The sequence below is a fragment of the Dasypus novemcinctus genome, chromosome 16 (genome assembly GCF_030445035.2).
Source record: "Dasypus novemcinctus isolate mDasNov1 chromosome 16, mDasNov1.1.hap2, whole genome shotgun sequence".
NCBI classification, from domain to species: domain Eukaryota; kingdom Metazoa; phylum Chordata; class Mammalia; order Cingulata; family Dasypodidae; genus Dasypus; species Dasypus novemcinctus.
The window spans coordinates 2,148,605-2,220,693 of record NC_080688.1 but is presented as its reverse complement, the minus strand read 5'-3'; the positions used below and the strand labels follow the sequence as shown (position 1 = coordinate 2,220,693).

Below are 72,089 nucleotides of genomic sequence, written 5' to 3'. Positions count from 1 at the left end.
ACTGGTTCATTTAAAGTCCTAGTTTAAGTCCAGTTTTAAATCTCTAGAATATCTCCCAGTTTGTAAATGTGGGCCTTTATGATTTAACATGATTTAGTCAGATAAGTGTATTTCAGTTATTTAGACAGTTGTTTATATGAGTGCTGTGTGTGTATGAATAAATGTCTTGTTATATCTTCTTCATTGCTTATGATGACACTTTGATCAATGATGTCATTAAAGAGAATGGAATATTTTTGTCCCTTCTTTTTCTCAAAGCCACATAGATGCAAATTTCAATTTTATAAGAACCATTTTATGAGAAGAACAGAGGAAATGTTTACTTTTGACAAATTACAATCAAATACTCAAATTACCTTCCTTCTCTGCAGGCAGATTCCTGAACTTTTGGGTGGCTTTTCTGTGTGTATTTGTCAGGAAGGGATTTGTGATGTTAATTGGGATATATGTCCTAGCAAAACTCAGTATAATCTGTAGCCTAAAACTGATTTTTAGACCTCTAAAAGTATTAGTATTGAGCCAAATTCATCATTGCTTAAGCATAGTTAACATTAACATACTTTGGGGGTAATATTACCACTAGCAAATTTATGAGGCCATATTGACAGAAAATTCACTCCCCCAAAATCCTGCATCACAATTGTCTCCCAACTAACAATGTAAGAGATACCACCACTTGAAGAAACTGAGGGATTCTGGAAATAGGTAGAGAAAGCCATCTAGTTTTAGCTGACATTGTTCAGTGCCCAGAAAAATCATTTTTTAAAAATTACAACCACTTTTCTCTTGCCCCAACCCTCTCCATAATTCCCAGGTTGGCTCCAGGGATTTACTATATTATTTTAAACTTCAACCTGGTGTAATCCGCACACATGCCTGTTCCTTCCTTGTCATTCTCCTCCTCTTACCTTGATGTCAGCTGTCAGTCCTCTCCAACTAAAGTGTATGTTACCAGGTGACAACATCCTGAGCCAGTTCAATTTGAAGAACATTGACAACATACTGGTAAATGCACACTTTGATCCTTCACTGGAATTTACCTATTTTAGTTAAACATTACTTCCCTTCTGGAGTGCCTGGATCACCTGCCAAACCTCATCAGACTGAAATGCACGATGTGGAAGAGTGGATACTCATGAAGAGAATCATCATAATAGCTTTAATCTGTATGGCATCACTACAGACTTACACTCTACAGCACACTTGAGATAAAGTATTTTTTTCTTCAACACATCCTATGGGTGTGAGATTACTACTCCCATTTTAAAGACGAGGATATATGGTTCACAGAATTTAAGAGTTTCCCAGAGTCAAAATAAAGTTTAATGAAACTTCTTTTTCCCTTCCCAAGTTCACAAACTGATATACCTGTGAATGTTCCCTAGAGTCCCTAAAGCTTTGGTCTGTCTCTTGCCTACCAGACACTTTCTTGAAGGATTTCTTTTCATTTTCTTCCTTACTCTTTATTTCTTCCTTCCTTCCTGTTTTCCATTCTTCCTGCCTTTCTTCCTACCCGCCTTCCTGCTTTTCTTTCTTTCATTCTTTTTTCATTTCTTTTTATTTTTTGTTTATTCTTTTCTTTTTTCTTTTTACCTTTTTTTTCTCATCGACTTTTTTTTTCAAAAGGCAAGGCTGTGAATACACTTGAGACCCTAAATCCCATGTTCCCTAATTCTATTTTCTGATGGTCTTAATTATGGATGTATAACTAACTTCAAGGCTGTCAGCAAATACATTTATCTTATTCCTGGAATTCATTACCATTTATAATGACCTTAAAAAATAAGTTTAATTGTTGAGTCATTTTTAAAATCACTCAAAGAATAAATTATTTATTATATTGATTAGTGTATTGGCTTTCCAATATTTTGTATGACATATATCTCTTAAGTTTTTTTACTTTTATTTGGGAATATATGCACACTGTAGCTTCTCTACTTGCCTTCATAACGTAAGCTGTCAGTGTTTAATACTGTATTTTATGTTCTTTCCAATAGTCTGCACAGTGTCTGACAATGAATAGTTAATCTATAATTGCTGTTGAGTGAGTAAATATTAAAATCTTTAGTTTATTACTTTAAAACATGTATTAAGTAACAAATCTTCTGACAATGTGACTTTAATATATCATTTTTATTTTTTTATTTGATTTTTAAGATATCGGTACCTCGTAGTTATATTACAAATGCATTCATTTTAATTTTATAACCTTTATTTATTTCCTAAGGCTTGATATTTGTGAGTGGGAACAGTAAATCAAAAGCCTATTATACCTTAAGGCAAGAGTTTGATTTGGATTCAGAGATCAAATGATGTAAGATTTCTAAAGAGTTTATCTATATCACCACCCTGAAGGAAATGACATTGCAGGTATTCAGGAAAATAATACAAAGGAAGGTTTGTTAACCAGAATTGGTAACATTGATACTGCATTGAAAAATACAGAATTTAAACTGTGGGGAACTTTTGTATAGCTGTTCAGAACTCCTCGAAGTATTCTCAGTGAGAATATTATATCACATGTTAGAGTAATATGCTTCGACTATAACTGATGAAGAATATTTTAACCTATCTTTCTGTAATTTGTCACCTTGGAATCAACTAATGCATATTCTCAGTGTGATAATTCAAGATTATAAGCATTTTCCATATTAGGTTTCTTTATATGTGAATATAGCACTTATTATGAGACTTTCTTAAAGTTGTCCTTCATGCAATAACACAGATGCAAAAGTCTCATGTTTTAAAGTGTTAATGAATCACTTGGGGAACTTGTACAAATGCGGATTCCAATTTTTGAGGGCTGGGTGAGTCCTGAGATTCTGCATTATTAAAGGCATCCAGTTTATGCAGCTTTTTCTAATATATGGATCCCACTTAAATTACAAGTCAGCAGAGTATACTTTACTGTTCCTAACCTTGCCTGAGAATGGCCAAATTAAATGAATGGGTTTTTCATATGTCCACCTATGAAAGCTATATACAAACCTCTTTTAACAGAAGAAATGTGCTCTGAAAAACATTACAAAAGTATGGAATTTACATAAGCTTTGTGCAAGCTAATGAAGCAATCTCAGATATACAAGGTATAATGAAAACAAATCCTAAAATGTATTATTCAATGTACCATTCTTTGTACCATGGTGAAGTGAGGTGGAGAAGGGAATGAACATTTTGGCTTTGCCTTTATAATTAGTTTAGAATTTTGGAGACTGCGCCAATATTTTCTGATCACAAATTATGAGTTCTTATTGTAAAAAAATCAAACCCATTTATTATCTTTCCCTAGGAACTCAAGTGAACGTGATATCAATTTCTCAGCTGCCTCCACCACTATTTTATAAAATATCATGACAAAATCTAAGGTATCTGACAATTAATCCACAATCTTCACACAACTGAGAGTTCAGCAGTTTCACTCTATTATTTCTCTCTCAATAGAAATTATTGGAACAGTAATTGAGGAAAGGTATTTCTTTAATTAGACACAAAATAGTTAACCTTATTTCTTTGTAATGGTTTGCAAGGAGATCATCCAATGATATATCATTTGTGCTAAAGCCTATTTGAGAGAAGCAGGTAGGTAATATGTTCCCCTAGAATTCTTTTTTACTTAATTTTTTTTTCCTTCTGGGCATCATTCATTGAAACTCACACTTAGAAAACGCTATATGTTTCCATAAACAAACAATAATCTTTTGGATACCCAAATGGTCAGTTTTTCTGTTGGAATGGCTGCATTCTATTTCCTTTATTTTGAGTTCCATATATCTTTGCATTAATTAAATATCTTACTGCTACCCTTATTACTCAATAACCCCTTTGAGGAAAAATAGGTTTTACGTGATCTGTCAAAGCTATACATGTGCATATTGCACGAATAAAGAAACCCAACTCTTCATTATCTATCACACGAAAGTAGAAATATGTTCACAAAATCATATGCATATGAACGTCTTTAAAAATGCATCAACTGGCCCGCAAGTGTAGAAAGTATAAGTTATAGTATTTACATGTTTGTATTATAATGAAATATTTTTCAGAAAATATTATAATGTATTTATATTATCAATATATTATGATACAGCACTGCATTATAATGAAAATTTTCTTAGCAATAGAAAAGAAAACTCTAGGGTGGAAATAGATAAGAAAACAGTAATTAAAATTCATTCAACAGCATGAAAGACATGTCATACAAAATATGTCATATTTGCCAGAATTAAATGATGACATATTCATAAACATGGATTGATTAGTTAGGATAGTTGTCACTCTTCATAACAATTTTTAGAAGGAGGCAGGAAAGTCATCTGTGATGCTGACCATGTTCTTTTTTCATTTGAGAAAATATAGGTATATAAAAGAATCTGCAGAATATACAGAGTTCCTAAATACCAGCCCCACATTTGTCCTTATTATTCACATTTTGCATTAGTGTGAAAACTTCGTTACAAGTGATGAAACAATATTGTTATAATTATAGTATGAAATATAGTCCATAGTTTACATAAGGATTCATAAATTGTGTTATACAGTTCTATGTTTGTTTTAATTTTCATTCTACTAAAATATATATAAGCTAAAATTTTCCCTTAAATTACATTCAAATATTCACCACAGTGGTTTTAACTGAACTCACATTGTTGTCTTACCATCAATTCCCATACTTAACAATCACCCAAATCAGAAACTCCATACCAAATAGACTTTAATGACCCCTTCACTAATCCCACATTAGCACTAGGTGATCTGTTTTCTCATCTCTAATTCTATGATATTATCCTAATTATTTCATGTATATTTTAGATCATACAATATTTGTGCCTTTGGAGTCTGACATTTTATTCAATATGATGTCTTTTAGATTCACTCATTTTGTAAAGTATATCAGAACTCCATTCTTTTTTTTTGGATGAGGAATATTCCTTTGTATATAAATACCACATCGTGTTTATCCAAGCATCTGTTGGGTTGTTTATGTTCACAATCAGAGTTACTTCTACTTAAGAAATTTCACATTGGAAAATTTCATGGAGATGTATAATTATGATTTGTGTATTTTAAATGCTATAAATTTGTACTTATTCTTAAAGTATACATAAATTTGCACTGAACTGAAAAATTAATTAAGTGAATTATAGGTATTCACCTTCTGAGATTTGTTTGTCCTCATGAACACTTGCTCTGTCATTATATAAATTTCCTGTATTGTTGACCTCTCCTGTCACTGTGATTTGTACTTACTTTACTAAGTTGCCCTTGCTTGTCATTTCAGGATCTGTTTATCATCAGTTCTCTCAAAAAACAAACCAAAAAAATTGCATTTTGGTCTGTTTTCTTTTATTAGGTACTGCCTATGTTCTCAAGGGATTCTTGTCCCTCTAACTAAGAAAATAGCAGGACTCCCCTGGTTGGGAGTTTGCTATTTTGTTGATTATTGTGTGGGTCTGTACCTACTGATATAATATACAATGTCAAAATGAACACTTGTACATTCCGTAGAAGGCAGTGGCCACCAGAGTTTCTGAAGGGAGGGAGAGGGAAGAATAAGTACAACATGGGGACATTTTAGGGACATTGAATTTGTCCTGCATGATATTGAAGTAATGGATACAGACCATTGTGTATTTTGTCATAATCTATAAAATTGTGTGGTACAGAGTATAAACTGTAATATAAACTATAATCCATGGTTAGTAGCTATGTTTCAATATGTGTTCATCAATTATAATAAATGTACCACACTTATTAAGGATGTTGTTAATGTGCGAAAAATTGGGAGGCAGAGGGTGTGTGGTATATGGTAATCTCTTATATTTTGTACATAACATTTAAGTAATCTAAATTATCTTTAAAAATTAAAAATGCAATTAAAAAAAGCAATAAAATGGGACCTGGAATGTCTTAGATAATGGTTTCTGGAAATAAAACTCTACAATATAGGTAGCAAAAATATTCCCCAAGCAAGGTCTCCAGAGAACTAATAACATGTTATCTCATGTCCCAAGTGGGCTGCAGTGTTCCATCCAGCACAATACTTAATGCACACATAAGCAGAGTCATCTAGCTGCATCCACTTCAACAGTGCTCTCCTAAACAGACACACTGTTCTTGATGAATCAGGAGTTTCTGTTCTCCATTTATCATCTGGATAGCTTGGATACATTGTGAGCCTTGGTTCACCAGGTGAGGCCTCTTCAATGGAAATAATAAATTATCTATACTTGATTGATACTGACTATTATTATCTCCTGACCTTCATTATTTTAGGAATGCTACAGTGCTAGAAATTGCAGACTTTGATAAAATTGGTTGAGTATTTCTACATTACAACAACTATATGCTTAATTGTACCACTGCCTGTCTGTATATAGTCAGTTAAGTATAATAAAAAAATTCTATTTCATGCTTAACAATCTTATTTACATACAAGAATAATCACTGCTAATTCCCAGTTCTACAGATGCACAAATAAACCCAAGTCACATAATACTGACAGTATGAAATGTCTTTTTATTTTCCCCAGTATGAAGAATCAGATATATGACAACAGTATATCATTACCATTTGCTTCCTTGCAAAATAGAGTTGGTATTATTTTGACTTTCTGAATTTCAAGGAATTGTGGATTAATGTATATTTTATTTGGTAATTATGTACCAGAAACAAAGGGTCTGATATTCTCGATTTGCAGCTCTGGTTGCTATTGAATGAAATCAGTTGTTGGCTATGTTGTCATAAATAATGAAATGGACAAAGCAAAGAGAAGACAATTACTTTCATTTTTGAACTTGTGCCATGTGTTAGCTGCTTTGGAAGAATTACTCATTCAATCTTCATAGTATTTCCTAGGACCTGGAACAATAATAATCATATTAGATATTAGAGTGCTGAGAGTTACAGTGGACAAATAAATAACCATGGTCCATTCAGCAAGAAGATTCAGAATTAACATGCTATGATTCCTATAATCTATGTAGGGTAAATTTGAGAGAAAGAATGTGACAGGAAAACATTATTCTGCCTTTAGAATCTTAACCAGAATTGAAACAGGAGACCAGAACAAAGTCTGAATAATCTGAACAGTAGCAAACAAGTTAGCAAATGTTCAGGTTATATTCCAAGGAAGAATTCAGGAAATTCAGTGGTTGCTGAAATACCAAGAACCACTCCCAGGGCCACCATGTGAGTTCCTGGCCACCCAGGTTGTGTTTCCTATAGCCATAAAAAATACCCTAAATGAAGGTGCACAAAGATGCTTGATGCCTAAAGCTGTAAGTTCCCTTCTTTAGGATTTACCTTGTACTTTTAAAAAACCTAAGGTATTTTTGATATATGTTTTGATTTCATTATCAACTATGGAGGCAACTTAATATCTTTGTGAAATTACATACACTTTCAAAATGATAATACAATTGACTAAACTATTAACCATTTGGAAGTTAATTGTCCATGTATTTGTTAATGTCACATCATGTTATATTATGAGGTTTCTATCTCTGTTTAGAATCTTATATAAAATAAATGTGTTAAATGGGGTGAGTACAATAAAAGTTTAGAATCAGTAAGAGATGACACAATTCCCCTTCAATTTTTAAACTGAAAATCTGGGCTTTCTTTTTTTATGAATTCTTCCTTGATCCTAGATTAGTTTATTGACCCTGGGCCCTGCCTTAGTGGTATCAGTTATTACTTTTCTCTGTGTACTTACCAATTTAACTAATATTCTCAGCCTGAATGGTGGTTTACCAAATTTCAGTGATCTCCAAAAGACACAGCCATTTATTAATTCTTTGCACTCTAATCCTTAGCACAATGTCAGATAAATTAGTAGATACTCATCATGAGCTTGCTAAAATTTTTTTACAATTGTGAATGGAACCTAGATAATTTAGATCATGAAGTAAAATTCTGACTCATGGGAAAAGAATGTCAAAATTGTGTGGATTGAGATCTTCACTTTCGTTTGGCCCCCAGGTTTGTCTTTGCTTGCTCTTGATCACACACAGACCTCAGATGGCCTTGGCCTTCGGGAGATCTCTAGGTCTGATGCTTACCTTAGGTAAATCATCTCTCCCAGACATGTACTGATATAGCATCCACAATGCTACTTCCCTGACAATGAAATGAACACCAAATTATGTGTAAGAATAAAATACTACAATAAATGAAACATTGTAAATATATGTAGAAATCACTGAAGGCAATCAAAATTGCTGCTGTGAAGAATGACAAATTTCAAAATTTAGACTGTATGCTAGTTTAAGGGAATTTAGAGCCTAAGAACAGTAAATCCAGTGTCATTTTGTAAGTGTGAGTGGGTCTTTTCAATAAAAGTTTTATTTCACTCTTTTTTTTGTCTACATCTAAGATTGGTTTCCTCATTCAACCACAAAGGAGCAAAATTTTACATATTACTCATAAATACTACAAATAAAATAATCAAAATCTGCCTTCTTAGAAAGCATGTTCTAGAGACTCATGTAATAAGGGAGAGGGGTGCTTTTAACCAACAGATATCAGAGTAAATGAAGGGTAGTAAAATATGGAATTCATATTACCAGCCACTCAGGAAATGGAAATAAGCCCAAGATCTCTAAGGCTAAGGCATGAAGGGAGATGGTCTGCATTTCCTAAGTCCTGGAGTTCCAGTTCAGTTTCCTAAACATTTCTCCGTTCATTTGTGGGAGGCTTAAGATTTCAGAGTATGAATAAACATATTCCCAAATTTCTAACAGGAGCTTCAGGTAATCTGACCTGGCTGTAAATTAAAATAAATATATATGGCGTACTCCTTTCCTAATTTTTTTTTTTTTTTAATTTTTGAATTTGTGATTCGGGGTGATGTTGAACCCTTTCTTTTTTTCCTGATATGTCCATTAGCTATTTAAAATCATTCAATGAGCTTTCTATTGCTTCTCCTGCTGTTTATTCTATTGCCTAATTGTTTTTAACTTGCAAAAACTCATCTCATATTTAACATGGTTTTTTTTGTGTGTGAGTTTTATAGGGTGGAAAACAGTTTTCCCATTAGAGCCTGAAATTCAATCCTTTTTCATACTAATTAATACAAAACTCTAAATATTGTGCATTATAATTTTACTCAAATATTAAATATAACCCTTTATATTTGAATTACATTTCACCATTGTGAAATGAATTAAATATTTTTCTATGTTTTAATGCTCTTGATATTTTTAAATTACTCAACCTGCTTATAAACTTTTATACAGCAAATAATCCAGTTATAACCTGATGTTTTACAAATTAAAATTATAAAATAATTTAATAACAGTGTTTCTATTCATATTAAATATTTCAATGCATATAATGCCTCTTTTTATAGACATAATTAAGAATTTGTTTATTTATTTTTTATTCAAGTCCTAGCACTACTTGCCTCAAGGTTAAATCAAACTAGACTCTATATTAATATATAAATCCTTCCAGAGAAGCTTTAGGATTATTTTCCTCATTATATAATTTTTGAAGATAATTATGCTGATGTTGTTAAAAATATCAAGCAGAAAAGAGATTATTTTTATTTTATTTTTTATTTTTTAATTTTAATTTTATTTTTTAAATTTTGTTTATTTATTTATTTATATATTTTGAAAGTTAATAGATCACAAGGAATGTTACATTAAAAAACATAAAAAACAAAAAACATAAGAGGTTCCTATATATCCCACTCCCCACCCCACACCACATCATTTTTGTAATTTGTATTTCTGTAAATTGTATTTTTTTGAAGATATATACATCACACAAAAAAAGTTACACTAAAAAATCTATACCCCCACCCCCCGACTCCATTCCTCCCACACCAACAACCTCCCTTATTATTTCAGCACATTCATCGCACTCGATGAACACATTTTGGGGTACTGCTGCACTACACAGATAATATTTTACCCTGTAGTTCCCACTCTCCCCCAGTACCTTCAGTGGGTTATGGCGGGATATATAAAGTCCAGCATCTGACCCTGCAATATCATCAAGGACAACTCAAAATCCCCAAAATGGCCCCACATCACATCTCTTCTACTGTCTCCCTGCCCTCAGCAAATACTGTGGCCACTTTCTCCACCTTGATGCTAAAATTTATTCTATTACTTGTCACAATAGTTTTCTAGTACAATATCTTTAAGTCCACTCTAGTCCATATTTTATTCCTCCATTCTGTGGACCCTAGGATGGGGACATCATCATCCCAGAGAAGATATTATACTTGAAAATTAAATTATAACCGCCTTGTAGAAACACGTGATATGATTTTCCATTTATCCATGTTTTCTTTATGTATAATAAACTTCATTTTTAGAAGTTTTAGATCACTGAAGAGGCATATCAAATGTAGAGGGGAGGGGAGCAGATGTGGTTTAAGTGGCTGACTGCCTGCTTCCCAAATGTGAGTGAGGTCAGGGTCAGTTACTGGTGCCTCCTAAAAACAACAAACAAATGAAAAAACACAACTCAAAGGAACTGATGTGGCTCAGTGGTTGAACACTGGCTTCCCAAATATGAGGTCCTGGGTTCAATCCCTGAAACCAGTACCTACTACATATATATATATGTACTACATATATATATATATACTACTACATATATATATATATGGAGATTCTCACAAATCCCACCCCCCTGCCCCTCCCTTATTTCCCATATTAATAATATCTTACATTGGTGTGGTACATTTGTTCAACCGATGAACCAATATGGAAGCATTGCTACAAGCTAAGGTCTATAGTTCACAATATGGTTTACATTTTGCATTACAGTTTTAAAGGTTTTGACAAAAATATATAATGTCCTATACCTGCAATTGTGATAGCATGTACAACAATTTCAATGCACTGAAATGCCCTATATACCACCTATTCTTCCCTCCTCTTCCCCTCAGTACCTCTGAAAAGCATTATCTTTATAACAGTGTTGCCAGTTCTTCTGTTACTACAATAATAAGACTACTTTGATCCATGTTTGCATTCACTTCTTATGTTTTCTCATTCTTAAATTTTGACACTTTAAGGATGATAATGCCTTCTCTGCTTCAGACTGGGAGGGAACTTAGATCTTATGGAGCAGATGGCAGAAACATTTTTGCTTGCAGTTGTAGATATTCTTTTTCCTTTGGAATGGGAGCTGCCCATCATCATCATTTTGTTAGTTGTCCTGACCAAGTTCAATGTACTGGAGAATAGGTATTGGCTGCAACTCTGCTGAGATTCAAGGCTCATCCAGCATATCAACACACCAAAGATTTAAATCTGTGGACATATATTTCATTGGTATAGTGCTAATTATGGGTTCAAATAAAAGTTTTAGAAGAACATGAGTAAGGAAATGTAAAGGAGTTTAAGTCTGCTATATCAAAGTAACAGTTTATCATATATTCCAGGATAAGTCCCAGCAACTGGGTTCTGATTTCATGAGACTGTGTGCTTTGCCTGTACTTCCTGGACATTTCTAGAGCTCTTGGGAGCACTCCTTTTTGATACTTTGTTCACTGTGGCAGTTAGTGAGATCTGCCTGAGATGTGCATAAGCAAAACCTCTGAAATGAGCTCCTTACTGACTGAAATCTCTTGTCCATAAAAACTTTTTTGTATTTAATGTTTCCCCCTTTTGATCAATGCCTTTTTCCAAATGCATCATTGGTTGGTAGTTGTTAACAATCCCAAGGTACCAGGATGGATCATCCCCAGGGGTCATATATCATATCAGGGGGAAGATAGTGAGTTTACTTGCTCAGTTTGGCTTAGAGGGGCCACATTTCAGTAATAATAAGGTTTTTATGAGGGAACTCTTAGACATTAGTTGTTATTTGTCTAAGTTTCAATTTTACAAGGATAAGGATCATAAGTTCAGCCAGTAATATTGATGGCTAGGCATACTGATCTGCTTTTATTAAGATCTGCCTATATGCGCTATACATTTTTGCCATTTGAGAAAATAGCAGGACTCCCCAAGTTTAATATTTTATTTGTTATTGTGGGTGTCTCCACCCACTGAGAAAATAACCTATGGCAAAGGGAACACGGCAGCATGCCCCACTTGCAACCCTATACACATATCCCCCTGCCACTGACCGCCTACACCAGTGACACTCCCCTCCCATAGATCCCTCAAGAATACCCCCCATTGTTTTCTCAACCATAGTCCCTGATGCCCCAGACTTCACCAAGCTATGCATTCACCTATTCCTTCATCCAATCTTCTCCTCAGCTCCATGGATTATCCAATACAACTCCCAATCCATTCACACTTATATTCCAGCACTCTCGACTCCACTCACATCACTGCATGACCCTCAGTCCCATCCACTCCCTAACCACCCCCATCTACCTTATCATACAGTCTTCCCAGTTAAGAATTAGACAATCTTTTAAAGCTTTCAGTGATCATTTATATTTTCATGTTTCATCTTATTAGAATATTTCCAACATATTTTAATGCTCTCACTATTGTGAATTATATATTTTGGCATACTACATAGCAATTTGAGCTATGCAGTCATTACTTAACTTATTGTTAAATATATTCTATAAGACTTGTATTAATAAAAAGCTTTATATATTTGAATAATGTAGAAATAAGAACATAGTCTGCTTAAATCAGTTGACATGTTTTTTTTTTTATTTTAAGTAGTCCTACAATGCATTTTATTTCTTATTTTAGTGTGTTTGATAGGGCATATATGGAGATAGTAATGACCATCCTTTATTTGTTACTCTTCTACTTGATATGTAATTGTACTAAGAAAATTGTTATAAAAGGAGAAATTTTCATAGTTTGGAAGGTACAAGTTTTCAAAAGCCACAAAATTAAAGGTCATAAATACACTTATAGATTTCCACAAGCAAACTCAACAAAGATCGCGAAATTCAATTTCTTCTGATGAGAGTAAATGTATACTGGTTATTTCTAGGTGTAGTTCATAAATCTACAGTTTTCCAATCATTTAAGTATATATTCAAACCTATTCATGATTTGCCATAAATCTCTTCCATAATGCAGAGTTGTTTTATAATAGAAAGGTCCTTCTCACAGTGCCTTGTTCGACAAAAGGAGAGGGGAGAGAGAAGACATATGGCCCATGGATATCCTCAAGTAGCCTCACTCAATGTGCACAATTACCAATGCAGTTTACTAACTCTTGGGCTCAGCAGCCATGGATTCCTCTGTATTTTGCTTGCTCTAGTCACTCTGGACATCTTGTTGTCCACTGGTGGATCCATGAGTTCCTTAGAGTCAATTTCCTTCTGAATGTGGAGCCTCTTTCTTAGTCCAATACCTCTTAATCCCCAAGAGGAATATGTTTCTGTTGTTTGTACTTCTGTGCTATTTTCAGAAACTATGGGAGACATGGCCACTTCACTAATGCTTTTTATATCCAATTCTCCCATACAGTCTCTATTATTCTCCTGCCCTTTGCAGAAGGCAGATCTCATGAAACATATGCAAGCTACCATGTGTGATATGATTCACTGTGATCTTTACCCAACTATAAGTTCTGAAGGGGCTGTGCTGTCTATAAATCTTCCACTTCTCAGGACTTTTCATAGATTTGTCTGCTTTCAAGAAGACTTAAGAAACATATATATGATATTCTTGACTAATCCAAAATTGACTTCTGCTTCCTACTAGATTGTCATGGAAGCAGCAATAGGAGGGCCTCAATCAAACTTGACTTCTTCTTATTTTTAATGATTATACATATAGGTATATATGTATGAAAGGATTATACTTTTTGCAATTAATTAAAGAATATGATTCCTTAGCTCTTTCATGCTCCTCTAATGTTCCTTATTTGAAGCTCTGGCAAAATGGGAGAAGGAAAGTCTTAGAAAAACATAAAAATGGTCATGGATATAACTCTTTTAATAAACACTATCATCTTATTACATAGTACAGTAAAATTAGTAATATATGAGAAGGAACTTTCTAATGGGCATGCTTCCTATTTTATTCATTTATTTATTCACTATCAGAGTTCATAATATGTACTGGGCCTGAAAATTACTCCATAAAAAGAAAGAATAAAAGATCAGTCCTGCTACTAAAGAAAATACCTACAGAAAGGAAAATAAATATTCCCAAGTTCTCTGGGTCCTATGATTTAACTTTAAAATGATGAAAAAATGACTTTGGGGACAGACTAGAAACAAGAGGAGTCAGAGGAATAGGGAGTTAAAGAAATAACATCATAAATAAAGATCAGGAATGATTATACTAGGTTATACATTTAGGGATAGCATGACTATTTTAGTATAACTCTGACATAGGGGAAAAATCATCAAATCATGCATTGTTTTCTGTGTTGTTATAATGGTTATGACATGTCTCCTTAAGTAATAGAGACCTAAAAAGAGCTTTAAGAGACAATATTAAAAGTAACTCTGCTACTGAGGGAAGTAAACTGTGGCTACCCAACGTAGAATTGGTTCAGGGAGATTCCTCAAGAATAGCATTATTTTTGGAAAGAGTAAAATTACCTACCACTGGTTATGGAGACTTAGAGGACAATAACTAGTACAAAATAAAAATAAGCAGCTTTATGCAAACTATGTGAATTTAACACCAGTTAAAAGAATTGCTTTTAACAATTGAACAATTCACTTTTTTTCTAAGAATTAACCAAATGAATTAATGTTGAAACACCAGGAAGAGACAAAAAGTTTCCATAATTAGGAGAGTAATACAGGGACTGCTTCCACCCAAGGATATCTAAAATTTAAGAGAAAGATTATGCAGTTTTTCTTTATCTCTGTTTTCTCTGCTTTTCTCTCATTCAGGATAGAATAATTGGAACAAATGCACATTGAGTCATCAAAATAATCACACGATTCAATGACATATCATCATTACACTGTTATTTGATTGGTTTGATGTTCACTGAGAGAAGTTGCACCTCTTTAGACAAAATGAGCCTACATAGTCATGGCCCAAGGTAGTTTCCTATTTCTGTTTTCTTACTTATTTTAAGTGTAACATAACAAAATTTCAAGAGGAATGAAAAATGTCTAATCATTCAAGAGTGACACAATTCATCCTCAGGGGCTTTTCAGATGCCCTGGAACTGAAGTTTGTAGTCACCTTTTTTTTCTTGTTTGACTATCTGTTTGGTATCCTGGGTAACATTTCCATCATCATAGCTGTGATCAGGGAACGCCGTCTCCACTCTCCCATGTATTTCTTTCTGAAGAACTTGTCTTTTCTGGACATATGCTACATTTCTGTCACCATTCCGAAGGCCCTGGTGACCTCTCTCTTGGACTCTGGTGTCATTTCCTACCTGGGGTGTGTAACTCAGCTTTATATGTTTCTTACATTTTGTTCTACTGAATGCTTCCTGCTCACAGCCATGGCCTATGACCGGTGCTTGGCCATTTACAGGCCCCTGCTCTACACCTCCATGATGAGCCACAAACTCTGTTCTGAACTGGTAATCATGGCCTGGGTCGCTGGGGCAATATACTCAGCTTTCCACACAGCAAATACCTTCTCCCTCCCCTTCTGCGGGCCCAATATTGTTGAACATTTCTTCTGTGACATTCCTCCAGTCATGAGACTTTCCTGCACTGATTACCACATCAATGAGGAAGTGGGCTTTGCTGTTAGCAGCTGCATCATCATGAGCTCCTTTGCCCTCACAATTGTATCCTACGCCTGCATCATCTCCACAATTGCTCAGATCTCCTCTGTGGATGGTAGGTGGAAAGCATTCTCCACCTGTTCCTCTCATTTAACTACAGTTATTTTGTTCTATGGAACTGGAAGTTTCACATACTTGAGACCTGCCTCTAAATACTCCCCAACCCATGGACGCCTGGCCTCCATTTTTTATACCATTGTAACACCTAGCTTGAACCCTGTTATCTATTGTCTGAGGAACAAAGACATGAAAGGTGCTTTGCAGAAACTGTATTGTTGGAGGAAATGTTAATTATTAGATTGCTAAAACTTGTGGCTTCTTCAGAAGGTCAATTACAGGTTATTGGACTTGAGCCTTACGTCATCCTTTTGTCCTCTGGTATTTTACACTGGTGGCCAGGCCAATTTCAAGATGTCTCCCTATGTCACTGCATAGTTGTTTCTCTTCCCTCACTAAATAATTCTCCCAGTGCTCAGTTGGCTCCTGGAACTAAGGAACATGTAAATATTTATATTTCTCCATATTCTACCACAATATTGTGTTTTGTGGGAAAAAATCCTTCTTTAACCTAACTTTTCTGGGAAAATCCATAAAATGTCTTCGTTTTAATTTTTACTCTCAAATCTTTATCATCATTCTCATGTAAGAGCCCCCAGTCTTGTATTTCCAACTTTTTCTTCTACATATTTTTCTGAATATACAATAAGCATTTCATTTTTCATACTTTAATAATGTACTTATTCTTTCCCCTCAATCCCTAACTGCTTTGTTGTTCCCATTTTAGTTCAGGTAGGACAATTAATTGTCCAATTTACCAAACTAATATTTTAAAATTTTTCATTTCATCTTTGTTCTTTATTCTACTAAATATAATTGGCCTATAAATTTTCTTTCTTCCTAAATATATCACTGATCTCACATGTCATCTTTTCTAAGTTTTCTTTTTCTCTTTTCTGGAAAGAAATATGATGATTTATTTTTCATGTAAGTAGTATTCTTTATCCAAACAAAAGTTAATATGTTAACCTTTCAATTAGAAACAAACGTTGTGGGCGTTAGTGTGGAAAATAATCTCCGTGCTGAGTATATGTCCCTCCTCCTTCCACACCATCATTTTTTTCTGATGGAAGAACTTGTTTAAATACTTCAGAATCCCTCATGCATAATTAAAATACTAACCTCGTTCATCTTCCAGTTCTTTCTCTCATTTAAATCTTTGCCAACAAGGTGCAGGCTATCGTTCTAATACATGGATCAACCCATTACCTGAAAGAAATAAAGTCCTTCCATGGCTTCTGCTACTTCTTTGATGAAAAAATCATGGCCTGATTCATATTACCTTTCATCATATGAATCTCATTTGCATTTGTCTTCACTTTCATCCACCTATTCATCCCATTACATCTCTTGATATGTAGGAATGTTTCTTCATTTTCCTACTTTACAGTAAGATTATTAGGAAAACTCATCACTATTTTCTGTAGAATCCAAATGCCACTTTCTCTGTGATATGCAAATTATTTTCTATGATATTCAGCAGATCAATACTCAGACACAGAAATCTTTAAATGTCCTTCAAAATGTGACATATTTTACTGCTTTTTTATTGGTCAATTTATATTAGTGCCTTCCAATCAACAAGAGCCCCAAGATTAGATATCATGCTTCTATTTCATTTAGTACCATGTTATATTTTTATCTCATATATTTCATATAGAAAAATAAATTTATGAAAATTTTCCAGATCATTATCTCCACCCAAAGTCCTGATAAAACATTGTTATATTTAAATGGTTTTGTCTTCTCTACCCAACATATTCTTCTCTCATCTCCTTTATTCATTAAATATATCAAGTTTCCACACAATTGTAAAGTCTGGCACAAAGGATTTCTGGATAATTGTATGGTATGACTACACTTTTGAATTACAACTCATTTCCAATGTCATACACCATTTTATTTCTTATGTATATGCATTCGAAGTGAGAATCAGTCCCCCAAAGGTAATTAAATCTTGGATATTCAGTGCTTTTACTAGGATGATAATTCTGCCATGGTTATTTTAGAAGTTTGAGATTATTTTATGAATTCCCAAAAGAGAAATATTAGGTTTGTAAAGTAATCTATTCCTCTCAGTGTAAAAACCTTTGATTGCATTAAACTCAGCTCAGGGACCTTTAATTATAATACTTGATAAGGTCACTTTTGGGCAGAGACACATAGAGACACATAGAGGAAAAGGGAACTGGCGTATTCGAATCTATAAAGTAAGTGAGAGGACTATAGGAAAGCAGGATGAAAAAAAAAAAGAAACCCAACATTATGATCCTGTAGAACTGAATTATAATATGTATTATCATCCTTTACCATCTACATGATCATGCATTTCTTTTGAAAGTGAAATCATTTATGCCTTAGGAGATTATCATGAAAATCATTGGGATTGTATACATGAAAAGCAAAGGATTTTCCATACAGAATAAACTCATGAAAGGTTTTATCTTATATCGGTCTTACTAACATTATTAGTAAGTTCTGTGGAGTAAGGATAAGGATTTTAGAACATGACAGTATGAGTTTTAAATAATGTTTTGCAGGTGTCAATGGAACATTAAGTAAGATAAAGATGTGAGGATATGAATCAAGTCTGTGGATATAGGAAAAGCAGACATAAAATGGGCAGGTTTTATAAACATTAAGTGTTAAAAGATAAAAAAGACTTAAAGGTTATATAAGTAATTAAAGAATGAAGAACCAGTGGAGAAATCAAAAGATGTCCATAAAAACAGAAAAATAAATATGTCCTATATTCAGAAAAGCAATAGAAGGTGTTTAAAGAGGACACAAATGGAAAACAATTTTCAAACAACAACTAAAACTCTAAATTTATAGTATACAGAGGAACAAATGAGATGTGTAAAATAATCAGACAGCTAAGAAATCCAGAAAACAAAATTTAACCAAGTATCTTCTAATCAAAAACCCAAAAATATTTCCTGTTCACATGGAATTCACATTTTTCTGATCCCAAATTTTCATGATATTTTGGTCTCTGAGGAAATGGTTATGCATGTTGGAAGTTTTGTTTCTGTTTAAGCAACAAAACTTGGTCATGTCAGTCTTAATTATCCAATATATAATAGGATATATATATATACTGTTAAATTGACTCATTCATGTTCATCCTTAACTTTATTTACAGTCCTGCATTTCAAATCAAAGAAAATGCCTAACCAAACAGGGCTGTCTGAATCCCTATTCATAGGTTCTAAATCTATGATAAACTCAGCAATCTTAAAAGCTCTGTTTTTACTCAGTCACTTGGCAGCACTAAAATGAAATACACTCACTCTTCTTGACCAAATTATTCACATCACCATATATTTCATATGACTAATTCATTGATCTGAGAATTCTATTTAATGACTCCCACTGATCACAAAGACAACTTCAATACACTGATCCAAAGTATCTTCCTCCCCATGCTGAGATGAGCCTGTTGGGTTTTATTGAATCACTCCCTACCACTATTGGCACTACCATCTGACAAGTTCTACAATATGAACTCACATTAGACCACTGTCTCCTGGTTCAATCCTGTGCTAAAGGCTGCAATGAAATGTGCTAACAGGTTTTTATCATTTTTTTTGTTTCTTCTGGAAAAATAAATTGCACCTCTTTTTTTTATTAAGTATTCCAGTTCTTATACAAATATGAATTTGTTAAGTTCAACAGGGCAGAAGACAGAGTTTCTCATCCCAAATTCTCCAGGGTTCATGCTTCATCAAAATTTGTATTCCCTTTAACACTTTATCAAAAAACCATGGCAGATTATTTATGTTTTCATTTTTCTGTTCCATTTTCAAATATTATTTTTAATGTTCAGACTATCTTTATATTATTAATGGATTGTATTTTATTACATCTTAGTTTAATTTACTAATATTACTGCACTTCTTCTATCTTGCCTTCAGTAATCCTATTAGAATAATTTTTAAGCTCATTTTAAAAATGCTGTAATTCTCAAGTAAAATACTACCTGCAGGAAAGTTTTGCCAAAAGTAAATTTTAACATAATTGACTACCATTCATGATATTTAAATTCTTCTTTAGTTTTCTTATGAGATATTAATATTTTAAATAGTTTTAGATTACAGAAAAGTTAAATAAGAAGTAGAAGGGATTCTTATATATGCCACCCATTCCTTACCACATTGTCCCCAATTAAAAAGATTTCACAGAAGTGTGGTATATTTTTGACAACTGATGATGAATAAATATTGAAGCATTGCTAATAAACAAGATTTAAAATTGACATTGTGGTTTAGATGTACTTCCAATGCCCTAAAAATGCTCTATTTTCCACTTATTCTTCTTCTCCCTCCCCTCAGAACCTCTGGTGGCATCTGTGTTTATATCAATGTTACAGGTTCTTCCATTACAACAATATTAGTAAGTATACTTTGTTATATAGGTGCATTACCCCTTATGTTTGTTCATTCCTCAACCTCCAGGATTTCAGTATAGTGATGCCTGCTCTACCTCAAATTGAGAGGGGGCTTGATCTTATGGGACAAATAAATGGAATTGTGATTCTTGCAGTTGTAGATACTCTCTGATTTTTATGATAGGGTTTTCCATCATCCTCATTTTGTTCATTGTCCTGGGTGAATTCAATGAACTGGAGAGTAAATTTTGGCTGCAACTATTCTGAGATTCAGGGCTGAACTGACATATGAAAAGACTGAAGTTTAGGTCCCTGAGACATATATTTAATGGGTATAGTCCTAATTATAAGCTCAAATATAAGAGTTAGAGGAATCATGTGTAAGGAAATTATAAAATGAGTCTAACTCTTACACTGGGAAATAAGTCATCATATATTTCAAGGTAAGGCCCACCAACAGGGTGCTGATATCAGTGATTGTGTGCCTTGACTATGGTGTTTGGATGGCTCTAGAGCCCTCAGAAACCCCCACTGGATTATTTTTTCACAGTGGCAGTCAGTGAGATCTGCCTGAGACATGCATAAGTTTAACTTCTAGAATTACCTCCAAACTCATTTTGAAATCTCTTAGCTATAAAAACTCTTTTGTATTTAAAGTTTCCCATTTTTCTTCAAGGTCGTCTTCCAAATGCATCACAGGTTGGTTCTTGGTAGTAATCTCAAGGTGCCAGAGAAGCTCATCCCTGGGAGTCACGTCCCAAATGAGAGGGGTGAGTTTATTTGCTGAGTTTGGCTTAGAGAGAGGCTACCTTTGAATAACAAGGGAGTTTTCAGAAGGTTACTCTTAGGTAATAGTTATCATTAGGCTAAGTTTGAATTCCCTTAGTTTTAACATTTCTTTTTCAGCTAAATAAGCACCAAGTTTGTGATGGTTTCATTAGTTAATTTAACTACGTTTTCTTGACCTTTTGTATGTTTAAGTAAGCAATGAGATGATTGCTACTGTAAGCGGATTTCACTGGTTGATTTAAACCATTAGAAGCTTGAATGCATCTGTGGCTGTTTACATTTATAATCAACAAAGGAGTTTGTCTTTAGCAATAAAAGGATATCTTTCATTGCATTAGTAGGAGATCTTAAAGGAAGAGGAGTTCAGCTGTCAGAAAGAAGACATTCTATCTCTACTTCCACCAGCCTGCTTATCATAAGGAATTCAGTGTCACCACTGGGGTTTCCAATTTGTGGTTAGCCTTAATGATTTTGGACTTGCCAATCCCCATGGCCATGTAAGCCAATTCTTATTATAAATCTATATTTCTTCCTATCTCTCTCTCTCTGTCTCTTTCTCTGTCTCTCAATATGAACAGGGGTTCACCAGAAACATCATCTTCTGTATGACATTCCTGAATTGAGTCTAGGGATTGGGAATTGACTCTCTTTTCATATTTTGTTAGAGAAGTTGTGAGATTAAAAAACATTCATGCATAATTTTCAGAATTCCCATACATCACCCCTCCAAAGAAACCTGTGGGAATGGTTCTTAATCTGATTATATTAAGATGAGCTAATTACTCCATTTCCAATCATCAGGAGATCATTGAGTTTCCATGGAGTAAGTGCCAATAGGGCTATGGAAAATTATATCATTGCATACTTCTACACAAAAGTTATAAGAGGAATGGTTGAGTTCACAGTGCATTTGATAACTTATCAGAGTTTTTTGAAGTTAAAAGGTAAAATGAAGTGACTAGATATTCCTAAATTTGTTGGATAAAATTGTTAGTAAATGAAAGGGTAAGCCTCAGTGTTCAAAATCCCAGTTCAATCACTGCAGGTGGAATACGTCCACACATTCTCTTTCAATGTGAGACTTGGAAGAAATTCTCATCCTATAGTTATAGACAGGAGATTTGTTAAGCTAAACGCAGAATCTCATTGTGTCAGTGGTTTACTTATAAAATGAATTGAATTCCCAAACTTGAAGGTAGTTTCTGTTAATGTTAGGAGATGGTTTAGGATGGAATGGGCTACTGAATATTGGAATGGGGACCTATGGACTTATAATGGTGTGCTGGGAGACATTAAACTATGAGATTCTTCTGAATTTTCTTTGACACATATACACATAAAGCATTACCCTGAAGAATTGGCCACCTCACCTCCATCTGAAGAATTTATAATGCTTTGCCTGTTAATCTTGTAACTGCCTCCCACGAAAAAATTAGCCCTCATACCTATGGCTAAAGAGATTAACCCTGTCTTACCAGGTAACATTTTAAGGGAAAATCATGAATTAATTGATTTGCAAGACACTACCAATTATTCTCATGACTAACTTCCAACACCCTCTTTTTCTCCATATTTATAAGTGGACTGATGTCCCAACAAGCCTGAAATATAAGGCACATAGTGTGACTAGCAGGGATGTATGTTCCACTCCAGATGTTCTGCATGATTTTTCCAATTCACACAGACATAAATTAGTGGGAAAAATGTATGTGAATGGATGTTAAGGATTTGTGCTTTTTATAAAAACAGAAGGAAATTAAAGCTGCATCAGGTTGAATTAATTATGTGGGTCCTGTAACCAGAGATTCTGGATTCAATGTTGTAGCCTGAGGAGGAAGAAACAGCTCTAACCGTTTGTTTCCTTGGCAGAAAAATGTACCAAAAGGTAGCCTACACTAAATTAACTTTGTTTTTTTGTTTTTTTAAAAAGATTTATTTATTTATTTATTACTAAATTAAATTTGAATGCCAGAACTACCCCCATTATAATGTATTTGGGGGGAACCAAAGGTTTAGAATGTTTGGAATGTTGGATTGGATTTATCATATAAAACCAGCTCACTCACAACAGGAATGCTCAGAGGACACATATTCCACTCATGACTCTGAGGAATAAATTTGTTTAGAGTCCTGTGATTGCTCTCTCTGTAGGTCAGATATTTCTGTGGGAACTGCTGCCACTAGATTTAGATACATAAATAAGATGGTGAAGCATGTATCCGAGGTCAACAGGAGCAAATTGGTGGCATTTAATTGCCAAAGATAATGTGGGTGTAACTACAATAATGAACAGCAGAGTCAAAGCCATTGCAATAATAGTCTAGCACACAGAGTCCTATGGCATTTGCTACTTAATCAGCATGTAACTAGAAGCGAAACAAATAGGCAGTCTACAAAATTCTTACTTGATGTGTGTAGCAGTTTCATATAATTGATGAATTTCAAAAAGAAATATTAGATTATGCTTGTAATCTGATCTGTACCTGGGCATGATTGAGTTATGATTAGAGCATTGCATCCCCACCCCTTGGTGAGCAGGGACTCAAAGATAAAAGGCATGGAGAAGAACAGATTTGGGGATTTCTGATGTTAGAGTTTGATGCTAAAGACATGGGAAGTCAGCTCCATGAGCAAAGAGAAGCCAGCACCAGGAAGGAAGGAACATTGAACCCAGAGAAAAGCAAACCCCAGGAACATAGGAACCCAGGAAGCCTGAACCCTCGCAGACATCTGCAACCATCTTCCTACAAATAGACTTTGGTATGGGAAGTAACTTATGCGTCACGGCCTGGTATCTGTAAACTCCTACCCCACATAAATACCTTTTGTAAAAACAAACCTGTTTCTGGTATTTTGCATTAGCACCGCTTTGGCTGACTAATACAACCTGTATAAGCAGAAGTGTTCCAGTTCAAGTAAATAAAAGTGTATATTCAAGAACAGAAACCAAGCATTATGACCCCTCAATAGATTTTCAGACTTAAGAAAGTTTATAGACCCAGAAACCCTTGAAGGTGACATACCCTTGGGAAAGGACCTTGTTACACTGTTAAACATTCATACTGATATTTTCCTCCCAGGCTTCCCCAATGTGTTCTACAGCTTTTCCCAGCATGACTATGCTTTGGGGAAATTTGGTAATTTCCCCAGTTTTGGAATGCATAACAGAAATAGACATACTCAACAAGTGGCAGAATCTCACACTGAAATTAGACTTGGGGTGAAAGATATATTTTTTCTTTATTTTAAAAGAAGTTTGAGATTACCTAAAATTTGTATGAAAATCATAGGGAATTCCCATATATCGTACATCCCCCCTCACATTTTACACTATTAACATCTTTCAGTAGTATGGTATATTTGTTACAATTGAAGAAATACTGAAGCATTGCTACTAAAAATGGTCTATAGTTAGATTACAGTTTACATTTTGAACTGCACAATTTTATAGGTTTTGGCAAAATGTATGATGGCCTTTATATATCATTGCAGAACAATTCCAAAATCCAAAAAATGTCCCTTGTTACACCTTTTCTTCCCTCTCCCTTCCCTCAGAACCTCTGGGGACTGTGGGAAACAAAGGCATGTTGTTTCCATGGAAGCAAGTTACTTCCTTGACCACTGAGTCAAGCTGTCCCTTATGATTATCGGTGCGGAGCACAATCTTGGCTGCGTCAGCACACCAGCAGGCAAAACAATACCTAGAGAACAGAACAACCTGGGTAACAGGATTTATGGTTACTGATTCTTATAATAATAGTTCCAGTAAAGTTTGTTGGGTTTTCATCAATCACTAGTTAATATAGTATGAGGTAAGGGTAATAGGTAACTTGATTTTGTGCTGAATGTCACGTAGGTTAGGGGTATATATACTAGCCCCTCGACTCAATAAAGTTGTCTGATGAGCTTGAGAAATCAATGCTCTCAGATCCCCTGAACCCAATCTTTCTTTGTCTTTCATTCCCGATACCTCGGGTCGCCGAACAAGACTCCGACAGGGGACCACTATCTTTATATCAATGCTACAAGGGTTTCCATCACTAGAATAAAAATAAGTATAGTTTCATCCATGGTTGCATTCTTATTTTGTTTGTTCATTCCCCAACCTTGAGGATTTGAGGATGGTGATGCCCAATTTGCTTCTGATAGAGAGGTGTTAGATCCCATGAGGCAGATGGATGGAACTGTCTTCTTGCAGTTGATATTCTCTGTTTTTTGGGCTGGGCATTGTCCATTATACTCATTTTTTCAGTTGTCTTTGGGGAGTCTAATGAAATAGAGACTGGGTATTAGATGCAATTATTTTGAGATTCAGAGCTGAACTGGCATATGAGCAGGATGATTTAAGTCTTTGGGATATATATTTAATGGATATAGTGTTAATTTTTGGTTCAAGTAAAAGGGGTAGAAAAACCATGTGTAGGAAAATTATAAATGATTCTAACCTTGATACATTGGGAGATAGGTTAATATAAAAATCCAAGGTAAAGCCCACAAATGGAGTGACAATTTTCTGGTGTTGTCTGTCCTTCCTATGATTTCCTGATGTTTCTGGATTCCTCAGGAGTACCTTGTTTGAGGCATTGCTTACTGTGGCAGTCAGTAAGGTCCTCCTGAGATGTGCATAAACATAACCTCTGGAATAACCAAACAACTCACTTTATGGCTTAGTGATAAACACTCATTTGTTTCTAACATTTCCCCCTTTTGTTCTAGGTCTTTATCCAAATGCATCACTAGTTAGTTGCTTGGCAATAATTCTTGGTGCCAGAGATGCCCATTCATAGGAGTCAGGTCCCATTCCTAGGGGAAGGAAGTGAGATTATATGCTGAATTTGGCTTAGACAGAGGCCACATTTGAGTAACAAGGAGGTTCTCATGGAAGTAACTCTTAGGAAATATATATTTCTAAGCTAAGTTTAAATTTTACAGGAATAATGTTCATAAGTGCAAGCATTATTTTGATTGGCCTAGTGTATTGGTTTGTCCTCTTTCACTAGGCACTGCCTATATACTCTAGAGAGTCTTGCCACTCTATTAGAGATAGTAGAAATATTCCCAGGAAGGGAATTTAATATTTTGTTGGTTCTTTTGTGGATCTTCACCCTCTGAAAAAACACCTCATGACCACATGAACACATTTTCCATAGAGGCATGCACTGTGGGCATACTTCCCCACAAATTCCCCCACCAGTGACAACTTGCACCAGCAACCCTCCCTTGCCATACTTACATAAATTCTCTGCAATGCAAAATCTCCTCACAAACAAGTCTATTTTTTTCACTGTGCTTTCATCATTGTAAGATGTGTTAACATTTATGTATTTTTACAATTTCTTCTGTATGTCTGAGGTTGGGATAGAGCTGCAGCTAAGAGCAATAATCTATGTGGTGTGAGTCCAAAATTACTGCCATTGCCCAAGTAGATTGCAGTACATAGCACCAACCCCCTTGACCCCTGCCAGAGGTGGATATGGACACTCCAGAGTGTCCAACAATCTAATCCATCAAGGCTGAATGGGTCTCTAGTTGTTCTTAAAGCTGAGGGAGTACTGTCCTTTCTGCCCTTTAGTGGGTGGTGATGAAACAGCAGGAGACAAACAGTTCAGTCCCTGTATGCTTAAATTGCTTGCTGTTGCCCAGAGAGGTTTAGGATATTTCAGTCTCCTCCTATACTTTGGAGGTGAGGGTGGATTCAGAGGCACAAAACATGCTAGTCCTTGCAGGCACAATGGTTGGAATGGGACATAATTTTCTCATAATTATTATTATAATTTGCTTTGTAAAGCATCCAAGCTGGAAGAAATAAAACAACTTAGGGCTTTAAAAACATAAGGGTCTTTTAGGAGACTAAGCAGAAGAGTTGAAAGTGTACCTAATATTGGTTAGAGTCAGAAAGGGTTAGAAACTCACAGAATGGTGGGACTAGGTTGGTGGGTCCATAAGTTATGGAGGGGGCAATATATGTTAGTGAACATAAGCCTATCCAGTGGGGAGGTAAGGAGATATAAACCACATTTCTGCAAAGAAAGAAACTTCTATTTTGATAGCTTAAAGTAGAAGCAAATGTGAGTTGGGTTAATATTTCATCTGCAGAGTAGGAATGAGATAATTCTTGTATTATTTTTCATGATGCCCTAGACATAAACTTACAAAGACAATATAAGCAACAAGACAAGTATATGGTAAACAAAATAAAGATGGTATCTAAGGGAGCCATTATTTTGTCTTACAGGCACATTCATTAATTATTTTAAAAAGGAATCAGGTTTTTTAAAACATAACATGTTCAATATCCCTCTGCATATGATCCAGAATAGAAATATGTTTCATCAGATATACACATACAGTACTTAATCCTAACCAGTGCATAAGTTACTCTTTGAGCTGAGTTAATACATCTAAGCTCCAGATTTGCAATATCATACATATCTTTGTGGGAGCAGGCCATAAAGCCAGTTGTGTTTTTTTAGGTTCTACTCATGTTACTCTGGCAATTATTGCTCCACTAGGCATTTTTTTTACACAGCCAGCATGCTGCAGCACTGTTCTCCATGGAGAGAAGGGCCAGTGTTTCACTGGCCTGGTGCATAGCACCCTTCAGCGCTATGGAACAGAGCCGGTCTGGAGGCAGTCTACTGTAAATCTCACAATATCAAACCATTGCTAGCTGCTGCAGGAGTCCAAAAGAGCAACTACCTTTCATCTATTTCATGAGTGTGACTAGAGATGTTATTAGGAGGTAAGAAGAGTGCTGAGAAGGACTACTGATGTTTAATATATTTAGAAGTTTTAATTAAATTGACTGCAAAAATGTGGAAATGGATAGAGTGAGTAGCAGCTGGTTTATAAATAAGAATGTGGCTGGAAAGAGTAATATAGTTATTTAGATGTCCATTGAAAGAAAGCTAGAGAACAATTTAGGTACTGAATAACACAGTGGATGCAGAGGTAGATGAGAAGATACACATGCAAGTGTTTCCTTCTGTGCGCTAGAGCAGGTGTATTTCTCCATTGCGGGGTGGTGAGAATGTTAAGAAGCATGGGAAAAATACAACTGGTGTGACATATGAATTGGTTAGCATCAATACTGTAAAATTCATAAATCTATGACAAAGATGTACTGTGTTGATAATGGGAGTGTATTAAAACAGTACCAAATATGGACCATGTTTGGAGGTAATAGTCTGATGATATTATATCATAATCTGTAGCAAATATTCCACCATGGTGTGGTTTGTTGATGAAGGGGTGTTGTATGTGAAGTCTACATATGTGCATGATTGTTTTGTAAATTCACAACTTATATAATAAAATATATTCTAAGAAATAATAATAGGGTGGGTTGGAGGAAAATACACCACATACAAGATATGGACTGTAATTAATAGAAATATTTTGAAAATATTCTTTCATAATTTGTAATAAATGTCTCACAGCAATGCAAGATGGTGGAGGGTTGATATATGAAACTCTTTTATGATGCTATGCATGCTTGTTTTGTAAGTTCCCAACTTTTTTAGTATTCACTTATTGTTTATGTGTGTTCATAACTTTTAGTATACACTTATTGTTTATGTGTATTCATATATGAATTATATCCTTAAATAAAAATTTCTAAAAATCCTCTTGAGATTGTAATTGATTCTAATTTCCCATTTCAGTGTTTTCCAAAGTTTCCTTGTTGACTTTCTAATTTACATTCTCAACTGCACAAGGTATCTAATAAAAGCATTCTACCTAATATGATTCTTCCTCAAAGCTTCTTTCATTTTATCAGGTATGAATTCCAATATATGATGAATGAATAAGTTTCTTTCCAGATTTATTTCATACATGCTTTCTTAGTGTTTTCAGAAATCTGTTTATTCAAAATAACTAATGTAATCAAAATATTTTACTTTTGCATGACTTGAAGCATACTAAATCATAGGAAATCTTACTTTAGCATTAATTTTACTTTCAAATATAAAACAAATTATCTTGAGGATCTCATTTGAGAACTATTTAATTTTATAACTGTTATAATTAAAAGGAAGCATAATTATAAAATGAAAGAAACATGATTTTTAGTTATAATTATTTTTTATGTACCTTTCATTTGTCGTTAGAAAGTAGAATACAATTTGACTGGAATTTTATGTGAGTAATTTTAATGGAGTTGATTTACTCTCATTTATTATATCCATAGGAATTTAGGAGATTTTTTACAAAATATTTCAAAATGGTTACGTAAATTATCTTACTGTAATTATCATTTTCTTTAGTATATTTTTTCAAGGTTTGTCAAAATTCTTTATTTAGAGAAGCTGTAAGCTTACAAAACAATCATGCGTAAAATACTGGATTCTAATGCACAACATCCCACCAATACCTTGTATTAATGTGGAACATTTGTTAGTATTGATGATAGGACTTTTAAAAATAATTGTACATTCTTAAACAATAATTATCATTTTATTGTCTTTTTTTTAAAGATACATAGATCACAAAATATGCTACATTAAAAAATAGGAACATAGGAGATTGTCAGGTGTTCATTGAGAGTATAATGCTGAGAAAACCTTTTCAAAAATATAATAAGGAAAGTTACCTGTTTAAGATATTTAAAGGGGATAATCTAACACAGGACAGACTCCTAGGGAATATGTGAATGCTCATTTTGTCAGAGTGGGTTATAGACCCACATAATTGGGTAGAGACCCATACAATGGGAGCGAAGATATACCCACACCCTGGGGAGGACTGAGGCCATGAATTAGAGGGAACTGGACAAGGCCTAGAGCAGCAGTGTGCCTAAGAGTTACCTCCTGAAAGCCTTCATTTTGTTCAAATGTGGCTAGTCTCAAAGCCAAACTCAGCATGTAAATTCGTTGCCTTCCCCCCAGCATGGGACATGACTCCCAGGGATGAGCCTCCCAGGTGCCAAGGGATCAATACCAAGTACCAGCTGATGATGTAACTAGAAAATGACCTTGAATAAAAGGTTCAACTCAGACCACCAGAATATTTCTGTCTACATATAATAACAGCAGTTAAAAATGCTTTCTGACCTAAATCAAGGGGGAAATGGAAAGGACAAATGAGTTTATATGGCTATGAGTATCTAAAAAAGAGCTGGGAGGTTATCAGAGGGGTTGCCCTTATGCACACCTGAGGAGAGTCCCAGAGACAGATAAAGTAGATACAACCCCAGGTATTGGTTCTTCTGAGGGCTACAGAGACCAACAGGTTCCATGGTCATGGCAGATGGAGTTCACTGCCATGTCAGTTGGCCGTACTTTGGAGTTGGTGTTTCTATGTGATGGAGCTGTACTCAGATGTGATCTTTATTCACAAGCCTCCCCTGTTACTTTTACCAGAACTGTAGTTGGTGCTGGGGTTTAATGTATACCCAGGGGACCTGAATCTCTGGACTGACCATGTAATAGCCAAGTCCTGAGCCTCAACAGACTTTAGCTCCTACACTCTGGTTTATTGGACTTACCCCACTCAGCTAACCTGGAGTTGAAGAATGTCAACCACCACACAATGGAGCCAAGAGTGCCTACACCTGAAAGCAGAAGGATTGCATCCAGCATCCATGTGGAATCTAAGCCCCCTCTTGACATAAATATGGAATGGACACAACCAAGCCAAGGTCCACAGGATGGAGGAATAGAATATGGATTAGAGTTGACTTACTGATATTCTATTCATGAACTATTGTAGTTAGTAATCACAGAAAATGTGGCATTGGTGTGGAGAAAGTGGCCATGGTGGCTGCTGGGTGTGGAGAATGGGAGGAAGAAATGAGATGTGGAGGCATTTTCGGGACTTGAAGTTGTCCTGGGTGGTGCTGCAGGGACAATTACCGGACATTGTAGGTCCTCCCATGGCCTGCCAGATGGAATGTGGGAGAGTGTGGTCTGTGATGTGGACCATTGACCATGAGGTGCAGCAATGCTCAGAGATGTATTCACAAAATGCAATGAATGTGTCATGATGATGGAGGAGAATGTTGCTACGGGGGGAGTAGTGGGGTGAAGGGGGTGGGGGGTACATGGGGACCTCATATTTTTTAATATTACATTAAAAATTGAAAAAAATAACCACAAAAAATACACATTAAGCATTTTTCATTAAATAAAAGAATGATTGAAGATACAAATACACAAATATTTGATTACACTGAATACCATTGATTGTATAATTGTTTTTTCTTTTTTGTTTTTTTATTATTGCAATAATGAAAATACTTTAAAATGATAGAAGTGATGAATGTACAACTATGTGATTATACTGAACACCACTGATTGTACACTTGGATTTATGCTTTATTAATGTGTATCAATAAAATTGATTTGCTAAAAAAAAAAAAAATAGGCGGTTCCCATATACCCCACTCCCAATCCCCCACACTTCCCCCATCAACAACGACTTTCATCAGTGTGGCATATTCAATGTATTTGATGAATCCATTTTGGAGCTCTGCTACACTGAATGGATTATAGTTTACATTGTAATTTATACTGTCCCTCAGTTTATTCAGTGGGTTATGGCAGGATATTTAATGTCCTGCCTCTGTTCCTGCAACTCACATGGCCACTGTCTCCACATTAATGACACAATTTCTTCCATTGCTAGGGTCATAATACTTCTATAGGAGAATGCCAGTAAGTCCACTATAATCCGTATTTTATTCCTCCGCCCTGTGTACCCTGTCATGGTGATGTCCACAACACTTCTAAATTGAGAGGGGGCTTAGATTCCATATGGCTGATGGATGGGATTCTCCTGCTTATAGCTATAGACTCTCTCAGTTCTCTCTTGTGGTGGTTGATGTTCCTCACCTCCCTGTTAGCTGACCGGGGTAAGTCCAATGAACCAGAGTATAGGTGTTGAAAGTCTGCTGATGTTCAGGGCCCAGCTGGCAAATAGACAGCCCAGAGATTCAAGTCTCCTTATCATAAACCAATCGCAGCACCAACCACAGGTTCAATAAAAGTGACAGAAGAAGCATGCAAAGAAACATCACATCTGAGTCCAACTCCATCACACTCAGGAGCACAAATTCCAAAGTAGGGCCCATTAGCAAGGCACTGAACTACAGAGACATCTATCATGAGTGTAGGACATGGGTGTCTCCAAAGCCCTCAGGAGCACCACTGCCTGGGGTTGTATCTATTTTGGCTGTCTCTGAGATCCTGCTGAGATGTGCATAATCATGACCTATCAGATCACCTCCTGATTCATTTTGAAGTCTCTTAGACATATAAACTCATTTGTCTTTAACATTTCACACTTTTATTTAAGGTCTTTTTCTAGTTGCATCACCAGATGGTGCTTAGTATTTATCTGTCGGTGCAAGAAAGACTCATTTCCAGGAATCACGACCCATACTGGGGGGAAGGTAATGCATTTACATGATGAAATTTGCTTAGAGAGTGGCCATATTTGAGCAAAATGGAGGTTCTCCGGAAGTAACTCTTAGACACCCTGCAGCTCTAGGCCTAGATGAAATTTCAAGAACACAGGTTCATAAGCATAATCATCAGAATAAAGGGCTCATTATTGGACCATCCTTCTTCACTGATCTTTGCCCGTGTACTTGGGGAGTTGTTGCTGCTCCACTGGGGAGTGTGACAAAGTTTCCTGGAATGGCAACTCAGCACTCCCTCAGTTGTCATGTGAAACTCTACCCCATATGTCAATACCCAATGATCATACTAACATATCTATACTTCCTATATGCACGCCCTGGAGGACTCCCTCCCACCCGTGCATACCCTATCAATGATACCACACAACTGTGCTCCTCTCCTCCCATAGTTGAACCTCTTGTGATCCAAAACTTCTTCAAAAATGAAGTCTAATATATTGCCAAATTCAATTAATAGGAAATGAAATAAAATGATAGGTTTAAAGATTAGAAATAGAATACACAATAATTTAGAAAACTAAAATAAATTAAAAACTAAATTGAGATATTAAAAAGTGAAAAATCTCATTAATTTTTTTGACATTTTGCTTTTCTTCACTGTAATAAGTGGTGCCCTGTATGCACAATGGCAAGGTAATCTCTTCCATTTTTTCCTCAGTGTCTATATCCATTTTTTTTTAAATGTCTTCAAAAAAGTTTTAGTTCACAGTGAATTCACAAATAGAATATTGGGAACTCCCATATACCCAGCATCAAACCATTTTCCCCCTTCCCCAGCTATGATATTTTTACATGTGTTTATTTATTTATTTATTTTTAAATATTTTTTTATTTTTATCTCAAATACTACAATTGTAGTATTTGAGATAATATTAATGATTACCATGAACAATATTTTATCCTTGAAAAGTGTTGCAGAATTTAAATATTATTTGAAGTGTTTAGAAATGTAATTTCTGGCTTTGCTTTCCTATATAGCAGAAGTTAGTGATAGCAGTTAAAATTAATTAAAATGAAATGAAGTTAATAATTCATTTACTCATTTAGAGTAGTTACATTTTATGAACACAATAATGAAACTTGTCTAACATTTCTCATATTGAAAAACCCAATCAGAGAACATTTTCATCAACCCTGAATGTTCTTTGGATGGCTTTTTCTAAAATTTTCTTTTGTTTCTTTGTTTCTTTCCTGAGCTTTTTAGTAATATTCAGAGAGTCCTGCAGATATATATTTACATTATTCTCATAAAGCAGCACTCAATTCCTCATGAGACACCTCTATTTTATCTAAGGCACCGATAGCTGAACCATCTTTCCAATTTCATGAGACTTTTGGCAAAGAGTTCAAAGTAGAATCCAAATAACTAACACATTTATTAATTAGCAAAACGAAATTGTGCAAGAATTTACAAATGTGGCAAAATTAATATCTTTCAGAATAGTAGGAGTACAGTCATTAGAATCTCCATTTAATCAATAGAATGTGCAAGATCATAGCCAATTCTTCCTTGTCTCTTATCTACAACTTACAAATATCAAGGGCAATGAAAGGCTAGAATCAGAAAATGAGGAAGAATATGATATAAAAAAAATGCATAGTTTTCCATTGTAGCACAAAATATTCCCTATAGTTTTGATGATTCTAATCTTTTATTTTTGTTTTTCTAGTCCTAGGACTTGGTAATTGTGCACCTGATGTTGGTATTTCTTTGCTTTCCAGTCCTCCAAAATTTATTTAACTACTCCCTATATTAACTTCTTGCTGTTGAAACAATTAACATGTTTTACAGTTTCCTGATTGATCCCAGGCTTATACTGGGCTCTAAATTATACAGTATTCTTGGGCAAAGGACTTAAAGCCCTGGGTTTATCATTATCTTTCTGTCAACACAGAAGCAGCTATAACAACTCAATCTTTTGAGTCATCATTATACCAGATCATTCAAATGAGACATACATGTATTCCCCAGGGCAGGTAATTATCAAGCAGATAATTCATGAAAATCAAAAATTAATTACTAACTTCCTATTACTCTTTAGAAATAAACAAAACATTTTATTCCAGGACAAAAAACAAAACAAAACAACTAAATCTGTCTCAGAGTCCCACATTTGAAGATCCATTTCTAGGATCACTCATAGTAACTACACACATGAAGGAAAATTTTGGTAAATTGGACTATGTAAAAATTAAAATCTTTTGATCATCAAAAGACTGAATTACAATAGTCAACAAATAAACCATATGGTAGGTAATGAAGTACTCATATTCAGAATATACAAATAACTCCCATAATTCAACAAGAAAAATGCAGGTAAATATAAATAGATATAGATAAAATATAATATATTAATATATATTAATATACAGTGATATTGAGTTATATATATTTATATATTTATATTGAGATATAGCTCTGTAGAGAGACATATATAAGCTAGTTTAAAAAGTGCATATATTTTTACAATTGTTCTTTTCTCCCTGACTTGATCCTTATCAAGTCAGTTCATGTATAGTTCATGATGCTACATTATTATTTGTTTGTTTTCAGTCTGTTTGTAAAACACCATGCCACTGTTTTTGCTTGAAAAGTAACTTTCCATATTTTTACTCTTAACATTTCCATTTCCTCTTGCTTTTATTGTATCTCTTATAGGCATCATAAAACTAGTCTTTACATTGATATTATATTTGAAAAATGTACCTGAGATATATGCAGATATTTTTCTTCCATCTGAATTATTATTTTAGTTTGTTCTATATTAATCCTTATTTTGAATTTTATTCTCATTTTTTTGAGATCTTTATTCCTTTCTTAGAAAGACAATAATTTGGAGAAACTCATAATCACTTGGTTTTTACTCCCAACACTAATCATATTGTTATTGTCTAGTGTTTCAAACAGACTTGGAAAGGCATGGGTTGGGGCAGCTGTAAGACCAAAGAAGCACTAGGCAAATAGCTAGACATGAGCTTTATTGGGACTTAGGAACAGAAGAGTCTCTTTGATGGTGAATGAAATTAGTGCTCCACAAAGAAGCAAGAAAAAGAGGAATAATAGAAGGGGTCTCAGGACAAAGACATTACATAGGGCATGAGAACAGAGTTTCTGGAAAAGTTACATGAGGTTCACAAATGGGGTGCTTGGTGATGTTATCACAGGAAGGGTGTACACAGCCTTGAGAATATCAAAGTTTGCTGTATGCCTGTTAATTTTTAACTAGTAAGCATCTGGGTTAGGCCACTGTGTTTCATTTAGGGTGGGTACATTCTGGTCCCTGGGCGTTCACATCTAGATTTTCATTTCTGGGTTAATTGACATATTTCCTTGGAAGTGTACTTTATTTATTTGGCCTCAACTTTTTTAAAGACAGCAATAAGCATCATTAAGATATCATTTGAAATTCATCTATTTTTGGAAAAATCTTATGATTGTTTTTCCTATTACTTAAATAAATATTTCCTCAAAAGTCTTTGAGAACTTCTTTAGTGTGACAATTCTTGAAATGTTTTTTTATTTGGAATAAATTGTGCCTTTACATATATAAATTACATAATTGAGATATAATTCAGGCACTATAAAATCTACTCATTTAAAGTATACAAGCCAATGGTGGCAGCATAAGCATCAACAGAAACTGATTTAAAAATTCAGTGGAACTTCTCATCACTGGAAAGGTTCAGGGCCAAAGTCACAATCCTGAGCTTCTAAATCACCTAATATTCTTTTTTTGCATTGCCCGCCAGGGATTGAATGAGGAACCTTGTATGTAGGAATGTGGGAAGCTGGCACTCAACTACTGAGCCATATCTACTTCCTAATCTCTTCTTAAAATGCAGTTTCTGATTTGGAGGTTGTTGCCTGCATTTCTAACAAGCTTCTAGAGATGGTCATGATGTCCCTCCATCAGCCTCTCTGTGAGCAACAAGGAGATCATGAACAAGGAGAATTTGTATTCACCTGTTTAACTCAGCATTTTTGACCAAAGTCTAACTCCTGCAAATACCAGCCCCAGTATTTTGAGTCATTGCTAAAAATACCAAAAGTAATTAACCCAACAATTGACTTTTAAAATATGTTAAGGGAGAAACAAGATTGGAAACCATACAGCATGTTTCATACTATTTCCCAGCCAATCTTTCTTCTTCTAGCTATAGCCAAATGCACATTCACAACGCACAAACACAAATATCCTGCACAACCTTTCCTTTCCCCAGGATTTTCCATAGTTCCCTCCAGTATTTCTTAGATATTATTAATGTTTTGCTTCAGGATTTACTTTAGTGATGGCAATGAGCTATTTGTGTACAACTTATTACATTTTTTCCTATCTACTTTACAGACTTTTTCTATTATTATGACTGATGACAGGTTTTAAGTGTACACCTTTTTTAGGATGTGTTTTGCCTTACATTTAAGATATGCATTAGAAGCAGTAAGGTTAACTGACCACCAGTTGTAAGTCAGAGGCTATGACATCTCATTTTTAATCACTCACCTGTACTAAATTGTGCAAACACACACACATACACACACACACACAACAGATGCAATTTGAAATCCAGAAGGGAAAGGCTTCCTTAAATGGTGAGAAGACACACATGAAGGCAGTTTAATTAAACAATTGAGGTGGACTAACAATAAATACTATAATAAGCCAACATCTAAACTGAAAAGAGAAAAGTGAGAATTATACTGACAAGGGAAAATAAATCAGGAATTTGTTCTTTTTACACTTTTGTTTTTGTTCTGCTGATATTCTACCTGCTGTTATCCTTGGGTCCTTAGAAAGGCTTTCAGCTTTAGTGTTTTTGTTGGAAGTTAGCAATTACTGGGAAGAAGAATGGGCTCTACCTAGAGGTGAAGGAAGATAAGCCTCCAATGTCACACTCTCCCCATTTCTGTAGAGTGATTTAATTTTGCCTCCACCTGGTCCATATACAATTAAGTTTTACTTCATTATATTTACATTAGTCACCTATTATGTAAATTTCCATATCTCATAATAGAAAACAGACTGTATTTTCACTTTAATATATTTTAAATACTACCATAATACTGACTTTTAAATTTGTCTTGTTTTCTAAACTAACATGCTTTTCATTACCAACCTTATATGTGTAATGCTATCTATTGTAATAAAAGTGTATGAGAGCATGTTATGTATAAAGTATGTGTGTTTATGCATACATAGAATACTCTTTGTTATAGATACACCTGGAGTTATCAGAAAGAAATGTCACCCAAATAATATTCATGGGAGCTTTAACCTAACTCTTTGTTCACCCTGTGCTTATTTTTTGAGAATCAAACACAGAGGTCTGAACACAAAGAAGAAACCATTGCACATGCCCAGTCAACTCCCCTAACTAACGTTGACTCCTAAATAAAAGGACCACACATTATTCCTTTCAGAGATAAGGTGCTTTATGGACATGAGTTCATCCTTCTCCATTCTTTGATCAAAGAATAAAGTTTCTGCTCTTCTTTACCAAATCTGGTTCCATTCAATTGGCCAGAGTGACACCAGATAGAAGACTATTTTGAGGTTCCAACCCAAGTTAAAGGCCCAGTTTGATAACACTAGTAGAAAATCTCTTAATGCCCATTACTTTAATATTTTCCATTACTCAAATTTAATTAAAGATGTTATAAAATATTATCAAAAACTATAAAATTGAATACAAAGTGGAAAAATAAGTTTTTCTGATTTATACATTGAATCACTCCAAGAATATTTTCTTTTGAAGTTTTCACTAATTTCATTAATTCTCTAGACCCTGCAGAACCATTTAATAAGACTAGTATTGACAAATACAATGCAATTGAAGTGTTCTTATATCACGTTTACATGATGCTATATGGCAATCACATATTCATAAAATCTAAGTCCTTAATTTTACTGCAGAAATTCACAGTCTAGGCTACAGTCAGGCAGGCTATGTCACAGATTCCAAATTTTTCACTTTGGGAGAATCATTATAATCTTTAAAATTAATGCAAAAAATACATACTTTAGCTTCATTATATAATCTGCTTTCCAATACTCAGTTCATGAAATTTAAATGATGTTTAACATTTGCTGTAAAGACTGTTCTAGAAAAAAAGCAAAGAAAAATGAGATTCAAAAGTGGTTCTTTCATCAAATGTGGCATGTTTGTACTATCTCTCCCCTACATTTCCAGAACCTAGGCTTCTTTGATGGGTCAAGGCATGTAAAATTATTAATATATGAATTGTTGCATTGTAGAAATTACTGTTCAATTTAGCACTAGTTTTATATGAATTCTCTTTTCTTTCTAATCAGCACAAAGCTCCTTTCTCTAAAACATCAAAAACCATTGTGATTATTAATCGAAAAATATGTGGCATTGGTGTGGAGAAAGTGGCCATGGTAGCTGCCGGGTGTGGGGAATGGGAAGAAGAGATGAGATGTGGAGGCGTTTTTAGGACTTGGAGTTGTCCTGGGTGATGCTGCAGGGACAGTTACTGGACGTTGTGTGTCCTCCTATGGCCCACTGGTGGAACGTGGGAAAGGGTGGGCTATATGATGTGGACCATTGACCATGATGTCCAGCGGTGCTCAGAGATGTATCCACCAAACACAATGAATGTCTCATGATGATGGAGGAGATTGTTGCTGTGGGGGAGAAGTGGTGTGAGGGGGCTGGAGGGTATGTGGGGACCTCATATTTTTTGAATGCAATATTAAATAAATAAATAAAGAGAAAAAAAAAACAATAGAGGAGTTGTCCTAAATGATATTGCAGGGACAGATGCTGGACATTATATATCCTGCCATAACCCACTGAATGTACTCAGGGAAAGCATAAACTACAATGTAAACTATAATCCATGCAGTGCAGCAGTGCTCCAAAGTGTATTCACCAAATGCGATGAATGTGCCACAATGATGAAAGAGGTTGTTAATGTGGGAGTAATGAGGGTTAAGGTGTGAGGTATGGAGGGCGGGGCAAGATGGTGGCTGAGTGAACTTCCCTGATAGTATCTCCTGCCGGGAGTCGGCTGGGCAGCGTTGGAGGCTCTTTGGGACCTGGCTGTTTCAGGATTTTTGCTGGTCGGGAGGTGTCTGGACATCAATTTGGAGGGAAGGTAACAGAGAGGATGCGTCTGTGAAATATACACGGAGGTCCCAGCTGCGCGTGGAAGATTCCCTCCTTGGGTGGGTGGAACCACAGCATCGGGTGCTGCCGTAGCGTGGGAAGCCACTGCGGGTTTTTTTTTTTCTTTTTTTTGGAGGCTCTGCAGTACTGGGGAGATCGTGGGCCCTGGGTGGCCTATTGGGGGGTTTGTGGGATGGGAGGCGCTTGCAGACCGATTTGGGCAGACAGACGGGAGTTTTATGGCAAAGCGGGGGAAATTTTTGATTGTGGACACAAACAATAGTGCTTCCACCTAGAGCCACGCCCCCCCCAAGCCCGGCTGCTGATCTACAGCGGTCTTAAAGTGATAGCAACAAAGAGACGCTACCAGGATCTCGTAGGGTGGAAGCTGATTAGGGGAATATTTTGTGAAGTGTGGGAATTGTGGGTTTGGACTCTATTATTAGCGTTTCGGGCTGGAGCCCCTCCCCTGGACCTGGATATTGATCTGAGTCATTAAATTGGCTGTAGCCTAGAGGCGCCCCCAGGTGGCCATTCTGGGGGAACACAGGGTGGGAGGGTTCCTGAAGTCAATTGGTGATATATCCACACAATAGACCCTAGTGAGTGAGTGAACTGTAGGGTACAGAAGACAGGATAGAGCTTGTGGATGTGACCTCACCCATAGGGCTGGTACTCAGCTGCGGGGATCCCTGAAGGCTGTGATGCACTATGGTGCTCCCAGGCTTCCTGTTAACTGGACTGAGGTTGCCAGGTCTGAGTCCCCTGGACTTTGGTGGCCCACACCCCAGAGACTCACACCTCTTGACTCTCAATATCTCAGACTTTCCATCCCTGAATCACCATGCCCTGAGGTCCATCTGAGGTCCTTGAATGTCCTAGCCCTCAAGGTTTGCATTTTTTCTTCTTTGTTTTGTTTTGTTTTTATTTTTATTCTATTTTTATTTTTTATTCTATTTTTTTAATGTTCTCATTCCTGGCATTGCATTATCCCCTAGTCTTTTCTCCCAGCATATCCCCCAAAGTCTTTTTTTTTTTCCCTCTCTCTCTTGTCCCCCATCTTCTTCTTATTCTATTTTATCTTAACAATACAATAGGTGCTGCAGGAAACACCTCACATTTGCTGGGTTTCCTCATCCTCCACTGCCTCATTTCTGTGTGAATAGATTTTGGCTATCTACACTATCCCCTTTCCCCTACATCTTGATATCCTCTATCATTTACTATCTCTCCTATATTCCACCTCCTTTTCTTTGATCCACAAAGTGTCTAACTCTTAATTTCTAATACCTATGTTTTGTTTTCTGTCTGGTATCCACTCTTGAAACTATTACCTTTCTTTTCTCTTTCCCTCTCTCATGAAAACAATACCTTTTTAGTTCATACCATATTCCTCCCATATTCAGTCATCTACCTCATTATAGGTACTCTACCTACTGCTATAACTCTACACAATTTACATGAATCTAACCTCCATCCTCCCAGAACTCATATTGTTGCTTTGTTAACATATATCACCAATACTACTTTACACTTTTCCTTGCTTACACATTGCCTTTCCCCGGCACTAATACTTTCCTTTAAAGTGAACTTAACCAGCAATAAGAAACTAGAATAAGAAGAACAAAGTGACAAGGAGAAGATATAACACTTACCCAAAAACAACAGCTAATTAATCTCCAAGACTCGACAAAGAAGCTAAGGAACTGAATAAACCCATCAAGAAAAAATGATGACCAGACAGCAACAAAAATCTACAAACCAAACCAGTAATCAGGAAAACATGGCTGAATCCAATCAACAAACTAAAAATCAGGACGGGGAGCAGAACTTTGCACAAGAAATGAAAGATCTCAGAACATTTATCACTGACAAATTTGATGAAGTAATGAAAGAGGTTAACAGTGTGAAGACAACACTTGGAGGGGAAATTGCAGACATACACAAAAAAATAACAGATATGATAGAAATGAACACCACAGTTCAAGAAATCAAAAATACACTTGCAGCAAATATCAGCAGACTAGAAGAGGCAGAGCAGAGAATTAGTGATGTGGAAGACAGTGCATTGGAAATCAAAAAAGATAGTAGAAGTGGTCAAAAAAAAGATAGAAAAAATCCAGCTAGGACTTAGGGACCTGAATGATAATGCAAAACGCTCAAACATACGTATTATAGGCATTCCAGAAGGAGAAGAGAAGGGAAAGGGGTCAGAAGGAGTGTTGCAGGAAATAATGGCTGAAAACTTCCCAAATCTACTTAAAGAGACAGATATACATATCCAAGAAGCACAGCAAACTCCACTGGTCATAAACCCCAACAGGCCCACCCCAAGACATATACTTGTCAAATTATCCAATGCTCAAGACAAAGAGAAAATTCTAAAAGCAGCAAGAGAAAAGAAAACCATCACGAGGGAAGCTCCATAAGATTAAGTGCTGATTTCTCATCTGAAACCATGGAGGCAAGAAGGCAGTGGTATGATATAGTCAAGGTACTAAAGGAAAAAAATTTCCAACCAAGAATACTCCATCCAGCTAAACTAGCATTCAAAAATGATGGAGAGTTCAAAATATTCGCAGATAAACAGAAACTGAAAGAGTATACCAACAAGAAACCTCCCCTTCAAGAAATTCTAAAGGGAGTTCTGCAGGAAGAAAGGAAAAAAAACAGGACAGGCAGAGTTGGAGGAGAGTGTAAGAGCAACAAAAAAGACAAAAATAGAAGGGGAAAAATAATACAAACAAAATATAAAAAACACAAATCCAATCAAAATATGGCTAACACAAATAATTCCCTGAAAGTAATAACACTGAATGTCAACGGATTAAACTCACCTATCAAAAGATTCAGACTGGGACACTGGGTAAGGAAATATGATCCATCTGTATGCTGTCTACAAGAGACACATTTTAGACCCAGAGACTCATGGAGGTTGAAAGTGAATGGCTGGAAAACAATCATACAAGCAAACAATAACCAAAAAAAGGCAGGAGTAGCTATATTAATATCAGACAAAATAGACTTTAAATGCGAAACAATTGTGAGAGACAAAGAAGGATACTACATTTTAGTGAAAGGGACAATCTGTCAAAAAGATCGAACGATCATAAATATTTATGCTCCTAACAAGGGTGCCTCTAAATACATGAGGAAAACACTGGAAAAACTAAGTGAAAAAAGAGATGCATCTACAATTATAGTGGGGGATTTTAATACACCACTATCAACTCTGGACAGAACATCTCAAAAGAGAATCACTAAAGAAACAAAACATTTGAACAGTATATTAGAAGAGCTGGATCTAATAGACATATATAGATCATTACACCCAAACACAGCAGGATATACATTTTTCTCAAGCGCACATGGAACATTCTCCAAGATAGACCATATGCTAGGCCACAAAGAAAGGCTGAATGAATTCAGAAAGATTGAAATCATACAAAACAATATCTCTGACCACAGTGGAGTGAAACTGGAAATTGCAAGGGACAGAGGCCCAGATTTCACATCACAATTTGGAAATTAAACAGCACACTCTTAGAAAAACAGTGGGTCAAAGAGGAAATCTCAAAAGAAATCAATGACTACCTTGAAACAAATGATAATGATAACACAACATACCAAAATTTATGGGATACAGCAAAAGCAGTACTGAGAAGGAAATTTATAGCCATAAATTCATATATCAAAAAAGAAGCAAGAGCAAAAATTGAAGAACTAACTGCACATTTGGAGGAATTAGAAAAACAACAACAAAGTAACCCAACAGGAAGAAGAAGGAAGGAAATAACAAAGATAAGAGCAGAACTAAATAGAAATAAGAAAGCACTTGAAAAGATAAACAAGACCAAGAACTGGTTTTTTGAGAAGATCAACAAAATTGACAAACCTTTAGCGAGACTAACAAAGAAAAAAAGAGAGAAGATGCAAATACACAAAATAAGAAATGAGAAAGGCGATATCACCACTGACCCCACAGAAATAAAGACTATCCTAAGAGGATACTTTGAAAAACTATATTCCAACAAAAATGACAATTTAAAGGAAATGGACAAATTCCTAGAAACACATGAGCAGCCCATATTGACAAAAGAAGAAATTGATGATCTTAACAAACCAATCACAAGCAAAGAGATAGAATCAGTCATTAAAAATCTTCCAACTAAGAGCCCAGGGCTGGACGGCTTCACAGGTGAATTCTACAAAACATTCCGAAAAGAACTAAAACCAATCCTGCTGAAACTATTCCAAAAAATCGAAACAGATGGAACATTGCTGAACTCCTTCTATGATGCCAACATTACCCTAGTACCAAAGCCAAACAAAGACACCACAAGAAAGGAAAATTACAGACCAATTTCTCTAATGAACCTAGACACAAAAATACTTAACAAAATACTTGCTAATCATATTCAACAACACATTAAACGAATTATACACCACGACCAAGTGGGATTCATCCCAGGTATGCAAGGATGGTTCAACATAAGAAAATCAATCAATGTAATACACCATATAAACAGACTGAAGGAAAAAAATCACATGATTATATCTATAGATTCAGAAAAAACATTTGACAAAATACAGCACCCCTTCTTGATAAAAACACTCCAAAAGATTCGAATACAAGGAAACTTTTTGAACACGATAAAGAGTACATATGAAAAACCTATAGCCATCATTGTTTACAATGGAGAAATCCTGAAATCCTTCCCTCTAAACTCAGGAACAAAACAAGGATACCCATTGTCTCTGCTCCTATTTAACATTGTCTTAGAAGTACTTGCTAGAGCACTGAGGCAAGAACCAGATATAAAAGGCATTCAAATTGGAAAGGAAGAAGTCAAAATTTCATTATTTGCAGATGTTCTGATCCTATACATAGAAAACCCTGAAAGATCTACAACAAAGCTTCTAGAACTCATAAATGAGTTCAGTAAAGTCACAGGTTATAAGATCAATGTGCAAAAATCAGTAGCATTTCTGTACACCAATAATGAGCAAGATCAGGAGGAAATCAAGAAACAAATACCATTCACAATAGTAAATAAAAAAATCAAATATTTAGGAATAAATTTAACTAAAGAGGTAAAAAACTTATACACCGAGAACTATACAAGACTGTTCAAGGAAATCAAAGAAGACCTAAATAAATGAAAAAATATTCCTTGTTCATGGATAGGAAGACTGAATATTATTAAGATGTCTTTCCTACCAAAATTGATCTACACATTCAATGCAATCCCAATAAAAATCAACACAGCCTTCTTTAAGGAACTAGAAAAACTAACTATGAAATAGATTTGGAAAGGAAAGAGGCCCCGAATAGCCAAAGACATATTGAAAAGAAAAAATGAAATTGGAGGAATCACACTTCCTGACTTCAAAACATACTACAAAGCTACAGTAGTGAAAACAGCATGGTATTGGCATAAGGAGAGACACACGGACCAATGGAATCAAATTGAAAGTTCTGATATAGAACCTCATATATATAACCATATAATATTTGATAAAGCCACCAAACCCTCTCAACTGGGAGAGAATGGCCTATTCAACAAATGGTGCCTGGAGAACTGGATAGCCATATGTAGAAGAATGAAAGAGGATTACCATCTCACATCTTATACAAAGATCAACTCAAGATGGATTAAAGACCTAAATATAAGAGCCAAGACCATAAAGATCTTGGAAAGCAGTGTAGGGAAACATCTACAGGACCTTGTAATAGGAAATGGCTTCATGAATATCACACCAAAAGCATGAGCAGCAAAAGAACAAATAGATAAATGGGACTTCCTCAAAAGTAAAGCCTTCTGCACCTCAAAGGAGTTTGTCAAGAAAGTAAAAAGGGAACCCACACAATGGGAGAAAATATTTGGCAACCATATATCTGATAAGAGACTTATAACTTGCATATATAAAGAACTCATATATCTTGAAAATTAAAATATAAACAACCCATTTAAAAAATGGGAAAAGATTGAAACAGACACTTCTCCAAAGAAGAAATACAAATGGCTAAAAAGCACATGAAAAAATGCTCCAAATCTCTAGCTATCAGGCAAATGCAAATCAAAACTACAATGAGATACCATCTTACTCCCATAAGATTGGCAGCTATGAAAAAAACAGAAGAATACAAATGCTGGAGAGGATATGAAGAAAGGGGAACACTCATCCACTGCTGGTGGGAATGCAGAAGGATCCAACCATTCTGGAGGACAGTTTGGCGGTTTCTCAAAAAACTAACCATAGATTTGCCATATGACCCAGCAATACCACTGCTGGGTATATACCCATCAGAACTGAAAACAAGGACACAAACCGATATATGTACACCAATGTTCATAGCAGCATTGTTCACTATCACCAAAAGTTGGAATCAACCCAAATGCCCATCAACAGATGAGTGGATCAATAAAATGTGGTATATACACACAATGGAATACTACTCGGCTATAAGAACAAATACACTATAAACACACGTGATAACATGGATGAATCTTGAGAACCTTATGTTGAGTGAAGCAACCCAGGCATTGAAGGACAAATACTACATGACCTCAATGATATGAAATAAGCAACCTGCCTCAAAGAGCTAGAGACTGGAAAAGAGGCTTACAGGAAATCGGGGGGTGGAGGAAGGATGTGAGTCGACGTCTACAGGGGTGGAATCTATGATGAGCTGGCAGTAAGTATGAGCACAAAGAAGGGACAAAATGGGGGCAAGGGGTTGCCTTCGGGTGGGGCTTTGCCGGTTTGAAGGAGGCTGGGGATGGGCGGAGGGGTTATTTGCTCAAAAATTGGGGGGAGGGAGGGGCAACATACAAACATAGGAGAGTGTCAGGTGTTCGTTGAGAGTAAAATGTTGAGAAAATCGTATCAAAATATAATTAGGAGGGTTACCTGTTTAGGATGCTCAGGGGCGATGGTCTGATGTGGGACGGACTCCGGGGGAATAGCTGAAGGCTCATTTTGCCAGGGTGCGTTGTACCATTGGGTAGAGACCCAAGAAGTGAGAGTCCTGGGGAGGACTAATGCCATCAAATAGAGAGAACTGTATCTCTCATGAGAAAGGGTGGCTCCCAGGGCATTAGGGCAGTTGAAAAAGTCAGGCCCTGAACACGGCTGCAAGTATCTCTGGACGTGGCTTCTCGGGAAATGGAGATTGGCTGGCGCTGTGGGCCCCAAGGGGAGGGGAAAATGGATGTGGAATGGATGGAACCAAGGTAAATGTGGGGGCAAGAGAGGAGTTTTGCGAGAGTACACAAGGATGAATATAAAACATGTAATATTACACCAAAAACATATAGGGGATGACAGACTAATAATGTAAACCATAATGCAAAACATAGGATAACTAAAAAATTTAGAAAACTGTAAATCCTTAAGTATGGACCACATTGTAAGCACAGAGGTCACCTTGTTTGAAAGCTATTGTTTCGGAATCTGTACATCAGTTTCAGGAAATATGATATGAATAAGTTAAAAGATTATCGCTGTAGAAGGGAAAAGGTTTTATGGTGGATCTGTGGAAGTACTGTATATTGTATATATGAATTACTGTGATCTAGGACTCTTGTGAAGAGAAGCTCAATAATTAGAAAAAAACAGAAAAGAAAAAGATAGGATGTAGAAATTTTCCCAAATCAATATGTACTCTAGATCTAACCCTTAAACTCATCACTATATTTCATTTTACTAGTAAGGGAAACTGACATTATGTTGGGATTCACTTTACAGGAAGTTTTGGATCACAGAGTGGTTCAACGATGGCGGTGGAGGAATACTGATATGGGATGTTATTGACAGGCTATATATGGTTGACAGGGAGTTATACAGGGCATATGTCCAGGGTACATGGTAATGTTTAGATATACTCATAGTGGAAACAATTGAAAACAACAGCTGGGGGGGTACTGGGATCCTGGCTGGGGGGTCTCTGTAGTGGTCCCTGGGGGAGCAGCGGCAGTCCCCCAGGTGCAACAGTAAGAACCAGGAAGGAATGAGGGCCCAACAGTGGGCTCCTGATACTAATGGCTATGCTTATGAGCCTATACACCTGCAATAAGAACAAGGCCTAGAGAAGCATTGTGCCTGGGAGTTTCCTCCTGACAGCCTTCATGTTACTCAAATGTGGCCACTCTCAAAGCCAAACTCAGCATGTAGATGCAGTGCATTCCCCCCAGCGTGGGACATGACACCTGGGGATGAGCCTCCCTGGCACCAAGGGATCACTACCACATACCAGCTGAAGGTGCAACTAGAAAATGACCTTGAATTAATGGTTCAATGCGGATCAGCAGAATATCCCTGTCTACATATAATAACATGACTTCAAAATGCTGTTTGACCTAATGTAAGGGGGAAATGGAAAGGAGAAATGAGTTTATAAGGCTACGAGTCTCTTAAAAAGGGTCTGGAGGTTGTCAGAAGGAATGCCCTTATGCACAACTGAGCAGAGTCTAAGAGACAGATAAAGTAGATACAACCCCAGGTATTGGTTCTTTTGAGGGATAAAGAGACCCACGGGTTCTATGGTCATGGCAGATGGGATTCACTGCCATGTCAGTTAGCCCTTCTTTGGAGCTGGTGTTTCTGTGTGATGGAACTGGACTCAGAGGGGATCTCTTTTCACAAGACTTGCATGCTACTTTACTGGAATTGTAGTTGGTGCTGGGGTTTAAGATATATTTAGTGGATTTGAATCTCTGGACTGACAATATGACACCCAGGCCCAGAGCCTCAACAGACTTCAGCTCCTACACTCTGATTTATTGGACTTACCCCACTCAGCTAACATGGAGTTGAAGAAGGTCAACCACCACACCATGGAGCCTAGACTGTCTACAACTGAAAGCAGGAGGAGCACATCCTGTATCCATGTGGAATCTAAGCCCCCACTTGACATAGATGTGAAATGGACACAACCAATCCAATGTCCACAGAGAAAATGTGGCATGGGTGTGGGAAGGGTGGCCATGGTGGCTGCTGGGAGCAGGGAATGGGAGGAAGAGATGAGATGGGGAGGCATTTTCGGGACATGGAGTTGACCTGGATGGTGCTTCACGGTCAATTACGGGACATTGTAGATCCCCCCAGGACCCACTGGATGGAACGTGGGAGAGTGTGGGCTATAATGTGGACCATTGACTGTGGGGTGCAGTGATGCTCAGAGATGTACTTACCAGGTGCAATGGATGTGTCATGATGATGGGAGAGAGTGTTGCTGTGGGGGGAGTGGGGGGTGGGGGCGGTGGGGTTGAATGGGACCTCATATTTTTTGAATGTAATATTTAAAAAAAATAAAATAAAAACAAAACAAAAACACACAATTAGTATGTAAATAGATAATGGGAATGGCCATAATTAAACCCATACGATTTGTCAATTAAAATAAAGGGGAAAATTTCACAGGTAGTGGTATGAGGATGTGAAAATAAGAAAATTTTATATAACAATGGTTCTGAGATTTTAGGGGCAATTTCAATAAAACCCATTTTTAAAAAATTCTGGGTTCAAAAAATATAAAGATCTCTTTCAGAAATATGTCACTGAGGAACAAAATACCAGTCTTATTAATGATGAAGTATAAAGTGAAGGGCATGGAGGTGATCTGTGATATTTTGGCACTCGGAACTACCTCACATACTAACATAGATGAAGGGAAATATAATGAGGGTATGTTTGGGTCTAGAGAGCATACATATGGATTCAGGATAACTGTGAAGAGAGAAGAAAAGTAATGACTCACTTAAATAATTTCCCAGGCCTCCTGTAACAAAATATCACTAACTCCATATTAAGAAACAGAAACTTATTTTCAGTTTTGGAGATAAGAAGTCAAAAAGCAAGGTGCTTTAAACATATTCTTTCTCTCTCTGAAAGCTAAAGCAGGGGAGGAGATCCTTTCCTGCCTTTTCCTGTCGTGTGGCCACTACCAGACATAGTTGTGTTCCTTGGCTTATGGTAGCACAACTCTAACTTCTGTGTCTCTTCACATAGCTGATTCTCTCTTTGTCTTGATCTGTGTCTTTTCCTTTTCTAATAAGAATACCTTTCAAACTGGACTTAAGCCTACACTAATCAATCTCAACCTGACCTTAACTTCATTACATTGGCAAGGACCCTCTTTCCAAATAAGGTCACAACTCACAGTTCTGGATTTAAGATGTCAACATATATTCTGGGGGCCCACAAATTAATCCATAACATACCTTAAGTCTTCACAGCTTTTCTAATACTTCAGCTACACAAAAATAAAGCAATTATAAGTGACTGCTCCTTTTTTAGGGGAATATGAATAGGGTGGGAAAAAATTGCTAAAGATATTATGAAGAGGTAATTCCTCTCCATTGAGATAAGACTCTATTACTACTATTCTTCTGAATGTCATTGGACAACATATTAGGTTTATCAATTTAAACCATAGAAAATTCAAAGATGGGAGAGATTGTATCTCTTATACAGCTTCAATGCTCAGTGCATAAAAAGGTGAAAGTTCACACAGTATTGAATTCAATTCCTTTATATTGTATGGCAATATAATCAGATAAACTATTCTGAATTTCTACAATGAGATTACAAGCCTTGAAAAAGTCTCAATTAAACTCACAAAAGATAAGCGATTCATTTTTGATTTCCATTATCAAATTCTCCAGGAAAAATAAGAACAAGGATGAAATCCTCCTTCAGGTAAAGATCAAGAAAATCTTATCTTGATTGATGTAGTAGATTCTATTCATGCTTTTGAAGTTTTTTTGGATTCCCTCAGCTTCTACTGCCTGGAAAGTTTTCTCATGTGGAATAGGAACCATTCTTTCCGGGATTTGCAAATAAGTTTATAGCTAAATATCTGATTGGCCACAAAAATTTACAGTCACACAGATTACCACAACATTTCCCTCCTACACACAAAATGTAAAATACATGATTAACTTTGAAAAAGGTAAATGTGTGAGTTTTGTACATAACAAAGTTACAAAATATTGTGCCTTAGGTAAGGAATGTAAATTGAGAAATTCTTCTGCATTTTAACTTTCCCAGGATGATGTGTTCCTAGAGTTCATAACTTGGGAACCTAAATTTACCTCCTTACACCCCCCTATTGCTGTCCCTTAGTATAGATATAATAACTTCTTTGACATTGCTGAAAAAAAGACAATATTACAGTAAACTATATTCCATAATTTAATTTAATTTAATTTTTCCATGTATCACCATATATTTAACACATTTTAAAGGAAGAATATTATTATACTATTAACCACAATCTTCATCCACCACAAAAATATTACTAAACATTCTCTACATTATTCTTTAGCTTCCTTTCCATTCAAATAGTATACCCACAGACTACCCTTGCAGCCACACTCACATTTATAAATCAGCAATGTTAATTATACTAAATATAATGTACTACCATTAACTTATTCATTTCTACATGTTTAAAATAAACCTCATTTAAAATCCTGCATACATTAAGCATCGTTCCCATTTTCATCCCACATTAAATTTCCTCATAACCTATACTCTAGAGTTTTTATCTGTGATTTTCTCATTTTCACTCATATTAATGGGAACACACAATATTTGTCGTTTTGTATCTGACATTTCACTCAACATAATGTCCTCAAGTTTCGTTCATGTTGTCATAGGCATCCCAATTTCATTTTTTCTTACAGCTAACTAGCATTCCATTATATGTATATACCACATTTTTTATCCACTCATCATTTGATGGATGCTTAGGTTATTTTCATATTTTAGCAAATGTACATAATGCTACAATGAACATTGGCACACAGATGTCAGTTCACATCCTTGCTTTTGGTTCTTCCAAGTATATTTCTAATAGCAGGGTTGCTGAGTCATGTTAGGTCTATATTTAATTTATTGAGGAACCACAAAACTGTCTTCCACAAAGGGTGCAATATTCTACATTCCCAACTAGAGTGAAAGGATGTTTCTATTTCTCCATGTACTCTCCAGAACTTACGGTGTCTTGTTTTTGTAATAATGGCCGCTCTACAAGATATGAAATTATATCCCAATGTAGTTTTGATCTGCATTTCCCTAAGAGCTAATGATGAACTTTTTTTCATAAGTTTTTTTGCCATTTGTATTTTCTAATTGGAGAAATGTCTATTCAAGTGTTTGACCCATTGCTTAATTGGGATGCTTATCTTTTTATCATTGGGCTGTTTGAGTTCTTTATTTAACATGGATATCAAACACTTATCAGATATGTGACTTACAAATACTTTCTCCTACTAAGGAGGCTGGCTTTTCATTTTTTTACAAAGTCTTTTGAAACACAAAAGTTTTTACATTTGAGGAGACCCCATTTATTTATTTTTTTTAACTTTATGTGCATTAGGTGTAAGGTATAAGAAACCACTGCATACCACAAGATCTTGAAGATGCTTCCCTACATTTTTTCTAGGAATTTTATAGTGGTACCTTTTGTATTTAGGTCTTTGATCAATTCTGAGTTAATTTTTGTATAAAGTGTGAGACAGGGGTCCTCATTCTTTCTTTCGGATAGAGAAATACAGTTCTTCTGGGATTGTGGGCTTGACAGTCTTGTCAAAAATCACTCTACCAAAAATTTGGGGATTTATTCATGAGCACTCAATTCTATTCCATTGGTCAATATATCTATCTTTATGCCAGTACCATACTGTTTTTACTACTGTAGCTAAGCAATATTCTTTGAAGTGAAGAAGTGAGAGCCCTGCATCTTTGTTATTTATTTTTAAAGATATTTTCTACTCTTTGGGGCCTATTACCCTTTCAAATATGTTTGATCATTGGCCTTTCCTATTTATAAAAGGCTATTTATTGGGTGTTATTGGGTAGATAAATTTGGGTAGAATTGACATCTTAACAAAATTTATTCTTCAAATCTATGAACATGGAATGTCCTTCCCTGTATTTCTTGTCTTTTTGGTTTCTTTTAACAATGTTTTATAGTTTTCCAAATACAAGTCCTTTGTGTTCTTGGTTAAGTTTATTCCTAAATATTTTATTCTTTTAGCCACTATTATAAATTGGATTTTATTCATAACTCTTCTTCAGATTGTTCATTAATAACGTATAGAAACGCTACTTATTTTTCCATATTAATCTTGCATGCTGCCACTTTGCTGAACTTGTCTATTATTTTTAGTAGGCTTCTTATGAATTTTTCAGAATTTTCTACATATATGGTTGTCTCATCAGCAAATAGTGGAATTTTTCCCTCTTCCGTTCTTACTTGGATGTCTTTTATTTCCCTTTCTTGCCGAAATATTCTAGCTAGAAATTCCAGCCTAATATTGATAAAAGTGGTGATAGTGTGTATCCCTGTCTTGTTCCTGATCTCAGTGGGAAAACTTTTAGCCTTTCACCTTTGAGTACCATACTAGTTCTGGGTTTTTCATATATGCACTTTATCATGTTGAGAAAGTTTCCTTCTATTCCTGTCTTTCAGAAAGTTTTCATCAAGAAAGGATATTGAATTTTGTCAAATGCACTTTCTGCATCAATTGAGATGATCATGTGATTTTTATTCCTCAAATTAGTTATGTGATGCATTACATTGATTGATTTTCTTGCATTGAACTACCACTATATACCTGCTATGAAACCCAATTGATCACAATGTATAATTCTTTTAATGTGCTGTTGGGTATATTTAGCAAGCATTTTAAAGGACTTTTTCATCTATATTCAATAAAGAAATTTGTCTATAATATTTTTCATGTTATCTTTATGTGTTTTTTTTATTAGGGTGATGTTGGCTTTGTAGAATGTGTTTGGTAGCATTCTTTCCTGTTCAAATTTTTTTAAGAGATTGAGAAAATTGGTATTAATACTTCTCTGAATGACTGGTAGAACTCACTTGTGAAGCCATCTGGTCTTAACTTTCATCTTTGGGAGGTTTTTGATTATTATTTTCAATCTCCTTACTTGTAATTGGTTTGTTGATGTCTTCTATTTCTTCTATGGTCAGTATAGATTATATTTGTATTTTTAGGAATTTGTCCATTTCATCTACATTGTCTAGTATTTTGGTGTACATTTGTTCTTAGCATCCTAGTATTAACTCTTTTATTTCTGTGGGGTCAGTAGTAAAGTCCTATCTCTTATTTCTGATTTTTAAAATTTGTATTTTCTCTCATTTTTCTTTCTCAGTCTCACTGTTTTATTTTTTATTTTGTTGATCTTTTCAAATAACCAAATTTTTGTTTTCTTGATTATGTCTATTGTTTTCTTGCTCTCAATTTATTTGTGCTTTAATCTTTGCTATTTGTTCCTTCTACTTACCTTTTGATTAGTTTACTGTTTTTGTTTTGTTTGTTTTTTCCTAGTTCTTGCAGATGTTCAGTTAGATCTCAGATTTTAGCTTTTATTTATTTTTTTTAAATGTAGGTGTGCACTGCCTTCACTGTATCCCATAGGTTTTGGTATGTTCTGTTCTCATTTTCATTTATCTTGAAAAATTTACTGGTTTCTCTTGTGGTTTCTTCTTTGACCCACTGAATGTTTGAGTTGTTTAACATCCATTTATTTGTCAGTTTGCCCTTTCTCAACGTATTGATTCCCAGCTTCATTCCATCATGATCAAAGATAGCACTTTGTTTAATGTTAATCTTTTTAAATTTATTGAGATTTGTTTTGTGACCCAAAATATGGCCTATCCTGGGGAATGATCCATGAGTCATTGAGAAGAATGAAGAGCCTTCTGCTTCAGTGTGCAATGTTTTATATATTTATAGGTGAGGTCTATTTAATTTATCATATGTTCCTCTTCTGTGTTTCTTTATTGATGCTTTATCAAGTTGTTCTACCCCAAAATGAAGTATGTATTGAAGTATTGAACTTTTATTTTATATACATCTATTTCTCTCTCCAGTTTTGCAAATGTGTGCCTCTTGTATTTTGTGGCATCCTGATTAGGCACATATATATTTATTATTGTTATTTCTTCTTGGTGAATGGATCTTTTTATTAATATATAAAATCCTTCTTCATCTCTTATAACACTTTTGTATTTAAAGTGACTTTGTCTGATATTAGGGTTGCTATTCCAGCTCTTTTCTAATAATGGTTTGTGTGAAATATCTTTTTCCAACATTTTACTTTCAGTCTATTTGTGTCTTTGCATGTAATAGACAACATAATTTTTATCCATTCTGCCAGTCTCTATCTTTTCATTGGGGAATTCAATCCATTAACATTATTACTGTAAAAGCATTGTTTTTTTTTTCAATTCTATCTTTGGACTTTCCATTGACCTATCTTACTATTGACTGTCTTTTTCTACTTTTAAAACTTTTTATGCATAATCTCTTCTATTTTCTTCTACAGGTCTTTCTCTCCCATTTTTTCCTTTCAGGTTGCAGGACTCCCTTTAGTATCTCTTGTAAATCCAATCTCTTGGTGACATACTCTTTTAGTTTTTGTTTATCTGTGTAGACTTTAAACTCACCCTCAGTTTTGTAAGCAGTTTTGCCACATAAAGAATTATTGGCTTGCAGTTTTTTCATTTTCAGAAACTTTAATTTATCATACCACTGTTTTTTCACTTCCATGATTTCTGATGAGAAATTGGTACTTAGTCTTATTAAATATCCCGTTTATACGATGAGTTATTTTCTCTTGTTGCTTTCAGAATTCTCTTTTTTTCTTGCATTTGACATTCTGAATAGTAGGCATCTCAGAGTAGATCTACTCAGATTTATTCTTTTTGGGGTGCATTGTCTTTCTTGGATAATTATATCTTTCATAAGTGCTGGGAAATTTTGGTCATTATTTTCTCAAATATTTTTTCTGCACCTTTTCCATTATTTTCTTCTGGGACACCTGTAGCACACAAGTTTGTATATTTTGCATTGTCATTCAACTCGTTGAGACCCTGTTCTAGGTTTTCCATCCTTTAAACTTTATGTTCTCCTGTCAATTCAAATTCAGATGCTCTGTTGTACAACTCAATTATTCTGTCCTCAGCCAAATCAAATTTGCTATTATATGCCTCCAATGTATTTTAATCTCTTCCAATTTGTCTTTTATTCCTATAAGCCCATTTACTTTTCTTTGAAAACTTTAAAATTAATTTTTGTATTTAACCAGTGTCTTCATATCCTTAATCTCTTTAGCCAACTAATTGAATTTATTGTTGAGGTTTATTTGGATATCTGTGATTAGTTATTTTAACTCCTGTGTTTCATCTGTAGGTACAATCTTTCGGTAAGCTCTATCTTCCTGTTTCTTATTATGGGTTGTAAATTTTTCTTGGTGTCTTGGCATCTGAATTTTTTGTCTTTATTTTGTGCTCTGTTGGAGATTTGGACGCAAAGGGTATCGGGAATGAAAGAAAGAGAAAAGGGGGAAGGAACGAGCGAGAGAGCTGGGATCAGGAGGTCTGTGAATAATAACTCCTCAGACAACTTTTTTGTTTACAAGGGGCTTTCTATATACCCCAGTCTACATGACAACAAGCAGGAACACGTAGCCTACATGACAGCAAGCAGTAACACAAAGCCTACATGACAACAAGCAGCATTACCCATAGTCTAAGGAATTTTTAAAAAATCTTATCTCAAGGTACAAAGTCTGAGTGTCCTATTCACTACAAAAAGTATGTGCTCATCTTTTCTTTCAGCCTTTAACAGCTTCATCCCATTTGCCGGGAACTCTTAATTACCGCATTCCTTAGGTTGCAAGTGTAGCCATGGAGACAGCACATCTCTCCTTGTGAGGGCACTGTGCCTCAGTTTCCAACAGTTCTCAGTTTCTCTCTTTAGCTTATGGATTTCTTATTGGTTGACTTTACCTAAAGCTCCCTCTTTTCCTCATCCATGAATGCTAGTTTGTGATTTTCTTTTTTGGCCATTGTATATTTTAATACTACTTTTATCTTCCCCTACTGCTATTTCCTAGAGGGCTAATTTTGGTAGAAGAGTTCCACTGGAGACAGAAACAAGATCTGGGTTCCCAGCCAAAACAGGCTTTGGTGACTTATGAAGGGAGTATCAATTGATTACAATGTGCTTTGTGAAAGAGACAGTAAAGACTTCCAGTCTTCTCTTTGACAGTTATCCCAATCTAGATTTTCTTAAAGTCCCCAGCAGGTAGCAATCTTTATCCAGTTGTTCCCTGCTGCTCTTAGATTATTCTGTGACTGTAATTCTCAGCTGATTTAGGTCCTAGTGGGGGCATGTTAGAGGCTGAGTTTGCCAGCCTCCCTAGGAAGAAACTGTTGCACAACTCCCAGATGGTGAGATCTGTGTTAACTGATCAATTGCCATCTCCATGCTGTGCCTCTCCAGGTGGGTGGGTGTGGTGACTCTGCCTGCATTATCTTGAGAGAGAGTGGTAAGAAGGCTCTTGGTTCCTCTCTTCTTGGCTCACCTTGGGGCTGAGAGTTCAGCGAGTTGAATTTGCCCACACTACCTGCAGTGTGAATGTATGCTTCCCTTACTTTCAAGGGGAATTGAAGAACAGTATGCAGAGATTCTTTTAAGGGGGATAGGGTGAATTTGCTCATCCCGCCTTCAATGGAGTGCATATTTCCTCTCTAATCAGTGTTACCAAGTGTGAGCTGCCCTTCAAGGTAGGCCAGGTGAATTTGACTGTCCTGCCTGTGAGAGAGTACATTCTTCACATCCTTCCAAGAGTCAGTGGGGCCCAGTGTGAATCTGCCTGCTCTGCCTGGATGATGTGTCCAAACTAACCAAATTTCCACTCCTGCTGGGTGTGGGGGACTAAGCAGTGACTTTTCAAACTGGGAATATACTGGATCTATCCCTACCACCCTGGGGCACCTGTGTGTTTTTCAGTCATCCCTGCTTCCACTTCTGTCAGGTATAGAGACAGCACAAATATTACTGGCTTCTTGTTGTCTTGTGCAGGTTTAAAGCTCAGCTGTGCTTGAGATGGTTGGGATCCAAGTAGTTGAGTTTACTAGCCAAATCTGTGTAGTTGGTTCCAGGCCACTTCTCCTCTGGCTTTGGGAAACAGAGATTCTGCTTCCAACCTGAGACTGGGTCCAGAGGCAATCCACTTCACCAGTGGGGGTTGGGAAAATCTGCACCATGTAGGGTCTCCTCAGGAACCACTGATGGTCAGTCTCCTTCTCCCATTCTTGCCCATTCTTGCCTATTTGGTACACTGTGTTTTTCTGGTCTCCAGGGTCCCCCAGTTGATCCAGACAGATCCTGGCTGATTATCAGTTGTCCTGTGGGGCTAGCTGATTGTTAGAGCTTTCTACTCAGTTGCTATCTTGCATCATCTCTTCCAAGACTCTTAAGGCTCTCTCATATTTCAAGACCTATATTTCAAGTCTTTCAAGACAAGTTTTATCATAAACTTCTGAATTTCCCTTTGTCATTTATTTCCTACTTCCTCAGTTCTGTCAGAAAGGCTCATTAGATTTTCTCAGTTTGGTCCTCTTTCTTCCTTTCTACATGCTTTGAATATTTTTTTGACCCAGACATTTCTTTTTTCAACTTATAAATTCTGTCTTATGTTATTTTCCTTTTCAAAAGTTATAAAATATATGATCTGTTGTTCTTAGCATGCACTCTTCAAATTCTTTTGCCCAATTTCCACTCCCAAATTAGATATTCCCTGCCAGGGTTTACACTTATTTTCTAACACCTATGTTAGGTTTCTCTTGTCTTAATATAATTTTCATTTTAGCTTCTAAATTTGTCATTAATGAATTCAATCCACTCAGTTTGGATTTGTTTTCTCAGCATTCAGGAAATTGCAATGGCACCTTGAAATTCATTTTGCATCTTGAACATATTCTACTGACTCAAAAACTGCCTCAATTTTCTCTAGTCAGGTTACAAGTCTTTGTCTTTAGGAGAGTTTGCTTTTACTCACAGACAGCTACTCTATTCCTTCCTGCAAACTTCTCCACACTGGGAAGTTAAGACAGTTACTTTGCCATATCAATGTTTCACTTTTGACATGTTTACCCTGAAGAGGAAACCTGAAAGTTCCCAGGGCAGAGAATTGAAGTCTATGCCAAGACTGATCACACGAAGGAAAACATTTATAAAGCCAGCAGTGGTGAAGAGACAAAGTCTCAAATCAGTCTCCCTGAAAGAAGAAGGCAAGAGATTTTAGTAGAAATAGACAAGAAAAAGTGGGGGCAGGGATGTCATTACCTGCATCCACCTGCAAACTGGGCGTCAGAAGAGGTGGAGAAAGGGCGAACTTATGGGAACTCCTAGTGTCCTTAGTCTCTGGCTTCTCCATCAAGTTTATGTTTTATTAGGAATTAGTTAAGGGGAAGAAGAAAAACAGGAGCTTGTTTGGGAGTGAAAAAAGTGAATTTCTAGGAAGTGGGAAAACAGGAACTTGCTTTGTGACTGAAGACAGTTTGCATTAATAAGTAGTGATGCACAGTTACACGCTGCATATTACATGAAATAAATTACAAGTTAAAACTAAAATATTCATTAGCACAGTATAAAAATTAAAACTGTAGTGTGACATATATCATATGACTGTCTTAGGGCCTCTTTCAATCCCAGTCATCACATCTAATCTAGGAATGTTTCACTTTCCACTTTTCTAATAATTTAAATTTCAGACTTGCTTATCTCTCCTTTTAACTTTGTTAATGTCTATCATGGACATGTACTTCACATAATCCCATAACAAGAAGCTAAGAGAAGAAAGGAAATAAAATATGTATCTGCAGAGTTTCTTGTATTAACATTGTTATTTAACATTTCTGATTATTTACATTTTCCTTTGGATTTGTGTTTCCAGTCATTGTCATTTTTTTATGCAATAGAGTTTGGGTCTCATCTCCTAATATTGTCAAATCTTTGTATATTCTATATGTTGCAAGCTAATTCACTAATTCACTAAGAATAATATAGCTACAAATTTCATCAAATATGAGATTCTTTTAACCATAAGTTTAATAAAAATTAATAAAGAACCACATCATATATAGGTAAGTAGGTGTATACAGATGTTATTGGCATGAGTACAAATATGTCATCATTTTGGGAAAACAAATTGGCGATACTTATAAAAATTAAAAAGTTATTTTATTAATTAATTACTATCAAATAATTCATTTGAGAAAATATTTGCATATGTGAACAAATATGCATATACAATAATATTCAAAATTTGCTTGATAACTGGAACAGTATTATTCTGGGAAAATCTGTTGGCTTTTATAAAATGTATTTATTGGGGTAAAAGTTTACGGTTATCAGGCCCCAAAGAGGTTGCTTTCTCACCAGGCATTGGTAATGTGTTGAAGCAAAATTGTGGTCAATCTTTGCCAGGTTTCAACCTTCCTCTTTGGGCTTCCTCCTCCTCTTGAGGCTCCATGGGCCCACTTCCTTCCTGATCTCAACTGTAGACTGGCATAGGGCTTGTTTTCAGGACTTCCTGTGTCTGTCTCGGATCCCAAGGTTAGCTGTAAACTATCAGGTGAATGCCTCATCTTACCTGGGGCCCCAGGATAAAAAAATGGTAAAGTTCTTTTCCTTGTGTACTTGATTGAATTCTCCTTTATATAATCCCACTAGGAAGCAGGGAATTTACCTGAATTATGCTTTACTGATGTGATAGAATCAAAGACCTAATCCTAACAGGTAACTTAATCAAAGACATCTCAACTGAATCTAATGCAATCAAAGAGTATCAAACTAGAGGAATAAATTAATTTAAAAAACAAAACAAAACAAAAACTTTCTCTTTGGGGATTCACAAAATAATCTCAAATTGTCACAGGGGCATGTAAGAAGAGAGGGTTTTTTAAAATAACTTTATTTCAAACTTAAAAAAAGAAACCTAGCAGAAAAAGGGAGCTCAGTAAGTTATGGAAGCATTACTACTGAAAATTCTGTCCAGGTACTTTTATTTCATCTAATTCCAACTTCTAAATCAATTGTTCCTGTAGTATTCAGAAAGATACACAGATGAACACAATAGTTAAATGACATAGTGAAGGTCTCCTTATTCATGACAAAGAATTAAGTGAAAAAAACTGCTTAGTCATGTTCATATCTCATAAAACCAAATCAAATATTCTGTTTTTTGACCATTAGCCTTAACATAGTACCAATTTTGCTTTTGCAACAAAAACATTGCAATGTTATTTTTAACTATAGTCTATAGATTACATAGGTTATATTTTCCCATGTATCACCACATTCCCATATCGTAACACCCTGTAGTAGCAGAAATTTCCTGTATTTATATTAATAATTGCAACACTCATCTACTGCCAAATACTAGCTGCCAGCAATCCTTTGCTCCTCTGCCACTTGACCAGACAAATGGCATCTCCTTGTCTCTCCCTTCTCTTCAGACATTTCCTTGATTTCAGCTTCTTGCATCTGGTTTTTATTTTTTGTCTGAATTTATTTCTTTTATAAAGAACTCCAGTAATAGAATTAAGACCATTCCGGTAGGAGGGGGGGTCACACCTTAACCAAAGTGGCCTCATCAAAATATCCTGCTTACAATGTGCCCACATTCACAGGATGGGTTAAATTTAAGAACTTGTTTTTTTTGTGTGTGTGTGTACACACAACTTCAAACCACCATAAAGGCCAATAACCATGTCCAATCCAGACAATGGATTTACAAATGAGTATGCAAAAGAGCATCTGGAGACAAGTGTCTCCTAGGTCTTCCACCATATGTGTTTTTGTTTTTCTGGCCATGACAAGGATCAAGCCCTCATAGCCCACAAAGTTTTTCAGTAATGGATTCCATTGCAAAACGTCAGACAGTTTTGTTCCCTTGACTCATGACTATGTATCTGTCAGGTCTCTTTGTTATTTTTCTTCAACAGTTATATAAGCCATGATTTGTGTATAGCTCAGAATGATTATTTTTAAAAACAATCATTGATAAACTGGAAGGCATCATAACCGGCAGGGAAACACCAACTTTTCTTAGTATGGGGGATGAACAGAAAGGAAGAACTTCAGAATTATAGATTGCTTATCAATAAAACTTGCAAAAATTATACAGCCAGGCAAGTTTATGGCAAGTCCTCAAAGAAGGAAGCTGTTTGCTTTTTGGCACAATTGTAAGCTCTCACCAAGTTTCTTTTTTTTTATGATTTGGGACTTAGGTATAGAAAAAACATAAATGAAATCCAAACATCAAACCAACTGCTGTCATGAGGAATATTCCTCACTGTTTCAGTGTTTTCACACCTATCTCCTACAGTCACCTGTAGCTGAGGTATAAAGTGCTGCCCCTGTTACTGGGCTTGTTGCCTGCAGTCCCAACCTGATCTTTGCAATGTCAAAATGGAAACACCTTGTTTCATTTTGTGTTTCACTTTTGACTGGATCTATTTCCCACCTGAGTATGTATCTCAGCATAAAGAAGCACAAAATATTGGGCCTTGTGAAATTCTGCATTTTTTGTTATACACTGCTAATTTGGCTACACAAACAAGAACAAAAATCAATGCCAAGATTCTCCTGATCTACAGATATTAACATGAAACTAAAACTGTGGGAAGCAAAGACCACACAGAAATCACTGTTCTTTGGAAGAAGACACTCTTCAATCTGCAATATATTGACAAAAATCCCATGGAAGGAGGAAACCATAGCAACTCTACCCTCTTCCCTGAAATGCAGGTTTCTAAAAAAAATAGCTTGTTTATGGTAAAAAGATTAAATATTATATTGTCTAAACAACAATACCAATTTTAAAATACACACTCATGCACAGGAGACTTGTTGAAAGTGTGAGCAAACTTGTTGGGAGTGAACCAGGGACCTGGACCAGTCATGCTGTTCTGTGTCTGGATCTTTTGTAAGTTCAATGCAAAGAAAGTGTCAGAACTAATCAAGACCAAAATGCAGTTGTTAGTAAAAGGCCCTTTGTACTCAAGGGAGGGTACTAATGGAGCACATTCAAATGTGAACTACCTGGAACTCAAGTCTGAGAATTTGTATTTCATGTTCATCACATTGATTTTTTTCTTTGTGATTGAAAAATACAGCTCATTATACAGCATTTTAATAACCCATAAAATAGTCCAAGCAACATCTTATAAAATACAAAATATTCGTAGCCAAAATCATAACTGTTCAGGAAGATAATGACATATGACTTTCCCTGGTGGCCACATACCTTTCATTAGTTTTTCAGGTTAAAAGCAATTACAGTACCATCCAGTTACTAATTTGGAAATCTGCCATCTGGGAATATCATTATACAACACTCCACTTGCTTCAAGCAATTGGCTTCAGTACATTCAATTTATGCTATTGGTCACAAATGAAACAAAGATTCTTTTTCAGTTCCCAAATAAAATAATTTAAATTCCATCAACAAATTGCAGCATGGTGAGAGGGGACCTCAAAAAGAACCCTGGAACTTCTTTCCCATTTGCAGTTTTTCCTTATTTAATGAAATCAGGTGCCACACTTACCTTCAGTCAAAGGGAAAAACTGAAGACCCTCAAGCTCAAAGAGAGCAACAAGATTATAGTTATTGGTGGTAAAAATTACTGCATTCAGCCTGGTGCCTTCTGACTTAGAATATGAAGGGAAATGCACAGAAAATTAGAGCATGGAGGAAAATAGACTATATACATAAGTAACGAGTACAAAAATCCTCTGATTATTTTCTCCCACACAATTGTTCACCAAGGAAGTGATGATCCAATTTGCAAATACTGCAGTGGTGAGCATGTTCAGGCTTAGTACAGCAGCACTTTGGAACTTGTAGATGGCTTCACCAGGTTTCAGCTGCAAAGTCTCCCAAGAATTCTGCAGCATTTTCTTCAGGTACTGCATCAGGGTTGGTGAGCATCCTCCTCATGTGAAAAGACTCTAAGTATTTAGATGTTGCTGATGTGGTAAAATGTAGGAGTGCTAAGGAACATGGTATATGGAACCCCTATATATTTTTGTAACATTTATACATCTAAGTTTCTTTTAAAAATAAATAGAAAAGTATATTTAAAAAAAGAAATGACTCTGCTTACCATAGGGTACAAAAGGCTTTGGAAAGTAGCAACATGTCAAAGGTCACCATGAATTCTGCATAGATAACCCCACAGCCCCATCAGGATAGTGCAAGTCATGCCCCACCTGTCCTGGATGAACCAGATCCTGTAGACCTGGTCAGCCTTCGAGGAAGAAGCATAGGTTAAAATTGTCACCATTAGCCGTATCTTAGCACCTGTATCCTGATGATTGCATTATCCTCCGACTCACATTCGGAAATTATTTCTACACATTACTTGAATATTTTGCACCTTTTCTTCAGGATTTTAAGATACATAGTGTCTTAAATAGTAAGATCTGAACCTTAATGCACACAGGAGAAATCCTGACCTGGAGAGCTCATATCATGCCTGAGGTCAGGTGAAAATCCAGGGATGCAATTCAAGCTCTAGCCCCCAAAAGCAACTAAGGAAAGGCTCAGAGACACTGAAAGGGAAGTCAGGTACAGGAGAAAAGTGCCCACAGGATCTCCAGAGGTAGGAGGATGTGCTCCAAGTTGGGGGAGAGGGAGCAGCTGGGCCAAGGAAAGGACAGGCCTGAAGCTGGGAGTGTCAGGGAGCAGAGGTAAGAGCAGCTTCTCTAGCACCCAAAACCCAGAGGCTCAAGCAACCCAGAGAGGGAAACATCTTGTGGCCACACTCATGGGTGGACCTGAGCAGGCTCCAGTTCTAGATATCACCAGGAATATAGAAGGAAGCAGTCTATGAGCAGATGTCTGACCCAATAGCAGGAGTATTCATTTTGTTGAACACAGCTGTCATCTTGTCAAACACAGCCTGACACGGCTATCAGGGTTTCTTCCTGCATGAGACAGTGACAATAACAACTTTATTGTTGTCAGGTTCCACATCATTTGAAGTTATAAAACTCTGAAATTTGGGTTAGGAAAGCAAAATTTTCCCAACCCTATATGCATCTACTAAGCTTTCCTATGCTATCACTCCCTATGTTTAGTTTTCTTGAAATGTTTAGGTAGTTGAATTTATTTCACCTATTTAAAATCCACTATCCTTCAGGAAAATAAAACACTGATTATTTTAATTTAACTTTGTTCTTAGACCCATGGCAGCCACGCAAGCTTAATGAGAGAAACTGTTTTCAAATCAATCTGTTTTTCCTAACATTGTATGCACAGAGTAGAATATAAAGTTCATATATGAGCTGCTAAACTTAAAACCTCTAAAAATTTCAGTGATCCAGTTATGATTTTGAAAATGTAAAAGATTTATTTCATTGCCACATGCAATATCAATATCTCAGACAGGACTTGCACAAAGATTCTTTAGGACATCCTCCTTCCCCCAGCCAATCCTATTATCTATGTTATAATACTATAACATGTCATTGGTAAATATTGAAATTTTTATTTTGATGCCATTTATTTCTTTTTCTTTTCAAAGAATTGAGAAAGTACTTCTAACAAATGTTAAATAGGAGCATTGACAGTGGGCAACATTTCTTGTTCCAGATATTAGAGGGAACGCTTTTAAGATTTCATCACTGAATATGTTAGTTGTGGGTTTTTAATGTTGTGGAAGTTTCCTTCAACTACTATCTGCTGTTTTTAATCAGGAAACAGCATTGTATTTTGTCTAATGCTTTTTCTGCATCTATAGAGAAAGTCATGTCATTTTTTCTTTCAATCTCTTAAGGTTTTGTGCAGTCACCCCTCGGGCTGAAGTGTGGTTTGCTGGCCTGGCGGGGGAGCAGCCGCAGTAGGCCTAATTCCAAGCCGCTGCCCCCATAATAGGGTGGTTGGTCGGACTCACCGCCACCCCTGAAGTGAGCTCGGCATGGGCGCAGAGTGCCCTTGGGTCTCCCCTTCTCGGCAGCCATGCTTCCGCGGCCGCCCCTCCTCCCAGATGGCGCCACACGATGCCTTGTGGGGCGGCACCCTTCTTCTTTCTCCCTGCGCAGGCGCAGGGTGGAAGATTCCAGTCTGCCTTTTCCCCTCCCCCCGACAGCGGCAACAGCCAGGCGCAAGGCAGGAAACTCAAGTCTGCCCTCTACCCCAGCAACAGCAGCCACCAATCCCTAAACCCTGCCACTTCCCCCAGCAACAGCAACAGCCAATCCCTAACCACCACCCCTCCCCCTTCCAGTACCTCCCACCGACCTTTCTCCCCAGTAACTGCTTGTGGCCACCAATCAGAACATGGCATAAGCTTTGACCAATCAGCCTTCCCCAGCCCCTATAAAACTGTAGCCACTTCCTCAATAAAATGGGACCTGCGTGTTTACCTCGTCTCTGCGGTAGTTCTTCTGCCGTGCGCCCTCCAGTCCTGAGAGCCCCCGACAAGGGCCTGGCCTCACTTGTCCCCAGTTCGTCGCCTGCTTCTCCGGGTGACCCCTTCGTTGCCTGCTTCGCCGGGCGACCCTGTCAGCCGAACCGCGCAACCCCTGTGAGACTGACCCCTCGTCCCAAGCCGGACCGACCCCTCATCCCAAGCCGGACCGACCCCTCGTCCAGAGCTGGACCAACCCCTCGTCCGCAGCCAGACCCCACCGCCACCGACTGAGCAAGCCGCCGCAGTTCTGTATTACATTGATTGATTTTCTTATGTTGAACAATCTTTGTTTACCAAGGATGAAACCCAGTTGGTAATTGTATATAATTCATTTGATGTTTTGTTGAATATGATTAGCAAGTTCTTTGATGAGGATTTTAGCATCTAGTTCCATTGGAGAGATAGGTCTATAGTTGTCCTTTCTTGTGGCATTATTGTTTGGTTTTGCTTTTTGGGTGATGTTACAATCATAGGACAAGTTACGCAATGTTCCCACCAATTCTAATATTTAGAAGAATTTATGCATGACTGGTGTTAGTTATTTCCAAAATGTTTGGTAGAATTCACCTGTGAAGCCATCTGGTCCTGTGCTATTCTTAATTGGAAGGTTTTGGATGACTAACTCCATCTGGTTATCTGTGATTGTTCTGTTGAATTCATCAAATTCTTTTTTCATCACTGCAGACTGCTTGAGTGTTTCTAGGAATTTGTCCATTTCCTCTAAATGTCTCATCTTGGTGGCATAAAATTTTTCCAACTATCCTCTTATGATATTTATTTCTGTGGGGTAATGGTGCTTTCCCTGTCTTTGTTTCTTATATTATATATTTGCATCTTCTCTTTTTCTTTGTTATTCCAGCTAAGGGTTTGTCAATTTTATTTATCTTCTCAAAGAACTAGCTTTTGGTTTTCTTAATTTTTCTAGTATTTTCTTATTTTTAATTTCATTTGGCTCTACTCTATTCTTTATTTCCTTCTTTTTACTTCCTTTGGGGTTAGTTTGTTGTTCTTTTTCTACTTCTTCCATGTGTACAGTTAGGCCTTTGATTTTAGCTCTTCCTTCTTTTTTGATGTAGGCATTCACTGCTATGATTTTTCCTCTCCACACTGCTTTTGCTGCATCCCATAGATTTTGATATGTTGTATTATCATTTTCATTCATTTCAGGTAGTTACTGATTCCTTTTGCAATTTCCTCCTTGGTGCACTGAATTGTCTAAGTGTGTTTTTAAAATTCCATATCTTTGTGCCTAATCTTGTTTTCTGTCCTTTACTGATTTCTAGCTTCATTCCATTATGGTCACAGAAATTACATTGTATATTTTCAATCTTTCTGAATTCATTGAGAGTTGTTCTGTAACCCAGCATGTGATCTATCATGAAAAATGATCCATATGCTCTTGAAAAGAATGCACATCTTGTTGTATTTGGGTATATAATATCCTGTATATGTCTATTAGGCCCAGTTCCTCTAATATATTATTCAAGGTCTCTGTTTCTTTATTAATCCTCTTTCAAGATATTCTTTCTAAAGGAGATAATGAAGTATTAAAATTCCCTACCTTAAAGTCATCTATTTCTCCACTTAGTTTTTCCATTGTTTGCCTTATGTATTTTGAGGCACCCTGATTAGGTGCATAAATGTTTTTTATTGTTTTTCCTTCTTGATAGATTGCATCTTTTATTAATATATAATGTCCTTCTTTGTCTCTTACAATAGTTTTGCATTTAAAATCTATTTTGTCCAATATTATTATAGTACTCCTGCCCTTTTTTTTTGCTTATTGTTTACATTTATAAATGTTTTTCAACCTTTCACTTTCAGCTTCCTTGCTTCCATTTGTCTAAGGTGAGTTTTATGTGGACAGCATATAGATGGGTAATGCTTCCTTATCCATTTTACCTATCTCTTTCTCATGTTTGGAAGATTTAATTTAATAGCATTCAATGTTATTATATTCAAGGAACTCCTTACATTCACCATATTTTCTTTAGGTTTATGTATGCCATATGTTGTTTTGATTTCTCTTTTTATGATTTTAGTTATTCTTACACTCTTCTTCAACTCTCTCCCTCCTGTTTTGTCCTTTCAATCTGTGGGACTCCCTTTAGTATTTCTTGAAGGACAGGTTTCTTAATGACAAAATCTCATACTTTCTGTTTATCTGTGAATATTTTTAACTCTCTCACATTTTGAATACCAGCTTTGCTGGATGCAGAGTTCCTAGCTGATGTTTGTTTGTCTGTTTGTTTTTTTCCTTTAGCACCTTAATTATTTCATACCACTGCCTTCTTGACTCTATGGTTTCAGATGAGAAATAAGCATTTAATCTTTTTTCACTTTATTATTTTTTAAAAATACTTTGATTATATAAATGTTACATAGACTACATAAAAGATTACCATATGCCTTGCTCTCCACACCTGTCACACTTTCCAAAAATAGCAACATCTTTCCTCAGGGTGGTACATTCATTGCAATTGATAAACACATTTTGGAGCACTGCCATTAAGCATAGATTTAGTGTACATTGTATTTTATATGTTCTCACATTTGACTCTGTAGGTTATGGCCGGGTATATAATGGCCTGTCTCTGTCAATGTATGTCATTCAGGATGATTCCCAAGTACTGAAAATGCCACCTTAATACACCTGTTTGTCCCTCTCCCTAATCCCAGAACACCCATGGGTCACTGCCTCCACAACAATGGTATTTCTTACATTGTGAGAATCACAATAAATCTACTATTAAGTAGAACACTAGCAAGTTTATTTTAGTTCATATTTCATTTCTCAATCCTGAGGACTCTGGGATGGTGATGCTTGCTCCACCATTAACTGAGTGGGGCTTCAATCCCATACATCCAAAGGACGAGACTTTCTTGCTTAAAATTGTAAGCACTCTCAGTTCCTTTGTATGTTGGTTGTTCACCATCTCCTCTCTGCTAGTTGTCCTGGGTGAGCCCATTGAACTGGAGTGTAGGTGTTGCAACTTTGCTGAGATTCAGGGCTCAGCTGGCACATGGACAGCCCAAAGATTCAAGTCTCTTGGATATACACCTATCAACCCTAGTACTAATTATATGTTCAAATATGATGATAGAAGAGTCCTGGATAGGGAAACCACTACTAAGTCAAATTCTGTCACACTGGGAGGCGTAAATACCAGATTAGAGTCCACTAACAAAGGGCCAATTTCCTGAGCTATCTTCCCTGAATATAGTATCTGGATGTCTCTTTATCCCTGAGGAGCTTCACTTTTTGAGATAGTATCTACTTTGGCTGTCAATGAGACCCTGTTGAGATGTGTGTAAGCACTACCTCTAGAATGGCCTCCTGACTCACTTTGAAGTCTTTTAGCCATACGAATTCATTTTTCTTTCTTTTCTCCCTTTTGATCAAGGTCCGTTTTCCCCCAGATGCTTTGCTTGTTAGTACATGGTAGCAATCCCTTTGTGCTAGGGAGGCTCATCCCTGGAAATCATGTCCAATGCTGGGGGAAGCTATTGCTTTATATGCTGAGTTCAGCTTAGAGAAAGACCACATTTGAGCAACAATGGGGCTCCCAGTAGGTACCTCTTAGGGACCCTATGTCACTAGGCTTTCAATTTTAAGAACAAAGGCTCATAAGCTTAGTCATCAAAATCTAGGGTACTTCAATGGGCTATCTTTTTTCACAATTAATTATCCCTGTAGTTTGGGAATTCTTGTTGTTCCATTAGAGAATATGGCAGAGTTATCCCAGATGGAAATTTGATATTCTCTTGGTTATTTTGTGAAACTCCACCCACCATGACAATACCCCATGGATATTTGAAGGCAATTATATGCCTTATATGTATACAGGTGAACTTCTTCTCATGTATCCTCCCTCACTGCCACCTCACACCAGTGGTCCTCCCCTGCCACAACTCTAACTCTTTTGTAATAAAAAATCTTTTAAAAAATGAAGCCATTTAAAAGCCACCTATAATTAATAAGAAAATGAAATAGTAAAGATGGTTTTATACATAAGAAGTGAAACACAGAAAAAAAATAATAATTAAAAATAAAATAATATTTTAAAATATTAGGATATTAAAATTTTTTAAAAATAATGTTAATTTTTTCCATTTTGCCTTTTGTCACTGTAAGACTGTTGCCCTTTTCTTCCATTTATTCCCTCAGTTTTTTAATTTTTTTCATTTTTCTTCCATTTATTTTCTTCCATTTATTCTACCAGGTTTTTTTTTTTTTTCTTCAAAGAAGTTTTAGGTCACAGAATAGACATGAAAGAATACAGGGGATATTCATATACCTAACACCTCTCCCTTTCCCCCTTTCCCTTATCAATAATATTTTATGTGTGGATGGTACATTTGTTAAAACTGATGCACGAATATTGAATCAAAGATACTAACCATTGTCAATGGCTCTTATTATGGTTTACATTTTGGAACATATACATTTATAAATCTGATAAAATTTAATGTGGCCTGTATCCATAATTGCAAGAAGATGTAGAACAACACTATCTCTGCCAAAATGTACCCTGTCCCATCTCTTTTATTCCTCCTTTCCCCCTCTTCACACCCAAGGCAACCACCAAGCTCCATTCCCTGAAGGACAAGATTCATAGTTACGTGCATCTTCATTGAGGGCTTGACAAAATGGTCTGTCTACATAGAGGGTCTCCACAAGATGGGAGTCCAACATCTGCCTGTTCATTATGTGGGTCTCTACCGAGTGATGCCACACACTATGCAAACATGATCATTCACACACTCCCTAATATCTAGTGATTTTGAACATCTTTTTGTGTTTTTTGATCATTTGTAGTTCTTCTTTGGAGAAGTGTCTTCTCAAATCACTTGTTCATTTTTTAAATGGGTTGTTTGTCTTTTTATTTTCAAGGTGTAGGATTTCTTTATAAGTGCTAGATAATAGACTCCTATCAGATATATGGTTATCAAATATTTTCTCCCATTGGGTAGGCTGCCTTTACACTTTCCTGAGAAAATCCTCTGAGTTACAAAGGTTTTAATTTTGAAGAGGTCCCTTTAGTCTATTTTTTTCTTTTGCTGCTCATGGTTTGGGTATGAAGTTCATGAAATCATTCCCTATTCCAAGTTCCTGTGATGTTTCCCTACACTATTTTCCAAGGTCTTTATGGTCCTGCTCCTATATTTAGATCTTTGTTCTATCTTGAGTTAATTTTTTTGAATAAGGTGCAAAATTGTGTTTCTCTAAAATTCTTTTGGATATGGATATTTAGTTCTCCAAGCCCCATTTGTTGAAGGGACCATTCTCTCCCAGTTGAGTGGGTTTGGTGGCTGTATCAAATAACAGATGACTGTATATGAAAGAATCTATATCAGAACTCTTGATTTGGCTCCATTTGTCAGTTTGTCTAACCTTATACCAATACCATGCAATTCTGACCCTGTAGGTCTGTAGTATGTTAACCTTACTAATCACATTTTGCAATATGTTAAGCTCATTTAATGTTATTGAGCTTCCCTTGTACACGAAGATCTCTTTTTCTTGTAGCTTCAGTATTCTCTCTTTGTCCTGGGCATTGGATAATTTCACAAGAATGTGTCTTGGGGTAGGAAGATTAGTATTTATACTGTTTGGGGTGTGCTGCACTATATGGACATGTATGTCTATGTCCCTCAAAAGAGTTGGGAAATTTTTAGCCATTAATTCCTCCAACACTCCTTCTGCCCTCTTTCCCCTCTCTTTCCCCTCTGTGATGCCTATAATGCATATGTCTGTGCATTTCATATTGTCACTTAAATCCCTAATTCCCTGCTTGATTTTTTCTATCATTTATCCTTCTGTTATACTGCTTTACTTCAGATGTACTATCTTCCATATCACTGATTCTTTCCTCTGGCCTGTTCAAATCTGCTAGCATGTGCTTCCAGTGTATATTTTTCTTTCTTGCATTGTACCATTTACCACCATCATATCCTTTATCTTTTTATTTAGGTTTACAATTACTTCAGTATGTTCTCTGTGTGTCTTTTTAATCATCTTAATCTCTTTCTTCACTTCATTAATTTAATTCATGATATTTGTTTGGACATCTCTGTTTAGCTGTTCTGTGTTCTGCATTTCCTCCTTTTTTAGTTTGTTTTGTAGACTGGACTATGTCTTCCCATTTCTTTGTATGGCTTGTAATTTTTTGTTGGTAGAGGCATCTTTTCATCTTGGGGGTTATTTGGTTGATTACCATCTCTTTCTACTCTAAGGTTTTATTTTATTGTTGTTTTTGTGTTTGTGGTAAGCCTTCACTTTGACACTTCATACCTCTTATTCTATTTCTTGCTGATGTCTTTTTTCCCTTGAA

The 72,089-nt window shown here is 36.0% G+C and overlaps 1 protein-coding gene and 1 pseudogene across 1 annotated transcript; one reads left to right on the top strand and one right to left on the bottom strand.

The window, feature by feature from the left end:
- Positions 1–15,024: 15,024 nt before the first annotated feature.
- LOC101424630 (olfactory receptor 5AR1-like) lies at positions 15,025–15,951 on the top strand. Its single transcript, XM_004479493.1, has one exon. The coding sequence runs from the start codon at positions 15,025–15,027 to the stop codon at positions 15,949–15,951; it is 927 nt and encodes a 308-aa protein (XP_004479550.1).
- A 9,665-nt stretch (positions 15,952–25,616) lies between these two features.
- Positions 25,617–66,469, bottom strand: LOC111760817 (palmitoyltransferase ZDHHC7-like; annotated as a pseudogene).
- Positions 66,470–72,089: the final 5,620 nt, after the last annotated feature.

What these genes read in the sequence shown, in the direction of transcription:
- LOC101424630 (XM_004479493.1), top strand. Translation starts at nt 15,025, where the DNA reads ATGTCTAATCATTCAAGAGTGACACAATTCATCCTCAGGGGCTTTTCA.